General features: G+C 44.1%; 3 protein-coding genes, 1 long non-coding RNA gene and 1 pseudogene across 7 annotated transcripts; 4 read left to right on the top strand and 1 right to left on the bottom strand.

Annotated features, from left to right (window-relative positions):
- Positions 1-16,282: 16,282 nt before the first annotated feature.
- On the bottom strand, positions 16,283-16,957 carry LOC136461291 (uncharacterized). The gene is made up of 3 exons (XM_066460643.1): positions 16,756-16,957; positions 16,459-16,668; positions 16,283-16,375 (listed from the first exon to the last, which is right to left on the bottom strand). Exons 1-3 carry the CDS (start codon positions 16,927-16,929, stop codon positions 16,283-16,285), a joined length of 477 nt encoding a protein of 158 aa, XP_066316740.1. The 5' UTR covers positions 16,930-16,957.
- Positions 16,958-42,060: 25,103 nt separating this feature from the next.
- LOC136459731 (uncharacterized) lies at positions 42,061-43,331 on the top strand. Its single transcript, XR_010760267.1, has 3 exons — positions 42,061-42,170; positions 42,784-43,031; positions 43,127-43,331. It is a non-coding gene; the product is annotated as an uncharacterized lncRNA (long non-coding RNA).
- A 140-nt stretch (positions 43,332-43,471) lies between these two features.
- On the top strand, positions 43,472-45,374 carry LOC136459730 (uncharacterized). The gene is made up of 5 exons (XM_066459572.1): positions 43,472-43,835; positions 43,916-44,044; positions 44,273-44,569; positions 44,662-44,733; positions 45,234-45,374. The coding sequence occupies exons 1-3, from the start codon at positions 43,674-43,676 to the stop codon at positions 44,336-44,338; spliced, it is 357 nt and encodes a 118-aa protein (XP_066315669.1). The 5' UTR covers positions 43,472-43,673; the 3' UTR covers positions 44,339-44,569; positions 44,662-44,733; positions 45,234-45,374.
- Positions 45,375-55,060: 9,686 nt separating this feature from the next.
- LOC136461290 (uncharacterized) lies at positions 55,061-61,068 on the top strand (annotated as a pseudogene).
- Positions 61,069-65,236: 4,168 nt separating this feature from the next.
- LOC136459729 (uncharacterized) lies at positions 65,237-70,526 on the top strand. 4 transcript variants are annotated; one of them, XR_010760266.1, is made up of 9 exons: positions 65,238-65,458; positions 66,741-66,845; positions 67,459-67,706; positions 67,802-68,012; positions 68,142-68,510; positions 68,591-68,719; positions 68,948-69,243; positions 69,336-69,407; positions 69,907-69,969. XR_010760266.1 is itself a non-coding variant. In XM_066459569.1 (8 exons), exons 3-8 carry the CDS (start codon positions 67,459-67,461, stop codon positions 70,042-70,044), a joined length of 1,167 nt encoding a protein of 388 aa, XP_066315666.1. In that variant the 5' UTR covers positions 65,237-65,458; positions 66,741-66,845; the 3' UTR covers positions 70,045-70,526. The 4 variants fall into 4 exon arrangements, 3 of the variants coding, with proteins under 3 accessions (XP_066315666.1, XP_066315668.1, XP_066315667.1); XM_066459569.1 differs by lacking the exon at positions 68,948-69,243 and having other exon boundaries at positions 65,237-65,458; positions 69,907-70,526; XM_066459571.1 differs by lacking the exons at positions 65,238-65,458; positions 68,948-69,243 and adding an exon at positions 65,616-66,363 and having other exon boundaries at positions 69,907-70,526.
- The last annotated feature ends 1,216 nt before the right edge of the window (positions 70,527-71,742 follow it).

Raw genomic sequence — 71,742 nt, 5'->3', positions numbered from 1 at the left:
TAAGGAGTGCTCAATCAAGTTCCGAGGTACACCGAGTGTGGGGGATAGACCCCTGGATACCACAAGATGGTACATGGGCCGCACCATCCGAGGTGGCCCGGCCCGTGAGATCAAGGCGTACATGGCAAGATTACAAGTTGTGCTAGATATTGTAATAGTACCAAACATGATACTTTACTTGTAACCCTCCTCCTCCAGAGTATATAAGGAGAGGCAGGGGTCCCCCTTAGGGACAGATCATATAGTATACATCTCAATACAATACACCAAAGACACAGGACGTAGGGTATTACGTCGATCAGACGGCCCGAACCTATCTAAATCGCTGTCTCTGCGCCTTGTGTCACCATCCGGTTCCTGATTACACGCATCCTACTGATAATCTACCACCACGGGCACCTCCCTCGGTGGACTGCTGACCATATTTTGTCGACAGTGGTGCGCTAGGTAGGGGACCCCTTTAGGGGATCGTGCGCGCTGATCTACGGCGAACCAGATGGGATCTGAAGATCAATGCCATCCGTGGCAATTTAGCTTCTGGCAGCGGCGTCCTTCACCTACGATAGAGTCGTCGTCTTGAGGCTCTTGCAGTGGCTTGACGTCGCTGCGTGAACTCGTCGTTAAGTCGGCTATCTACGGCATCGTCTCCGGCGTCGTATACCTAGGAAGCAAGCCGAGATTTCAACGAGATCGGGTCTGCTTCCCAGCTTCAGCAGCGTCATTGAAAGGGGCGTTCAGAATCTACTACCGCAGATTTGGCATCGGCCACTACTTCTACGAACCATGACGTCAGTTCATCGTAACCCTACAGGACTAGATTGGACTTGCATGTTGGTTGTTGCTGGCTACTAGTCCACCGCATGCATGAACGTTCGGGTGTAAGCTGTCAGGCAAGCAAGAAATCGAAGGCTGTGTGATCTACAGTGCCATGCAAGCTGAAGATAGCTCAGATCTCCTTCGGGCTCACACGTGCTCATCGCCTGGTCCATGAGCAACCGCCTCGTCTCGATCGTAAACCACTTCATCAGCGGCATCATCAAGCACCATACTGGGATCGACTCACCTGGTACCGATTCCGACTCAGCCCGCTGAGCTCGACTTCAACTCCGTCTCGATCAACAACTCCGACTTTCCCGGAAGTTCCGACAACATGTAGCAGCATGCAAGCCGGTTCGAACTTGGCTTCTTGCGTGTACATGTATATGTATCTACATGCGTGCATCGCTCAGATACAGGAAGATGCATGCGTGTATTACGACAAGATCCAACACTGTGCCGACGTTTGGGAAGGAGTACAAATCCGCAGCGGCAACAATTCTCGAAGATCAAGACCTCAACGTCATCATGGCTCCAACGCAAGCGCGACTACAACTACAACCCCACGCGCCCGTCTGACTGCATCGAGCCACAAGCAAGCCATCCGGATCACGTCGACCACGGACCACGTCCCGAGCAGCTCCACCGAGCTCCGACCACGTCGACTGCGACCACGTCGACCATGTCCTGAGCAGCTCCGCCGAGCTCCGACCACGTCGACCACGTCCCGAGCAGCTCCGCCGAGCTTCGACCACCTCGACCACAAGACTACGTCCCAATGATGATCGCCGCGAAGAACGGCGCTACGACAATCGCGACCACAGTCATGATGACAGGTCAAAAAGCTCGAGGACTGGACAACTTCATCGCCAACAACACGTCAAGCCATCTCTTGAACATCGCAACACACCGACTACACCCACCGGTCGTCAATAAAGCTAAGTATTATTTTTAATTGAAAATTTCTTCGATCATCGTACACCTCCGCCGACCACCCTTAGGGTGCGCTCCGCGTCGAATTTTCTCTATACATACAGTCCAAAACATGTATAAGTTTTTACAACGGTTCGCCGATACGTTTTCCTTCCTGCTTGAGAATCCCAGAGCCAGCACTGTCTCCGGCTCCACCCCACGCGTGCATGAGAGTCCGCCCTCTGCGCTACGGGTAGTCGGCAGTCGCTCCCTGGTAACACTGGCACTCTACGCGCGGTAGCGTTCCATACCTCGCGCTACGAGATGTTGGTCAGCCTAGGGCTGGCGCATTCTTCAGGACAGGTTAATACATCGCGCTACGCCTCTACATAACAAAAGGGCTAAAAACAACTAATGTTATTTTTCGAATATTACACCAAGTATAATTCATCGCCAACCGAACACCAAGTGTTTACTTCACCTCCTATAGAGAGGTCAATATATTTCGTACACCATCATGTACTACCGCTCTCCATGTTTATTTTTTAGGAACACAGTTCGGTCAGCGAGCTCATGCTTCAGGGTTTGCCAAAACCCCTACGGTGCTCGAGGACTCTGGCCAGGCCACGCTCGTCTCGAGGACTCTGGCCAAACCACGCTCGTGCTCGGAGACTCGCCAGACCACTCCGTGCTCTAGGACTTCTCGCCAGACCACTCCGAGCTCCGACCACGTCGATCACATCTCGAGCAGCTCCGCTAAGCTCCGACCACGTCTCGGGGAATTCGTCGGTCGCTCCTCGACCTGTGCTCGGGGACTACCTCGATCACTCTCCGACCACGGCTTGGGGACTTCGTCGCTCGCTCCTCGACCTATGCTCGGAGACTGCCTCGATCACTCTCTGACCATGGCTCGGGGACTTCGTCACTCGCTCCTCGACCTGTGCTCGGGGACTGTCTCGATCACTCTCCGACCACGGCTCGGGGACTTCATCGCTCGCTCCTCGACCTATGCTCGGGGACTGCCTCGACCACTCTCCGACCACGGCTCAGGGACTTTGCGTCTCGACTACATGCGACAGGCAACTCGCATACAGTTGGGGATATTCTTTCTCATTTAGACCTTGCTACAAGGCTCATACCTCGCCTTCCAGCAAGCTTGGGGACTACATCGGTACGATGCACCTGCCGGTGCATCTTGTATCGTCTGTACGACGGTTGGATTCTCAACTTAACTGGGAATTCTTTTTAGACCCTGGCACCACGTGCCTACGTCACCTACTACCAGGCTCGGGGACTAAGTGGGCACACTTCACCTTGCGGTGAATGTGTTTGTTTTTCGACCTCTACGCCTCTGATGATCAAGGACGCTACGCTTCAGGACGCACTTACATTTCTTTTCAGAAATACAAGTGGGCACACTTCCTAGGACGGAAATCTTTTTCTTTCTTCTTAAGAGCACCATACATTCTTCGGACAACCTACTTCTCCGGCGACAACGGTGGTCGGAGATGTCAAGAACTCAAGCCTCACTATTCGGAGAAGGTTGAAATGGCGTGTCGTGTCAGAATACATGGCGCTCGGGGACTAGCTGTGGGGGATAGACCCCCGGATACCACAAGATGGTACATGGGCCGCACCATCCGAGGTGGCCTGGCCCGTGAGATCAAGGCGTACATGGCAAGATTACAAGTTGTGCTAGATATTGTAATAGTACCAAATATGATACTTTACTTGTAACCCTCCTCCTCCAGAGTATATAAGGAGAGGCAGGGGTCCCCCTTAGGGACAGATCATATAGTATACATCTCAATACAATACACCAAAGACACAGGACGTAGGGTATTACGTCGATCAGACGGCCCGAACCTGTCTAAATCGCTGTCTCTGCGCCTTGTGTCACCATCCGGTTCCTGATTACACGCATCCTACCGATAATCTACCACCACGGGCACCCCCCTCGGTGGACTGCCGACCATATTTTGTCAACAGTGTCAGGTCCGCCTGAGCTATTTTCAGAGCGGGCAGGCTGTTTTTGAACAGTATATCAATGGAGTTGCCACCGTCGATCAGTACCCTATCGAACTGAACCTTGTTGATACAAGGATCGAGGACTAGGGGAAAACGCCCTGGCTTAGGTATGGCGGCCCATTGGTCCTTCCTGCTGAAGTAGATTTCACGGTGAGACCACGGAGGAAGCCGCGGATCGGTGAGAAGGTTGTCGGTGTTTGCCACGTTCAAGCAAGCACGGGCGAGCAGCTTGCGTTCTCGTTTGGTCTCAAAGGACACCTTGCCACCGATGATGGTGTGCACGCGATCAGTCGGCTTGACGTATTTATGACGAGGGTCTGCATCGTCATCGTCGTTATCTTCGTTGCGCTGTTCCCCCGCGTCGTTAGGCTTGTCGGACGTATCCGGAGCCTGTTGACGCGTGTAGATAGTCTTGAGGACGTGGCAATTTTCCATGGTGTGGTTCGACTTAGGATGGAGCTGGCAGGGCCCCTTCAATGCTTTGGCGTAGTCGTCCTTGTAGTTACGACGTCCGCCGCCCTTTTTCACGGTATTGACCTCGCCGTTGTCTTCCCGAGCACGCTTGTTCCTGTAATCATCACAGCGATTGCGCCGCTGATTACGTTGGTCACGGTGGTCACAGGAGTCGTTGCGCTAGTTGCGGCGGTCAAAATTGTCGTTCCGACCACGATTGCCGCGGTAATCGTAGTGGTGTGGAGGGTGGTCGGAGCGCGGAACCCTTGCTGCTTCTTCAACGATTATCTTTTTAGCATCGTCAGCGTCCGCGTATTTCTTAGCGGTGGCCAAAAGCGCTGTGACTGATTCAGGTCTCTTCCGGAGGAGCTTGTCTCATAGGGCGTCATGGAAGCGGAGGCCGGTGATGAAAGCCTCGATTGCTTCATTGTCGGAGATTGATGGGACCTTGATGCACATCTTCGAGAAACGCCGAACGTACTCACGCAGTGGTTCGTCTTTCCAATCTTGGATCCATTGCAGATCGTACTTGTTGCCGGGTTGTTCACAAGTAGCGATGAAATTGTCGATGAAGGCCTGCTTGAGCTCCTGCCAAGAGTCAAAATAGTGAGCGACTTGAGTATTGGCGGCTGTGGCTTGATTCAACTGAAATGGATGGAGCCCGGGCTTGATTCATCTATGCGGTCTGAGCCATAGCAGCCGTCAGATAAGCTTGTATGTCATCACGGACTGCTTGGGTCTCGGGAGTGTTGGGTAGCCGCTGCATTGTCGCCATGGCGACGGCTACATTGGCGCTTGGGGTCTTGAAGACTTGTTTGTCCCCCACCCTATCGAACGCATTGCTGAGGTCACGTGGTTGGACCCATATGCGTCGTGCCTCCTGGTCTACTTCAGCTTCGATTTGTCGGCGATTAAACCGGTCAATATTGCGTGCTTCGCGTGCAGTCTTTTCTTGCTCTATTTCGCCAACTGCTGGTGGCTCGTCATTGCTGACAACATGGATCAAATCCCCCCGTCTTGGCGGGAAAGATGGAAATTGGGGGAAACCCGGGGCGTGGTCTGGTAGATCTAGATCGTATTTGACGCCTTCATCTTCGTGACGCTGAAGCTCGGTGTGGACTGATGCGTTGGATGCGATGCCGGATGAGGAGCTAGAGTCGCCCTCTCGGACCGTGTGGATGGATCCTTCTTGATAATCTTCAATCTGGACCATGTTGACGATGTTGCATGGCTTTGGCTGAGATCGGTGTATAGGACACAGATCCGAGCGGCGTCGTAGATTGTACGCGTCACTGGAGGCAGCGTTTTGCAGGCCGTAGGGCTGGACCTAGTGGTTCTCCGTCGGGACTTCATACTCGCAGAGTTGGAGACTCGTCGCGAAGGCTGGCCGGCGACGAGCGAAGCGGCCCTCAGGAGTAGATATGACCACGAGATCTGTTCCAAGTCACGCGGGATGACTGGTCTGAGCTGGTCGAATAGATCTGTTGTGGGGAGTTGTTACCTGCTCATTAGGTTGGCTTTGAACCGTACTTACCAGAGCTAGGGTTTCAGCGAGTTTGATGCCGACCCGATCGATGGAGTCGAGCAGGTCGGTGTTGTCGATCTGCTTTCCTCTGTAGCAGGGAAGCGGATGACGGGTTGTCGGCGTGGCTGTAGGCGTGGTCGGAGCCAGATGTACCGTGGTCGGAGCCAGATTCATCGTGGTCGGAGCCGTGTTCACCGTGGTCGGAGCCGTGTTCACCGTGGTCGAAGCCGTGTTCACCGTGGTCGGAGCCGTAGCCGATGCAGGTGAAGTAGTCGTCGGCGCAGGTTGGATCCACGCTTCCTCCGTGGCCTTGGTGATGGAGTCGTCGGCGCCGGTAGTCCAGGTGATCTGGCCGACGGTGAACGTGAGGCCGTTGGGCGTAGCCATGGAGCCGGAGACGATGACCGTCTTGTTTGCCTGGAGAGCAGTACGCACACCCCCTACCTGGCGCGCTATTGTCGATGAAATATGGTCGGCAGTCTACCTAGGGGTATGCCCAAGGTAGTAGATTATCGGCAGACAGATGCATAAGCCCCCAAATAAGACGGTGACGCAAGACAGACACGAGGTTTTATCCAGGTTCGGCCGCCAAGAAGGCGTAATACCTACGTCCTACGTCTGATTTGTATTGCTGTATGTCAATGAGAGATATTTTTTAGAGGGGTCACCTGCCCACCTTATATAGTCCGGGGGGCAGGGTTACAGATCTAGAAACTCATCCTAGTCAGTTACAATTGCCATATGTGGCCGGATAAGGATTCCTATTCTAACCAACCAGGATCCTGCTTGGTCACCAAATCCGCATTGATTCCTTGTGCGGGACTCCGATCAGGTTAACTGGGCCGCACGTCGTCTTTCGGGTGGACTAAACCCATCGATCCAGGCCAGCCCAAGCTTAGCCGTAAGGGTATAGGGGTTAATACCCCCACACTTGGGAACATGATAATGATGCTACACACCATGGTAGAAGTAATAAATACACTTTTGTGCATAAAGGAAAGAAAATTACTTTGCTACCTTTGACCCCTGCTCAAATTGTACAAGCTGATAGAGAACGCGCTACTAGTTTCAATGATGTTCAATCTGAAAATCAGCAAGTTGCTAATTCTATTTTCCCACCTAAAAAGGATAAGTCTACATCTATTTCTAAGGCTGAGGGGATTAAATTGAAGGGTGGTGTTATGCTTGCAACAAAATGTGACTTTGCTGAAATTTCTGATGATGATATTTGCTATGCTTTGGTATGCAAACAAGCTATGTTTTCGCTTGATGATATTGTTAGCTCGGTACCTCCTGATGTCACTAACCTTTTGTAGGAGCATGAGGACATTTTTCCAGCTGAGATGCCCCTAGGGCTACCACCTATAAGAGGGATAGAGCATCAAATCGATTTGATTTCGGAAGCGGCCTTGCCCAACCGAGCTGCCTATCGAACCAATCCTGAAGAGACTAAGAAAATTTAGCGGCAAGTCCAAGATCTTTTAGACCGTGGGTATGTACATGAAAGCCTTAGTCCTTGTGCTGTTCCTGTACTTTTGGTTCCTAAGAAAGATGGAACTTGGCGTATGTGTGTTGATTGTAGAGCCATCAATAATATTACTATTCGGTATCATCATCCTATTCCTAGGCTAGACGACATACTTGATGAGTTGTGTGGTTCTATAATTTTCACTAAGATTGACTTGCGAAGTGGCTACCACCAAATTAGAATGAAACTTGGAGATGAATGGAAAACTACGTTTAAAACCAAATTCGGGTAGTATGAGTGGTTAGTAATGCCTTTTGGTTTGACAAATGCACCTAGCACTTTCATGCGCTTAATGAATGAGGTTTTAAGAGCTTTTATTGGTCATTTTGTGGTAGTTTACTTTGATGATATATTGATTTACAGCAGGTCTTTTAATGAACATATGGATCACTTACGTGCTATTTTTAATGCTTTACGTGATGCCCGTCTATTTGTTAACCTTGAGAAGTGCATATTTTGCACGGATCGAGTTTATTTTCTTGGCTATGTTGTAACTTCATAGGGAATTGAGGTGGACGAGATGAAAATTGAAGCCATAAAAAGCTAGCCGGTTCTCCAAACTGTCACACAGGTGAGGAGTTTTCTTGGTCTTGCAGGATTCTACCGTCGCTTTGTCAAAGATTTCAGCACCATTGCTGCCCCGTTGCATGAGTTGATGAAGAAAGAAGTGGTGTTTCATTGGGAAGAGGCACAAGAGGAGTCCTTTGACACTTTGAAGGACAAGCTTACACACGCACCATTACTGCAACTTCCAAATTTTGATAAGACTTTTGAGCTAGAATGTAATGCTAGTGGAGTTGGCATTGGTGGTGTTTTGATGCAAGATGGTAAACCAGTTGCTTACTTTAGTGAAAAATTGCATGGTCCTGTTCTTAATTATTCCACGTATGATAAAGAATTGTATGCACTTATTCATTCTTTAGAGACGTGGCATCATTATTTGTGGCCTAAAGAATTTATTATTCATTCTGATCATAAATCGCTTAAGTATCTTCGCTCTCAAAATAATCTGAATCGTAGGCATGCTAAATGGGTTGAATTTATTGAATCTTTTCCTTATATTATCAAACACAAGAAAAGGAAGGATAATGTGATTGCTGATGCTTTGTCTAGAAGATATACATTGCTGTCCCAACTTGATTGCCAGATTTTTGGTCTTCAATCCATTAAAGAACAATATGCGCTTGATCCTAATTTTAAGAATGTGTTGCTTAATTGTAGAGAGGGACGCATATGGAATAAGTTTATGATCAGCGATGGGTTTTTTAGAGCTAACCGCCTATGCATTCCAGTTGGTTCTGTTCGTCTTTTGTTGTTGCAGGAGGCGCATGAAGGTGGATTGATGGGACATTTTGGGACCAAGAAGACGGAGGAGGTGCTGTCCACACACTTCTTTTGGCCAAGGATGAGGTGAGATGTAGAGCGGTACATGGCTCGGTGTGCCACATGTCAAAAAGCTAAGTCGCGGTTGAATCCACATGGTCTGTATATGCCTCTTCATGTTCCTTCTACTCCTTGGGCTGATATATCAATGGATTTTATGTTGGGTTTGCCAAGGATTAAGAGGGGGAGGGATAGTATTTTTGTGGTGATTGATCGTTTTTCTAAGATGGCACATTTTATTCCTTGTCATAAGAGCGACGATGTTGTTCATATTGCTGACCGTTTTTTTTAAGAAATCGTTCGCTTGCATGGTATGCCTTCTACTATTGTTTTAGATCGCGATACAAAATTCTTGAGTTATTTTTGACGCACGTTGTGGAATAAATTAGGGACCAAGCTGCTGTTTTCTACAACATGTCATCCCCAAACTGATGGGCAAACTAAGGTTGTGAATCGAACATTGTCCACCATGTTGAGAGCCATTTTGAAGCGCAATTTGAAGATGTGGGAAGAGTGTTTGCCGTATGTGGAGTTTACATATAATAGGGCGGAACATTCCACCACCAAGGTAAGTCCTTGTTAGGTAGTGTATGGTTTTAACCCCCGTGCTCCTATTGATCTTTTGTCTTTACTTACCACTGAGAGAATACATAGTGATGCTAGAGAGCGTGCTGATTTTATTCGTAAGTTGCACGAAACAACTAAAGCAAATATTGAAAGAATGAATGAAAAGTATAGAATTGCTAGTAGTAAAGGTAGAAAAGAGATTAAACTTAAACTGGTTGATTTGGTTTGGTTACATTTGAGAAAAGATAGATTTCATGAGCTACGTAAGTCTAAATTAATGCTAAGAGTAGCTGGTCCTTATAAGATCATTGAGAAAATAAATGATAATGCCTACAAACTTGAATTGCCACCCAAGTTCGGGGTTAGTCCCACCTTTAACATTGCAGATTTAAAACCTTATTTGGGAGAAGAAGATGGGCTTGAGTCGAGGACGACTCCAATTTAAGAGGGGGAGGATGATGAGGACATCACTTCCTCAGAGGTACCCGCTGATCCTCCAACCGTCATGCAAGGTCCAATGACTCGGGCTTGAAAGCGACAACTCAATTTAGAGGTGAGCTCGTTCTTAAGCGATACTTTTCATACTTTTGAGAATAGACTACTACCTAATGATGTTATCTTGCTTAGGAACATTCGAGAGGGTCATGAAGGACTTAGAGGAAGTGATGGAGGTGATGATGACCAGCAAGGACGTCCAACACAAGCCGGAGGCCCAGTCCAACAAGAATTCAAGTCTGCCTTGGCCTCCAGGACCAGTCTGCCTTAAACTGATCACCCAGGACGCATTCGGACTCCATTTTCGATGATCCACATATGGATGGAAAGCTAATTTGATAAGAAAGCCAATCCAAGTGGTTTACGTCAAAAGTTGTTCAGAATCAACGGGAATCATCGAAACAAGTCAGCGTCCAGAATCTGCCAGGGTGCTGCGACACCGTCTTTTGATCCGTTGGACCATGTATCGAGTTTGGACCCATTAGGGGCGCGTCTAGGGGTCTTGCACGACCCTAGAGTCTTCATAAACAGCCACCTCCCCTCCATTAGGGTTCGGGTTTTGCTTAGATTATTCTGTCAAGAACAGTTTCGCCGTTCATCGGTTTGTGAGACCCCAACTTCGTGAGATAATCATTCATCTGCGATTTGGTTGTGTTCTTTCTTGTTCTTGCTTGTGTTCTTTATTGCGTAGGCAAGGATTAGCCTTCTTGACGAGGTCAACCTAGTCCGTGACTTGGTTGATAACCAGAGGAGCTGTGGTGCTAAGATTGCAGGGTTCGATCTTTTGATCTAAAGCCGGATCAGTGTGTCATTCTCCGCCACAACGATAGTTACCATCACCTGATGGATGATCAGGATCCCCGTCTCCATTAGTAGTTGACAACACAGACAAGCTCGAGGAAGCCGGCACGTCGTATGTACGGCGCATAACGCTTGTCCCACTGGTGCGTCCTGGTGTGCATGCGGGGCCTCAAAGGAGGCAAGGCAACCTCTGCGTCGTTGTCACTCAAGATGTGTGCTCGGTGCTAGTCATCGTACTTCACCTCAAGAATAGGGTACAACGGGTGCTGCATGGGAGGGGCCATCCTATTACAAATTGATAAACAAAGGGTTAGAGTATTCAAATTAACATTATGTAGCATTGCAAAAATTTAAACTATTTGTTATGCAATATGAACACAATATGAAAGCACGTGTATATATTCAAAGTAACATTAACAGACATATTAAATAACTTCACTAGGAATATAAGCATTTGACGAAACTTCATCAAGTCATCAAAATCGACGTATCACGCACTAGTAAGTACCGACATTTGAAAACTAGTATCTATAACCAAAATCCCTAACTAAATAACTAACTATAAACTAAATAATAAATACCTAATCAATCCCTACACCCAAAATCCTAACTATACTACAACACACAACCTCAAACCTAAAAACTACCTACCTAAATTACAAACAAATTCACTAATGTAACTATCCTAAATAACTAACTATACTAAATCACTAACTATCCTAGATCACTAACTATCATAAATCAATAACAATCATAAAACCCTAACTATCCTAAATCACTAATTATCCTAAATCAATAATAATCAAAATAGTATGAAATCGAGATGGAGGTACCTTGGTAGGAGCGGGCGGCCTTGACGCGCCGGCGTTCGTGGCGCGGTCGGCGTGGACGCTTCACAGCGGGAGTGGGCGGCCGCGGCGTGGGCGGGCGGGCGCGACCGGCACGGGTGGGCGCGGCCGGCGCTGGCGGGTGGCCATCTGGGCACGCTGGCGGCGGGGCGCGTGCGGGCGCTGCGCGGCGGTGGGCAGGCGGGTTGGCGTGCGGGCGGGAGGGCGGGCTCGCTCGCGATATTTATCTGGCCCTGTCGCGCCATGCGCCGTGGCGCGGCACTGCCGCGCCAAGATGGGTGGTGCGGTAGGCCCTGCCACGTCAACCGTCAGCCTTTCCGGTCGTCGCCACGTCAGCCTTCTGCACGCCACCATACATGCGCGCGCCACATGCTTTTGGCCGTGCTATAGCAATAGGCGCGGCCAAAAATGTTAGTTAAAAAACAGACAAGGTTAGATTTAAAATTAGTTTTTAAAAAGTGTTAAAATTAAAAAAAAATCGCAATGGAAACATTCTGACACTACTGGCCTGTTCGCTGGTTGGTGTCTGGGCTGATTTGGACTGGCTGGTGCTGGTTTGTTGTGAGAGGAAAACACTGTTGGCTGGCTGGTTTGGGCTGGCTGAAACCAACAAGCGAACATGCTGTACAGCTTCTGGTTCATGTTCCGAGAGGCTAGTAGAGCGCGTGCAGGTTGATGCTTGAGTGCGTGTTTAGTCCGTAAATTTTAGAAATTTGGTTACCGTAGCATTTTCATTTTTATTTAGCAATTAATGTTCAATCATAGACTAATTAGGCTTAAAACGTTCGTCTCGCAATTTTCAACCAAACTGTGCAATAATTTTTTTCGTCTATATTTAATACTTTATATACATATCGCAAAATTCGATGTGATAACTATTGTAGCACTTTTTGAAAAACTTTTTACCAGCTAAACAAGCACCGAGTTTGACGAACGCACCGACCGAGATGCACTTGGCCGGCCGGCCGGCATCTCGCTCCCATCCGTCCACTGCAGGCAGGTCCTCGATAGTCCGGCATCTCGCTCCCATCCGTCCACTGCAGGCAGGTCCTCGATATCGCTAATAAACTGACACTGTTGTCATTTGTGATTTGTCAAATGCATGCGCTGCCCTGCCTCGAGCGGTCGAGCCCACGACACGAACGCACGCACAAAGCCAGTACTAGATGCACTGTTACTTGCTACAGCCTCCAGGTTCGTTGTAGCAGCACGTGGGAGGATAGCCACAATAAGGCCTCGTTATGTTTCGTGGTGTAAAGTTTTGGATTGTCGCATGAGGTGTTTAAATATTAATAAAAAAATAAATTACAGAATAAACTACAAGACGAATTTATTAAACCTAATTAATTCGTCATTAGCATATATGTATACTGTAGCAATTTATTATCAAATTATGGACTAATTAGTCTTAAAAGATTTGCTTGTAAAGTAGTCGTAATCTATGTAATTATCTATTTTTTTAGTCTAAATTTAATATTTTATGCATGTATCAAATATTTGATGGGGTGTGATGTAAAAGAAACTAAACAAGCTTCAGTAACCGATGTTGTGACTGCGTAGCTGCTCTGTCGACGATGCGCTCATCGAACGCCGATTGGCCAGCGCGATGCGTGCAGTACTAGGAGTAGGAGTATTTGGCACGGCGGCCGGGTGGTAGTCTTTCGCAGGCATGTAGTTCCACTTCGTTCCAACGAGCAGCATGGACTGGTACGGAGGAGCTAGCAGGTGTGGCATACGGGCATTGCGGCATGCAGGCGTGCGCGGGACGACTAGGGAGCATCGAGACTCTGTTGGTAGGTGCGCATGTTTCATGTCTGCACTGATGCCACGAGTACTTGTATATGTATTTTATATATATATATATATATATATATATATATATATATATATATATATATATATATATATATATATATGTGTGTGTGTGTGTGTGTGTGTGTGTGTGTGTGTGTGTGTGTGTGGGGTGGGGTGGGGTGGGGGGGGGGGGGGGGGTTGTGTGTGTGTGTGTGTGTTAAAACTCTGTGTACGCTCGATCCGTGTACACGGTCGGTGCCATGATGCCGTCTCTCGGAGTCTCAGGTCCCGATACAAGAGCTAATTGCAAACCAGTTAAAAATTATCTATTATGCATCCAAACAGGAGATCTAATAGATAGGTGGACTAACTTTTCAGCTAAATCTTCAACTAAGATAACCTGAACCGATTTGAGTTAATTTTTAGTCTAGCTAGCACTAGCTTGTGTCCAGTGGACCTTATGTGTTCCTTTGTCCTGTTCAGATCGTAAGGTCTGTACTGTCTCTACAATCGAGCGTAGACAACTCAAGCTTGGGCTGCTATAATGCAAGCAACAGCAAACTGCCACTTTTCATAGTTTTGTATTCCTGCAGCCTGCACATTTGGAAAATCTAGGCCTAATCTCTGCATGCGTATACGTCATCCAAAAAATGACGACACACTGTTTTGTAAATTACTAATTCTACTATGCCCTTGTTTAGTTCGTGAAATTTGGATTTTGGGGCTACTGTAGCATCTTCGTTTTTATTTGGCAAATAGTGTCCAAACATTGACTAATTAGGCTTAAAACGTTCGTCTCGCAATTTCCCACCAAACTGTGCAATTAGTTTTTCTTTTCATCTACATTTAATGCTCCATGCACGGGCCGTAAACATTCGATGTGACAGATACTGTAGCAACTTTTTGAATTTAGGGTGGAACTAAACAAGGGCTATACTAGTATCATATCATACATGCATGTATGGTGTGTGGTGCCACCGTTGTTGGCATTGAATGGTCCCTTATTAGCTTCATCTAGGGGGTATTTAGTTGAGTGAATTTTGGATTTTGGGTTACTATAGCACTTTCGTTTTTATTTGGCAATTAGTATTCAATCATGAACTAATTAGGCTCAAAACGTTCGTTTCGTAATTTCTAATCAAACTGTGCAATTAATTTTTTTTCGTCTACATTTAATGCTCCATGTACGTATCGTAAGATTCGATATGATGGGTACTATAGCACTTTTTGAGATTTTGGGTAGCAACGAACACGCGTCTACACTCGTTGGAGTGTACTATCCTGGTTATTATTAATAACATGGCAGTGCGTGTATAGTATCCTAGGACTACGATAGATGGGTACGCATGTGTCTGCGGACCCCGCGGCAGCCGAAGGAACAAATCATCAAGCAGGGAGAACCGAGCAGCGCTCGGATGGCTTGCACAGCGGCTTGCAGCCGGCGCGAGTTCGAATCCCGGCATTCGCGCTCGCGTCTTTCACCGCGGTTCGCCTTCAAATAAAATTCCTCTCATGGTTGGAGCCACGAAGAGAATGCGATGAGTTTATAGTTGGATCCGGTGATCTTATGAAGGACACATTCTAGTGATCTGAATGTAGTTGTAGGCCTGTTTATATACGCGTGGTTAGTGATCTGAATGTAGTTGTAGGCCTGTTTATATACGCGTGGTTAGTGATCTGAATGTAGTTGTAGGCCTGTTTATATACGCGTGGTGTGAGTGTAGTGTGCGTGTGTAGGATGGGTGTGAGTCTGTATATATAAAAAAAAAATGCTACAGCTGTATTCGGACGAAAAGGGTCGGGAAAAAAAATCATCAAGCAGCAGCCCGCGAGTGGTGGTTCCGTAACAAATGGACCACACACCGATAAAAAAAATTTGGACCACACTCGTCTCTACATCCATCACTGAATGAGGCTGTGTATTGGGCCTTTTTTATTATTCACCTAGCCAGTAGTTACTGGAGTACTCCCGCCTCCATGCACAAAAGCATATATATCTATGCCGATCAATCTTTCTCAAGTTTGATCAAATTTATAGTAATAATATTAGCATTTATATCTCTAAATAAATTTAATATAAAAATATATTTTATAAATAATCTAATAGTACTTATTTTGTATCATAAATGTTTGTATTTTTTTATATAGATTTGGTCAAAGTTCAGATTGTTTGGCTTCTCGAGAAATAAGAATTATATTTTTTTTGTAGATGGAGGAACTAGCTTTTAAAATTAACCAGGGATGGATCTAAAGGGGTCTAGCTATCTAGGTACCTAAATCCAGCTAATACGACTAAGGCTCACAACTGGATTCAGGCGCTTTGCCGAGTGTCTAATGCAATCGGCAAAGGCTACTTTGTCCTTGGCAAAGCCTGTGCCGAGGGCAGCACTCGGCAAAGAGCCTCCGGTAAAAAATCCGTCGGCAAAGAATTCTTCGTCGAGCGCCTTTTATCGGGCACTCGGCAAAGTCTTTGCCGAGTGCAATCTCGGCACTCGGCAAAGAAAAGTGACCGTCATGGCGCCGGTTGCGTTAGCACATGCTTTGCCGAGTATCATGTTAGAGGCGCTCGGCAAAGATTTTTTAATTTTTTTTTCAAAATTTCTTTGCCGAGTGCCCTACCGGGGAGGCACTCGGCAAATATTTTTTTATTTTTTTAATAACTTCTTTGCTGAGTGCCCTGCCAGGTCGGCGCTCGGCAAATATTTTTTAATTTTTTTTTGTAATTTCTTTGCCGAGTGCCCCGTCAAGGCGGCACTCGGCAATTTTTTTGTTTAAAAAAAATCTTTGCCAAGTGCCCTGGCCCTGGCACTCGACAAAGCTGGGATTCCTAGCTTTGCCGAGTGCCAGGGTCAGGGCACTCGGCAAAGAGGCTAATTTTTTTGATTCTATATTCACAAACACAACATATAAGAGATATATATAACATCTGTGACATCACAAACACAATATAGCATATATATATCACATCCATCTCATCACAAAGGCAATACCACATATATATCACATGTCGATCACACAAATATCTCATATACACGACATCACAAGCATAATAGGTCCAATATCCATCGAAACAAGTCGATAGTTGATCACAGTGCATCACATGTCCATCAAGCGGTGAAAAAGAGATACAAACTACTGGTGAGGAGGAAACTGAGTGCTTGGTGAAGGAAAAGTGCCGTCGCCTGCTTGTGCCTGAGATGGGTTGTTCGAACCTGCCGATGGAGGCTGCATAAAGGACAAGAGATTGCATATGTTAGAGTGGTCATCTAATGAAAGTGCTAGTCGAAGCAATTTGGTTTCATACTCACAGGACTAGCTCTAACTGGTGGCGACGGTGGACCGAACTGCGGCACAGCTACACCGTGCATTTGCCCAAAGTTCTGCAGGAACGTCGTAATCTCCGCCAGCTGCTTGGCCTGCCTTTCCCGCTCGGCCCGCTCGTCTTGTCTTTCCCGCTCGACCTGCTCGGTCCTCGCCGCCAAGTCCCGCAGCTCCCGAGCCATCCTCTCGTTCTTAGCCTGCAACATTTCAATCGAATATTTTAGTAATGCAAAGGTAACTAAGTTATTTAAAGATCAATGTACGAAGAGTTAAACGGGACTAACCTGGAGTGCGTTGACCCGCTGCTGTGAAGGGGACGGCCGTTGGCGTATGGCCGGGCCTCCGCTCGGGGTCTGTGCTCGGATCTGGGAGAGGGAGGGAATCTCGCTGGGCTCGAGGGTGCCATCGCCAATCCAGTACCGCCCATGCTTCTTGCCTTGTCCGAGCCTCATGACCATCGTCCCATCGATGTCGTCGGTGCTCGGATCCCAGTCTCGCCCATGGACCGACCTTGCCTCTGACGCGTACGAACTGATGCGGGTGTGGACGCTCGGGTTGCTGTAGGACTCAGCCGGGTCATCTAGGGTGAAGGTGACAGCGGACGTCGCCTTACCCTTGTGGGCCAGACCATATGCCATGAAATTGGAGATGGACTGCCCACCATGTGACGCCGACTGCGAGAAAGACAACAAGATGATTAGAAGAAACATGCAGAATGGAGCGTCAGAATACTAAAAATTCACGTACCCATGCTTGCTTGTACGTGCCGAGGCTGCGACTGCATTGATGGTGTGTGGGGCCTGTCGCTGCCATACGCCGCTCCTGCCCCGCCTCGTGGTCCTAGATATAACCCTTTGTGAACCACCTATCCACGATCATCTCCCAGTAGTCCCGATACGACTCGCACCACCATGGAATTGTCTACATGTCATAAAGAATTTGAGATGTAAGAAGACCAAATTAAAGCTACTTAATCTCAAAATGAATCAGTATTATTCTTCTTCATTTACCTCAAGGTACTGTTCCTGGGTCAGCGTCCTCTGTCTTGCCTGTATCTTGGTGATCTTCTCACCAAGGTGTGTGGCGTAGTACTTGACGATGCAAGTGAGGCGCTCCTCGTAGTGCATGTCAGTGATTTGTTTTGTGGCACTTTTCACCATCACCTTCTCCGCCCTGTCCTCCTGTCCCTCTTCACATCTGAAAAAAGTCTGTAGACAGACACAATGTATCAATTCATTATGTCAAAAAAGTCAAATGAATGCGATGTATTGATCAAAGTTGTGCGAGCGAGACTTACCCAGAACTCTCTGCTCACCCGCTCCTGCTTATCTCCACATGCGTCGGGGGCATCTTTGTAGTGGTCCCATGATTTGGCCGGCTCAGTGTTCCCCTTGTGCGTGACAATGCCGGGGTAAAAGTGCCCGCACACAAGACCCAGGATGTGGTTGGGGTTGCGTGAGTCACTAGGCGACATAACCAGCCAGTGCCTACACAAGTCATTAACAAACATTATTAGTTTCTCTGACAATTTTCAATAGGTTATATGAAGTAGCTGTGATAAAATCTAAAGTTACTTACCTGTCCCCCTAGGGGTGGATCACTGGGCGTAGGGGAAGAAGCGGAGGCCTAGGGAGTTTTGAGGGACCTCACAAGTAGATCCTGGCCACAGCAGAGGAGTCCGAACCAGCTGTGCCTCCAGCCTCACCGCCCTGTTGTGCCTCGTCTCCCTCATCATCCATCTGCCGAACCAGCTCCTCCTTGTCCGAGGAGTCTGGGGTATGGCGCTCCTCCTCCGGCACGTCATGCGGCCTAAATAGAGGAGGCCGGCCCCTCCTGCTGCCGCTGCCGCTACCGCTGCTCCTGGCCCTCTACCTCCTCCCGTCCGACGACCCCTCTTCTACATCCGAATCTACATCACGTGCCCTCATGAACCTTGAGTTCACGTTCCTTGGCACACGACTGCCCGCCATCTTTGTTCAATCACCTGCAATTAAAAAGAAACAAACAAGACATATTAGTACACGTGTTAAAAATAGATGCTAAATAAATAAACAAAACACGATTACAAAATAACATAGTATTACATGTATTAGAAGTAATCATCATTACTGGGATTATCTGGATCATATGTCTCATCATCACTATTAAAATTGTCCAAATAAACAACATTGTCCGAAGGTTCAATGTTGCCTTCATCATCATCGTCTAAATGTAATCGCTCACGCATTTCTATGTCCTTGGCATTTTGCACCTCATCTCCTTCTTCCTCGTCATCGACCCTTTCATTGTCTACTTCCATTCCGATCGCCTCGGTTAAGTCTACCACCAACCTCCCTAGTAGCCCATCTTCTTGATAGAACTCTCCTTCATATGTGTTTGGGTTTAAGTTGTAATCTTCATCGTTTGGGACAGCTAGTCTACCATGTGGCGATACCTGGTGCACAATAGCCCAACCCTTAAGAGCCTTGTTGCCTTGGCACGCATATGGCAAATAATAAACCTGCACAGATTGGTGAGCCACAATAAAGACATCTTTTCGTTGATAGACGAAATCTTGTCGAATCTCGACTTGACCAATATTAGGGCTCCGTTTCGTTAGTCGAGGATTGAACCAGTGGCATTTGAACATGACAAGACGAAGAGGTTTCGAACCATAAAATGAAAGTTCATATATTTCTTCAATTATGCCATGATACTCGAGGCCATCAGTGCCGGGAGTACAAACTCCGCTGTTTGTGGTTTTTCGATGGGGCCGAGCTCGCTCGTAGCTTGCTGTGTGAAAGCGATATCCATTCACATCATAACCTGAATAAGCTTTCACCTTATTGTCGAAGCCATTTGCAACCTATCTCAACTCCTTACTCATAGTTGCATCGGTTTGGGCCTGCAAGCGCAAGAATGAAAGATTGCCGAACTAAGTACGCGAAACTCGAAATCTCGAACTAGGTACGAGGTAAATTGGACAATACCTTTGTTTTGAACCAAGAAATGAAATCAAGCCTCCCTGCTCCCAGACCCTATGAAAGAAGGGTATCGGTTTGCCGTGGGGTAGGACCCCTTGGTTGATGCTAGCATACACGAATAAATTCCCTGTGCAAATGAGAAAGAATCAGTTGGATGCAGAATAGTGACGGCGTATTGAAACAAATTCGTTGAGAACTTACTCAATGAACGGCTTCACCTTGGTTAGGTTCTACAACACATATAGCATGATATTGCACCACTCTTCATTATCCAACCTCTTATTGGTCGATCCACTTGCGCTTCCGAGTTGCCCTTGGAAAAGGCTGAGGTTGGATTCATTCTCGTCAGCATTGTAGCGAGAGAGTGGATTATGCACGCTAGGAAGGTTCGTTGTGTAGTATAGCTGTGTGAAGTTTGTCACCTCCTCCAGAATGGAAGCCTCTGCAATGGAAGCATCAATTTTGGCTTTATTTCTACATTTTTTGCGAACGGCCTTCGGACATCTCTTGATTGGATAGCACCAACGGGCCTACACGGGCCCCCCATATGTGCCTCATACGGGAGGTGCACAATCAAATGCTGCATCGACAAGAAGAAATCGGGTGGAAAGATCTTCTCCAACTTACAAAGCAACTCAGGTGCCACTTTCTCCAAGTTTGCAACCACGGTCCGAGATAGCTCCTTGGCACAAAGATGGCGGAAAAAATAGCTCAACTCTACAAGCACTATCCAGACATGCTTAGGAACATAGCCTCGTACCATCGCCGGAAGAAGCCGCTCAATCCATACGTGGTAGTCATGACTCTTCATCATGTTGACTCGCATAGTGCCTAAGTTCACTCCCCTGCTTAGGTTCGCTGCATACCCATCAGGGAACATTAACGCTTTGATCCATCGTAGTACTTCCCTCCTTTGTTCGGGTTTCAAGGCGAAATTGGCCTTAGGCCTTTTCCAGTTCTTGCCGTTTGCAGGAGGCCGCATCTCTTGCTGTGGTCTATTGCACAACATCACCAGGTCCACTCTAGCCTTAGGGTTGTCCTTAGACTTGTCAGTGTCCATGAGTGTTGCCTAAAGTGCCTCGATGATATTCTTTTTAGTGTGCATTACATCAATGCTATGGGGCAGTAGGAGCTCATCGAAATAGGGGAGCCTCATCAAGCCGGACTTATGAGTCCACATGTGTTGATCACCATATCCTGCAAAACCACCTTCTTCATTGGGCACGAGAGCATCTATCTGAGCATGAACCTCGGCACTAGTCTTCAAGTGCGGTCTAGGGTCCGTGACTGCGACACCTTTCCTAAAGTTCTTGGTGTCTTGTCGGAATGGATGGTTGGAATCTAGGATTTGACGATGTTGATCGAACGATGAATACTTGCCACCCTTCTTCAACCAAATGAACCTCATAGCTTCCTGGCATATTAGGCACGGGAACTTCCCCTGAACACACCAGGCGCTGAATAACCCATACGCCAGGAAGTCATGCATAGAGTATTGGTACCAGACATACATTTTGAAGCTTTGCTTTGTAGCTCGGTCGTATGTCCATACCCCTTCATTCCAAGCTTTGATCAATTCATCAATCACAGGCTCCATGAACACACCCATATTCTTCCCCGGGTGTCCAGGAATTATCAACGTCAAGATCACATTATGTCATTGAAAGGCGACATCAGGGGGGAGATTGAGGGGGATAACAAACATGGGCCAACATGTGTAAGGGGCGGCCATCATGTCATAAGGATTGAACCCATCTGTTGCCAGCGCGACACGTACATTATGAGCCTCATCGGATTTCAGACGATGTTTGTCATTAAAGCTGGTCCATGCTTCACCATCAGATGGATGTACCATCTTATCAGGATTGTACCATTTGCCATTCTTCTGCCACGTCATCTGTTTTGCGGTTTCCTCGGTCATGAATAGCCTTTGAAGCCTCGGCATGAAGGGAAGGTGCCGTAAGACTCGGGCGGGTATCTTAAGCTGCCTCTTCTGGCCACCACCATCACCAGACTCTACCTCTAGGAACCTGGAAGCTTTACACTTCAGACAGTTATTTGCCTCCTTGTGTTCTTCATGAAATAGGACACACCCATTCGGACAAGCATGTATCTGCTCATACGACATCTTTAGTGCTTTAAGGAGCTTTTGTGCCTCGTACATGGTCTTCGGCAACATGTGGTCCTTTGGAAGTAGGGTGCCAACCATGGCCAACACCTTATCGAAGCCTTCTCGACTCATGTTCAAATCAGACTTCAACCCCATCAAGCGACTAATGGCATCCAGCTGAGAGACCTCAGAATGAGCATGAAGGGGTTTCGCCGCCGAGTCCATCATGTGCTTGAACACATCTATGGCTGCCTGCATCTCCGCCTCCTCACGTCCTTCAGCAAACTGTGCTTGGTGAACATCATCTACCATGTCTGCTACCCCGCAATCAACATCGAAAGCCTCGACGTGTGGTCTCACCACCTCCTCTCTCATACGATCGGCTTCACCATGGTGGGCCCACCAGGTGTAGTTCGGCGTAAACCCATTCTTGTGCAGATGTATACCCATGACTTTCTGGTTTTGCATTCTCCTATTACCACACTTGCTGCAGGGACACAAATCCATTTTTAGGTATCTAGCGGCCTTGCCAAATGCATGCTAAAGGGACCATGACGCCTAAGAGGGGGGGGGTGAATTAGGCAACTTAAAATTCTAACTCAAAACTATGGCCTCTTTCTTTAATCCTAGCAAAACCTATGCAATAGATAAACTATCTAGATGTGCAACTATGGTTTTGCTAGTGTGTTGCTATCTCTACCGCAAACGTAGTAAAGTAAACAATGTAAATGCGGAAGCTAAAGAGCAAGGTAGAAATATGCAAACTCCCGTCGACGACTCCGGTATTTTTACCGAGGTATTGAGAAGCGCGCAAGCTTCCCCCTAGTCCTCGTTGGAGCCCCTCACAAGGAATCCCTCACAAGGGCCAAGCTCCTGGTCGGGTAACTCCGTGGATAGCCTCGGGCCTTCCCCACGAGCAAGTGGGTCTCTGATGTGCCTCTCGGCAAGTCTCTCCCGGATGCTCCCCGCCGTCTTCACTATCAAGCTTCCGGCTGAAACGCCGCGGGCCTTGTACCCTCCGGTACACGGTGGCGGCCACACCACAAACACGATTGGTGTGATCTCGCAAGACTTTAAGCCCCTCCAATGTACAACACTTATGCTCGCAAGCACGGGATGGCAAGAGGTAGGCAAACCTCACTAAACACTAGGCATAAACCTAGAGCAAGCACATAAGCGGTGGTCTAATCAACCTAAGTACTTCGGAAAGCACTTACGCTAATCACCTAATCAAACACTAAGCACTATGCAAGTGGAGATCACTAAAATGGTGTATCAACACCCTTGGTATGTTCCCTCAGCTCCACCACCTTCAAATGGTCGGTTGGGGGTTGTATTTATAAGCCCCACTGAGAAAGTAGCCGTTGGGGTCGAATTCCCGTGAAACTGCTACTGAGCGAACGCGTCCGGTCGTCCTGACCGTTGAGCCGGCAAAAACACTGATCGGACACTGGCTAGCATCCGGCCGCCTGCCACCGGACGTGTCTAGTCGCAGATATGCCGCTCTGGAACCTTTCTGTACTTGATCGGATGCTGCGTTCCTACGTCCGGTCGGTTGCTGCCAGCGTCCGGTCCTTGCGTCCGGTCGCCTATCTGCCGAGCCACCGGTCCAGCATCCGGTCGCGCTTCCAGCATCCGGTCGCCTCTACGAGCTCGTTTCTTCACGATCTTGCGTACGGCTTGGTTCCTATCTTCATGCTTGGACTTTGCTTGATATCTTGGGTCTTTTCTTGTGCTCCTAAGGTCTTGCTTAAGGTGTTGATCATCGGATCATCACGTCGCCTTTGTTGAAGTCACGCGTTGCACCCTGTTGGACTATAAAACAAACACTTATAAATTCATTAGTCCAATTTGGTTGTGTTGGTCATCAAATACCAAAATCCAAAGTAAATGGGCCTAGGGTCCATTTTCCTTACAATCTCCCCCTTTTTGTTGATTGATGACAACACGACCAAAGCAAGCAAATAATAATAATTTGGTAGTTAAAAATTACCAACTTGCTAGGATGCAATGCGAAGGGCAAGGTTATATGATACTAATTGACAGATACCAATTAAAACTTTACTTAAAAGCTTGTCTTGCCCTTGCAAATGTCCCCATGTGATATTATGGATTAAAGCCTAGCTTTCTAAAAAAATTCTCCCATTACTTAGACTAACCCATAATTCACTTTCCTCCCTTTTTTAGACCATTAGCACTTGTAGACATCAACTTGATGCTTGCCTTTGGTCCTTCAAATTCTCCCCCTTTGGCATCAAACACCAAAAAGGAAGACATTAGTAGCACAAGGAAGGGTTAAATTTTGTGATCCTTTGTGTAGAGAGTGAAATGGATCACAAAATTTGACCCTCACGTTATATAGACTAAGCTCCCCCTAAATATATGCATACATATGATAGAGAGCAAAGCCTATGCATAATTAGCAATTTATTGCACAAGAGAGGTTAATCTATATAATGCATGGAGAAAGCAAATAAATATCAAAGAGAGATCAACATGGTGATATCGGTTTAGAAATACCACATGTGAAAATCAATTTGATTTCTACCAATTGAAGTATAATGCTTTTCTCTGGGGACTCCATTTTCCTTGCAATGAGACCACTACACACAAGATAAGCTTGAAAAGGTGTTAGTCTCAAGGCATCCAACTTGCAGATTAAGCCCCCCCCTAAATTTGTGCACACAAGTGTTGAACACTTGTAAAATTTGTGCACATTGATTTAAGTATCAAAATACCATTTGAAAGATGATATTTGGGAGAGATTATCTACAATTTGGACTTTGGCACATATTAGATAAATAATTGTAAAACAAGCTATGTGCCGTGCTCCTAAACAATTTTAAACCATGTAGGTTTGCTCCAAGGGTTGATCATGAAACCAAGCAAGCCTACCATATGATATACCTGTTGAATGCATGACAGAAGATTTAAGCATGTAAATGCAAACATAGGCATGAAAGATAACTAGATGCTTTAAGAGTGTATCAATTGAAAAACAATACCAATTGAAATGAAAACTAATTGAAAGAAATGACATCTAGTTGCCTAACATGGGAAGGGGAATTTGGGTCCATAGTATTCACTAACCCATTTGGCAATGACTTTGTCCATCATGATGCACCCCATGAAATGCACCCAAACTTTGCCAAGTCTCCAAATTTTCCGATGTCCAACGGACTCCTCACTTCTCTTTCGGGATCCAAACCTTCTTGGTGCTCTTCATGTTTGAGATGATCTCCTTTGGCACCCAAAAGCGTTTGACCCCATTGTTGGCTTGCTTGTTCACCTTGATGGCCACCACTTTGTCATTTTTCTTCTTCTTCAAGAGATAAGGTGTGGAGGCCTTCTTGTCCACCATGTTGGTGTAGGTGTTGGAGAACTTGCTTGTTTGCTTTTTCTCCTTCTTCTTTGCTCCTCCCCCATTCTTCACCTTGCACTCATAGGACTTGTGGCCTTCCTTGTGGCACACGTAGCAAACCATGGTTTGTCTTTCATCAAGCTTCTTCACTCCTTTGATGGTGTTATCTTGATGAAGTTGAGCTTGCTTCGCCTTGCCTTTTACTTGAGTCAAGTCCTTCGTGAGGCGAGCTACTTCTTGCTTAAGTTCCTCATTTTCCTTTGCAACCTCTTGTGTGCATGTATCTACAATAACTTTCTCAACACAAACTTGGTTGCACAAAGGTGAGTCTAAACATAAGTCATTGCAAGAAGTAGAGGCATCCCTTTTAATGATAGAACTTTTCTTTTTAGGTGTCTTGGTGGGGGTATTTTTGACAGCTTCAAGATTAGCAACTTTATTAGTTAGCTCATCACAATGTTTGCACATGATTTCCAATTTAGCAAGCAAATTTTGATAATTATTTTGTGAGCTAGCTAACTTTTCTTTTAATTTTTCATTTTTCTTTTCAAGTTGCTTATCATTGATTGTGCATTCATTTGTTGTTGCACTAGCCTCAAGTTGCTCAATTTTAGTAGATAGTTCAACATTGAGATTTACAAAGTTTTCATATTGTTCAAGTAAATTCTTGTATGCTTCTTGTGAACTAGCTAGCTCTTCTTTTAAATTTTTGAGCTTCTTTTATTGACTAGTGCAAACTTTAGCATATTTACGATTTTGTTGCACAATTGTATTATAAGAAGGCAAATCATCATCACTATCGCTCTCACTAGAGGACGAGCTTTCATTACCTCATGCCATAAGGCACACACGAGAAGAGCTTGATGATGAGTGCTTGCGCCCTCGCCTCTTGTGATGATCTTCTTCACTTGAAGAATCATCCCATGACCTTATTGATGTGAGGGCTTTGTTCTTGCATGCCTTCTTCTTTGCCTTGGGTGTGGGCTTGTTTGGACAAACTTCCACAAAATGCCCCAACTTGCCGCATCCATAGCATCCTCTTTTTCTTTGCTCATTTCTTTGATTAGTGAAAACAAGGTCTTGAATTTGGATGGGCACACCCTTGACATTGAGCCTTACGATCATCTTCTCCACCTTTTTGATAAGTTTGATTGATTCTTCATCAAGGTCGAAGGTGGAGGAGGAAGATTGATCATCATCACTTGATTCTTGTTCATCATCATCATCCTCATCTTCTTCTTCTTCACTTAAGGAGCTTGAGCTTGAGCTTGACTCAATTTTCTTGCCCTTCATCTTTTTCTTCTTGCTACAAGTGAGAGCTTTGCCTTTGCTTGATGAAGATGCTTCTCCTTGACCCATCTTACGTGACATTTCAAATGCCACTAGCTTGCCAATGATAATGCCCAGGGTCATTGTGCTCAAGTTCTCCATGTTGTGAAGAATGGTGATGATGCTTGCATATTTCTTTTGTGGTAGAGTGGAGATAATCTTCCTTATGATGTCTGCATCATCTAGCTTTAATAATTCTATTGAATGGAGCTCATTGATAATTAGATTCAATCGAGAATACATATCACGAACAAGTTCATCATCATTCATAGCAAAGGAATCATAATTTTGCTTAGCTAGACAATGTTTTTGCTCACGGACATTACTTGTGTCGTCATGGAGCTCTTGGAGTTTTAACCAAACTTCATATGCCGTATTTAAGGTGAACACTTGGTTAAACACATCCATGCTAAATGATTCAAACAAGCAATTCTTAGCTCGAGCATTAAAATGCATTTCTTTTCGTCACTCTTTGTGGGCTTTTCGGGATTCTTAATGGGTTTTATCCCATCACGAGTGACTCTCCATACACCTAAATCAACCGCCTCAAGGTGATAAGCCATTCTAGCCTTATAGTAGAGGAAGTTAGTGCCATCAAATTGTGGAGGCCTAGCGGTATCCATCACAACCACTCTACAATAGCGTCGGCTCAACGGCGGTTAAGCCAAAGGTCCAAATATGAGCCAACCGGCTCTGACATCAATTGAAGGGACCGTGACGCCTAAGAGGGGGGGGTGAATTAGGCAACTTAAAATTCTAACTCAAAACTATGGCCTCTTTCTTTAACCCTAGCAAAACCTATGCAATAGATAAACTATCTAGATGTGCAACTATGGTTTTGCTAGTATGTTGCTATCTCTACCGCAAATGTAGTAAAGTAAACAATGTAAATGCGGAAGCTAAAGAGCAAGGTAGAGATATGCAAACTCCCATCGACGACTCTGGTATTTTTACCGAGGTATCGAGAAGCGCGCAAGCTTCCCCCTAGTCCTCGTTGGAGCCCCTCTCAAGGAATCCCTCACAAGGGCCAAGCTCCTGGTCGGGTAACTCCGTGGATAGCCTCGGGCCTTCCCCACGCGCAAGTGGGTCTCCGATGTGCCTCTCGGCAAGCCTCTCCCGGATGCTCCCCGCCGTCTTCACTATCAAGCTTTCGGCCGAAATGCTGCGGGCCTTGTACCCTCTGGTACACGGTGGCGGCCACACCACAAACACGGTTGGTGTGATCTCGCAAGACTTCAAGCCCCTCCGATGTACAACACTTGTGCTCGCAAGCACGGGGTGGCAAGAGGTATGCAAACCTCACTAAACACTAGGCATAAACCTAGAGCAAGCGCATAAGCGGTGGTCTAATCAACCTAAGTACTTCGCAAAGCACTTACGCTAACCACCTAATCAAACACTAAGCACTATGCAAGTGGAGATCACTAAAATGGTATATCAACACCCTTGGTATGTTCCCTCAGCTCCACCACCTTCAAATGGCCGGTTGGGGGTTGTATTTATAAGCCCCACTGAGAAAGTAGCCGTTGGGGTCGAATTCCCGTGAAACTGCTACTGACCGGACGCGTCCGGTCGTCCCGACCGTTGAGCCAGCAAAAACACTGATCAGACGCTGGCTAGCGTCCGGTCGCCTACCACTGGACGCGTCCGGTCGTAGATATATCGCTCTAGAACCTTTTTGTACTCGATCGGACGCTGCGTTCCTGCGTCCGGTCGGTTGCCGCCAGTGTCCGGTCCTTGCGTCCGGTCGCCTGTCTGCCGAGCCACCGGTCCAGCGTCCGATCGCGCTTCAAGCGTCCGATCGCCTCTGCGAGCTCATTTCTTCACGATCCTGCATACGGCTTGGTTCCTATCTTTATGCTTAGACTTTGCTTGATATCTTGGGTCTTTTCTTATGCTCCTAAGGTCTTGCTTAAGGTGTTGATCATCAGATCATCACGTCGCCTTCGTCCAAGTCACGTCTTGCACCCTGTTGGACTACAAAACAAACACTTACAAATTCATTAGTCCAATTTGGTTGTGTTGGTCATCAAACACCAAAATCCAAAGTAAATGGGCCTAGGGTCCATTTTCCTTACACACGCTTCAAGAAACGATCGGTCTTGTTCATCCATTCAATGCTGACATCACCCTGACTTGTCCGGCCCGTGTACATCCACTGACGGTCCTCCATCCTCTAGCATATATAACATCTCCATAGGTGACCATCAATTGCATCTACGCGGTGTCCCTACTCTCTAATAGGTGAGGATAGGTCCTAATCCCACCCTTGGATGCGTAGATGAGGTTAGTTTCCATGCTCCGCTCCTATCCGAGACAGAATTTTGGCAGCACCTCCCCGCTGTTCTCTCGATACACGTCCTGCAAGGAAGAGTGTGTATTTGGAGAACAACAGGGGGTGATGCCGAAACACCATCTCGGACCGAAGCGGACCATGGAAACTAACCCATCTACGCATCCGCGGGCTGTCCAAAAAACGTGGACAATCCAAAATAGATACGGTCGCAGATATACAAAGATCTGCATACCTCCAACCGTATCTCTTTTGGACGAGAGACACCTAACTAGGTTACGCGACCAAAGACCACATACGGATAGAGGGGTTATACCTAGGGTGCCAGTGAGGTCAGGGTAGCGGGGCGGTGGAGAGTCGGTGCAGTGGTGAGTCGACGCGGTGCAGGAAGACCCGCAGCGCCGACGAAGATGATCGGGGTCGCCGAGTCCCTCCCACAGGTCCTCCTACAAAAAAGGGCAAAAATGGTTAGTGTCGACTCAAAATTTTGGCAGCACCTCCCCTGCACGGAGAGGTTCCCAAAACCTACAGAAAACATGGCACAAAGGCCAACTACCACATATATACCAAACATGGGCACGAAGGCCAACAACCACCAATATATCAAGAGGAGCCATGTACTTTAGTTCTCTTTCCATGCAGATGAAAGTATTGAAGTAGTACAACAACAATTACTACTAACCCTACAACTACTACTAACACTACTACTAACAACTACTTAACTACTAACAGTACTAATACTAAGAACTACTTAACTATTAACAACTACTACTCTAACCACTACTACTTACTAACTACTACTATTTACTAACTACTACTACTACTACTAACCCTACAACTAACACTGCTAACTACTACTAACAACCACTACTACTTACTAACTACTACTATTTACTAACTACTACTACTACTAACCCTACAACTAACTCTACTAACTACTACAACTAACACTACAACTAACACTACTAACTACTACTACTACTAACACTACAACTAACTACTACTAACACTACTAACTACTACTACTACTAACACTACAAGGGTAGGGCTTACCTTGGCGGCAAGAACGGCAAGAGCGAGGGCCGGCGACGACGGTGGGGATGACCGCAGCAGCGCGAGGATCAACGGGCGGTCGGAACGACGCGAGGATCAACGGGCGATCGGGTCGGCACCTTCCTCTTCTTCCTCCTCCCCCTTCTCTTTCTTCCTCTTCTTCCTCCCCTTCTCTTTCTTCCTCTTCCTCCTCCCCATCTCTTTCTTCCTCTTGCTCCTCTCCTTCTCCCTCTGCTGGCCGGCCGCAGGGCACGGTGGGGCCGGTGGAGCTCAGGGCCGACGGGGGAGCTCGGGGCCGGGGGAGCTCTGGGCGTCTCGGGGCTGGCCGGGTCGCTGTCCCTGGGGAGCTCGAAGCCCAGGGCGCCGGTGAGCTCAGGGAGGCGGCCGGGGACTCGGGGCGCGGGCGCGTGGCCGCCGGGGCCGGGCGGGAGCGCCGGCCGGGCGCCGGGGCGAGCGCGGCCGGGACGGGGGCGGGGGGCGCGAGACGGGGGCGCCGGCGCGGGCCCAGCAGGACCTCGCCGGAGGGGGACGACGGCGGGGGCGGCGGCGGCGCGGCAGGGAAATGCGGGGGCGGGTGGGGGAGGAGTGAGCAGGGGGTGGGGTTGGGCCGGCCCGTTCTGGGCCTTTAGGTTAAAAGATTTGCCGAGTGTCGGGCCTAGCGGCACTCGGCAAAGGGTTTTTTATTTTTATTTTTTAAATTCTTTGCCGAGTGCAGGGCCCAGCGGCACTCGGCAAAGTTTTTTTTATTTATTTTTTAAAATTCTTTGCCGAGTGCCCTATGAGCTGGCACTCGGCAAATTAATTTTTTTTGTTTTTTTCGCCCTTTTTTCTCTGGGGCCTTGCTACAGTAATTAAAACTCCATTTCAAACTTTGGGATAATTTTGAGTTTTGTTACTATATTTCCTTAATTATTTTTGTTTCATTGAATTTTTCCGACTATTTCAAATTTGAACTGCACGTACATGAAATAATGGAATTTGGTCATTCAAAAAATGGTATTCATGATGTTTGGCGTATGTTGAGGCCGTATCCAGGAACTCGCATGAAATTACGAGCATCTTGTTGTCGTAACATGATGATGTACATGCGGGAAAAGTGTATTTAAATTATATAAAATCCAAACGAAGTCCAAAAATCACGAAACTTGTCGAGGTGTCTTGTTATCACATGTTGAGGCCGTGGTAAAAAATTGAGAAAGTTTAGAGTAAGTTGTGATGTCGGATGCCTAAAAGCCACACATTTTGAAATGGAGTTTTAATTACTGTAGCAAGGCCCTAGAAAAAAATGGGGCAAAAAAACAAAAAAAAAATAATTTGCCGAGTGCCAAACTTGGCACTCGGCAAAGAAGCCTTTGCCGAGTGCCAGCTCACAGGACACTCGGCAAAGAATTTAAAAAAATAAAATAAAAAACCCTTTGCCGAGTGCCTAACGGCGGGGCTCTCGGCAAAGGCTGACGGTAGGTGGCCGCCGTCACGTCGGCCACCTTTGCCAACGGCCAAATTTTGTCGAGCGCCCGGCACTCGGCAAAGATTTTTTTTGCCACCGGCCAATATTTGTCGAGCGTCCGGCACTCGGCAAAGGAAAATTTTTGCCGATGGCTAAAGTTTGCCGAGTGTCCGGCTCTCGGCAAAGGCAGATTTGCCGAGTGCCGCTGGGTCCGGCTCTCGGCAAATATTGCCTTTGCCGAGTGCCCGACAGAAAGTACTCGGCAAACCTCTTTGCACTCGGCAAATCAGCCGTGTCCGGTAGTGGCTGTGTTTAGTTCGTGAATTTTGGGAATTTGGCTACTATAGCACTTTTATTTTTATTTGGTAATTAGTGTTCAATCATGAACTAATTAGGCTCAAAACGTTCGTCTCACGATTTTCAACCAAACTGTGCAATTAGTTTTTTTTTCGTCTACATTTAATGCTCCATGCACGTATCGCAAGATTCGATGTGATGACTACTGTAACACTTTTTAGGAATTTGGTTGGGAACTAAACAAGCACTAATACGAAAAGTCGCTTTTGCACTTGGTCTTCTCCTTACCTTATCCACTCCTAGCTCGGTGCTCTCTCTCTCTCTGTCCTGGAGTTGGTGAGCTTGCACTACCACACTGGCAATGTGGCCGCCTGCATTCAGGGTCTGTTTGGTTGGTCGGCAACGCATGCAGCAACTCCAGGCCATCGATTTCGATCGTCTCACGGCTAGGATTGATGCCTGGTGTGCAAGCTATCTAGATGACCCCAACCAAACACGCCTTCAGTGCGCACCCGACCTCACCTACCTACCTATAATCAGACATCACACAAACTCCTGACCAGCGTGAAGGTGTGCAAGCTGAGCAGGAAGGCCCCATGCAAGTAGGAGCTCAAATCAAAGCACCCCCGAGCTCCACGATCGCCTCTCAAGTCGATGAATCAGAGGCCTCTTGATTGGGGATCGCGAGATTCGAACAGGGGCCCTAGCTCGAGATGTCAGAGAGGAATATGGACCAAATGCACAAGATCTGCGTGGAGGAATCGCTGTAGTGGGGAAGGCAAGAGGTGGTGAAGGTTGCGAAGGAGTTGGTGTAGTAGGAGGGCCGTGGTAGTGGTGATGGTGGGAGGAAGAGCGGGAACGACAATTGTCAGTAGATGACTAGAGAGATGGGAGGAGTAATATTGGTAGTCCAGTCAATTCACCACCTAGCTAGTAGCCAATGGATTTGACCAATAAACCATGGCTAGTAGTTAGGTAGCTAATTTTAGCTATGAAGATTAGCTAGCTAACTATTAGCTGTTAATGGATCAAAAAGTCCCATGATATAACTAACTGCAACTGATTAACAACATGCATCCCTGCACGAATGAATAGACATATACTGCACCTGTAGTACAAAAGTTGGCGAGACATAAAGTGTCTTACTACATGAACTTCCTGCATGTAAACTTTTCATTTGAGGACTACTGGCAGGCAGTATAACCTTGCTTAGTTGATCTGCCAGGTTAGCATTGCAAAATTGCCTATATATATATGTTGCGATAGGGCATAGGCCAAGCCGTTCTCAAAAGTAAAAAAAAAAAGGTAGAGCAAGTCTAGGTGACACTTAGTAGGCGATTTGATTTGTAGTTGTAGCTATATTGTCGCTTTGTGGTGTAATATGCGTGTAGACTGTCCAATGTCGCAGTGTGTATGCATTTTTTTTTGAGGGAACAACGCGTATGTGTTGCTGCTACGTATATATACTCCCTGCATCTCTAATGTAACATCCTTGGTGTTACGCCTTAATCTAAACACTAAATCGTATCATGAGCATCATATTTATGTATTATTGCATGTGGTAAATGAGAAATTAAATTTTATTGCACTAATTCTTAAATTGAGCTCTAATTTATTCCTTGTCCAAGTATTCTTCTGTAGCTCAAATCACTTTCATTCATCCTGATCCAACTCCAGCTCTTATTATTCTTCTCCTCCTTAATTTTCCATGCACGCACTCGGCACTCGCAAGCCCGCGAAACACGCTTCGGTACATTCTTTGGCCAAGACGCAGTGCTTTTACTTTGTCGTGTCAAACAAGTCAAGTTAGCAGCACCTGACCGACCGGCAGCAGCATCGCACACGCTACGCATTAATCTCACGCACAAGCTCGGCCGCTGAGCACTCCGTTTGCCCGCTGCTCAGTCGCTTCGCAAATGAAGGGCAGACACATTTTCCACACGGCAGCACTGCAGCAGCGTAGAAAATACTGTTCACCGCAGAAAATACCATTCACCGTGGAAACCACTGTTCACCATGGGGACACTGTTCATCCGCAACACCATGTCGTGCACAGGCAGCATTTTTTTTAACTTTAAGCAAGCTAGTTAGCTACTAACTTTACGACGCGTCGCTGTCGCTCCTTCGTGTCTCATGCCTTTAAAAGGATACGCCGAGCCGCCGAGCCATATCGCTCCGCTGCTCACTTGCTTCTCTTAAATCAAGTTTCTCTGTTCTTGCCCGTGAAAGCTGCGTCTATCGATTTCTCTCGAGCTACAATAATCAGCTGAGGTAGCTAGTTTGCAATTGATCTTCTCATTCTCTAATATTTCCTTGACCTGTGGTCTCCTCCCTCATTAATTCCTTGACCTGCATGAATGAACCAGCACCCCACCGCCAAGCACGTTTAGCCCAAAGCACACTCCAGTCCTGTTGTGCTCATTAAGTCCAAAGACCACTCAAAATCCATCATTGAATTAATTCCCTCATGACCAAAGACCCACTCCAAGTCCATTACGTGAAATCCAATTCACATGACCAGCTAGCCAAATGCCAGCTCCACCTCTAGCCCCGTGTCTCCTACCTATAAAGGACACGCCAAGCCCGCCGAGCCGTCCCACTCCGCCACTCATCATCTAACTCTCTAAATCGAGTTCCTCTGTTCTTGCCTGGGAAGGCTACGCTCTGCCGATCTCCCTCTCTGAGCTGTAATTGACCAAGATAGCTAACCTGCAAGGATTCCTTCATTCTCCTTCTCCATTATTTCTAGACTCACAGTCACGTGCTGGTCAACAAGTCCAATAGCATGATTAGCCTCCTCCAATAATATCATTTTCTTAATCTCTAGAGCTCATTTGAATTTATTTATTTATTGTGAAATAAATTTTGTTAGATTTCTAAATTCATGATCTATCTGTTAGTGTAATTAGTTCGTATGGTTCTGCGATGTTTTAGGGTTACTTATTAATTCTAGGTTGCTTGCTATTATTACGGTTATTTAGAGAATGAATTTTTGCGATGCAGTGGTAGAAGTGCTAGCCCTAAAATTCTTTTACAGTAGGTTTATTGTATTATTATGTGCTCACAGTAATTTTTGTGGCCTTAGAATAGGTTGATAAATATGGTAGCTAGTGCACCTTGTTTTATCATATATATAGTAAACTGATATTAACAATAAGGATGCCTTTAGTTGCTAAGATAATACATGAAATGTTTCATACCTGTTTAGTGGGAATAATAGGTAACTTTGTGTATTAGTCATTAGAGTTAGCTTAGTAGATGTATTCTTATTTTAAGAGTTGTTGTTGCCGTATTACTAAGCGTTGCATTATCATTTCATGCATGTAGATAACGAGTTGGTAGAGTTCGTGACTGTGGGCTAGCAGGAGTACGACGAAGTCGTCGAAGAGTACGAGGAGGAGATCCTCGTGCAGGAGGACATCCCAGAGCCATCAATTGCTGACTTTGCTGACACCGCGCCAGCCCAAGGCAAGCCCCGGTGCATAACCCTTACTTTGAATAATAACTAGATATATATCTATGGTGTGCATTTATGTTACAGGCATTTTATGAAAACTACATGCATACATATATCTACCCATGAGCCCTACTAGTACAGGTCGAGTAGCTGCTATGCTTAGGATATCGGTAGCGCGAGTAACATGCCGTTACTCGTAAATAGGTGATAAACATGATCACTCATGATAAAATGGTGGAAAGGAAAATGGTGACTGGGCATGGATATGGTTCGGTTTTGGTGGGTGTAAAGGGTTGTGTCCTGCGGCCAATAGGGCATAGCTCGGTTACACTTTTTTCCTATCTGTGTCAATTAAGGACCGGTCGTTGCATATGGCTCTAGGCAAATCACAGATCTATTGTCCCGAGCACATACTTGGGTATGGGCACAGGGAAGGCTTGCTGTTCTCTTGTCGTGGATCCAACTCTTTCTGAACCGTCTAATTGAAGGCGGAGATGGTGGAGGTCTTTGCATCACACTGAGTCCGGGACTCAGGAGTGGGAGCTTGGAGTCCAAGTTTGGATGAGGACCTAGACATCTAGGACAGAAGAGTGATGGGTTGGTCCTGCTTGTGCCTAGGGTACAAGCGGTGCGTTTGTCTTCGGGGCATCCAGCTAGGCACATTGATTCGTGAATCGCCGGGAAATCTGGTACGGCTTGTCTGCGGTTTAGCAGCGTAGTAAGAACTGAAAGTTGAAAGGAGAAAAAATGGAACTGGTTGCTCAACTCTTGCTTGAAAGTAGAACATGTGCTTATATAGACTGGCTAGATAATAACTTAATACGGCTGATAATAATACATAAATGAGGACTCACTATTAGTATTGCTTTCTGCTAAAAGAAACCAGTAAACAATAAAGCTTATCATAATCCTTGGAGTCGGGAAATTATTCCCACTAGTCGGATAAGTCTTGCGAGTACATTGTGTACTCAGGGTTTATTTACCCCTGTTGTAGGTGATGCATGAGAAGTACCTTTGTGTGGAGGATTCTTCTGGTGGGCTCAGACGAATCCTCGTTTTTATCGCTAGATGTTTATTTTAAATTCCGCTGTTTATCATTCCACACTCTGATATTCGGTATTGTAATAATGTGCTGTTAAGAAACTCTGATGTATGCAATGGATAAGTATTGTAACTCGTTCTCATTATTGGATCCTTAGGAAAAATGTGGATCTTTCGGGTTCTCCCTTGGGGTGTGCCCGACGGATACCACCCACTGTAGCTTGCTTTCTGGGTGCTTAGTGTCTGGTGGAAGACGAGCATCTCCGTAAGCGTGTTATTTCGGACGGTTCTGCCACAGTTGGTACCAGAGCCAATAATGGTCATGAGTTTCATCATTTTTTTTCAAAACTAAAAATTTGACCAACAAAAGCTTTGCGAAAAGAAGGATGTGATTAAGTTATGTAAATAAGTATCAGCCCTAGCAATATGGTCTATCAAGGATAGCGGCACTGGTTTTATCTAATCAATTTCTGCATGTACACTGACTTACGTTGCGTAAGAAATCGCTTAGTATACGGAAAGTGAGTGTGCGATGTGCCGAAAATTTTACGAAAGCCGCTATATTCTGGCTTGAGTAAACGTATAGGCCGAAGCATGCATCATGATATTAGCATTTTGCTTAAACTAAAAATCCCCCCTACACATATAATTGGATTAGTAAAGTGATAGGATTAATTAAAAGAATGCTTTAATTAAATGTGCTGTTATTTCTCTATCCCCTGCTTCTGATCAGGAAGGTTGCTCTAAACGGATGGTTCCTACCTCTTACAGATGAATCTAAGGTCCGGACATGGGAGCACTAGAGCTGGGGCAGCTCACGATCGTGGCGAGGGCCAAGGTGAGAGTGGCCAAGCCCATGAGCCCAACGAGGAGAGCTTGGGGGCTCCACTTTTGGCTCCTCCTCCACCACCGCTGCCTCCGATGACCCATGCTGAGATGATGGTGGAGCTGCTGGCTGCTCACCGAGAGTCAGCTCGTGCCATGGACATAATGGCACAAGCTGTCGCGGGCCTCGCCCGCGAAGGCCATGGGGGCAACGGTGGGAACGGGGGTGGTGCCCGCCGTCCTGAGGGACCGTCCTCTTACCAGGACTTCCTCAAGGCTCACCCACCCACTTTCACCCCGTCTGATGAGCCCTTGGATGCGGAGCACTGGCTTTGCATTCTGGAGCAGAAGTTTCTGCTGCTCGACGTGGCCGACGAGCAGAAGGTGCGCTTTGCAGCGCAGTAGCTTTTAGGGTCTACAAGCGCATGGTGGGACACCTTCCATGCCATAGAGCAGCTTGATCATCCGACAACCTAGCAAGAGTTCACCACTATATTCCAAGAGTTCTTTATCCCTGCTGGTGTCATCAACCAGAAGGTGACTGAGTTCCTAGAGCAGCGCCAGGGGAATATGACAGTGATGGACTATGTGAATAAGTTCAATCACTTGGCTCAGTATGGTGGCATTCACGTGGACTCTGATGACAAGAAGATGGACCACTTCTTTCGCGGTCTCACTCCCATCCTTCAAGAGAAGTTGTACACGGCGATCTATTAGACCTTTGGGGCACTAATGAATGCCGCCATTGCCGTGGACAGTTTTCAGTTGGAGTCCCAGGCTAAGTGGAAGAGGAAGCGGGTGGTAGCTGGATCCTCTAGCCACCCCCACACACAGAAGATACAGGTTGTCCGGTGGGGGCCCTATCAATCATCCGGTGGGCCTTCATTCCAGCAACCCCAGCAGACTTCGCAAGCTTCCTCCACACAGTACTATGCACCCCCACAGCAGGTGCAGCCCCAGCAGTCTTAGGGACAGTAGGTCCCATCTTGTTAGGGGTCTGGAAACAAGCCTGGTGCTTGCTTCAAGTGTGGCAAAGATGGCCACTATGCCCGAGCTTGTCCCCAGAACTAGCCAGCTCAGTCCGCTCAACTGTCAGCAAACTCCAGGCTTGTCAAGAGGACCATAATCAAGAAGAAAGTGCCTAGCAGATCTGGCCAGGTGCATTTCATAGATGCTGCGTAGATTTTGCAGTAGGAGCCGGTGATGGCTGGTATGTTCACCATCAACTCCCATCCAGCCTATGTGTTGTTCGATTCTAGTGCATCACATTCCTTTATAAGCATGGGGTTTGTAGAGCGACACAACTTACCACTTACGGCTATATCGTATGCCTATAAGATCCGTACTGCAGGTTCATAAATGTTCATCAATACCCATACAAATACAGTAAGCTTGGTATTAGCCACCCACACTTACCGCCTATAGTTCATGGTAATGCCGGGGCAAGGCATTGATGCCATTCTTGGAATGAATTGGTTGCGGGTGTATGGGGTAGTATTGGATATGAAGCGAAGGAGTGTGGAGTTATGGCTTCCTTCTTCTGAGGATAGGATGTCTCTTATTATACCCTCAGATCTAGTCTTACCTGTTGCTGCCCATGCTGAAGCCTTTCCTAATCTTACCTCCATTCTGGTAGTATGTGAGTTCCTAGATATTTTCCTTGAAGATCTTCCTAGGTTGCCACTGGATAGAGAGGTAGAATTCTCCATTGAGCTTGAGCCTGGTACTGCCCCTATCTCCAGACGCCCGTACCGCATGGCTCCAAGGGAGCTAGCTGAAATGAAGAAGCAACTGAAAGAGTTGATGGACAAAGGTTTCATCCATCCTAGTTCTTCACCATGGGGTTGCTCGACTATTTTTGTGAAGAAGAAGGATGGTATCTTGCGGATGTGTGTGGATTACCGCCCTTTTAATGTGGTAACAGTTAAGAACAAGTATCCTTTACCCCGCATAGATACTTTGTTCGACCAATTGGCTGGTGCCAAGGTGTTCTCGAAGATTGACCTCCGATCAGGCTATCATCAGATCAAGATCAGGCCACATGATATACCAAAGACATCTTTCTCTACTAGGTATGGGCTGTATGAGTACCTAGTGATGTCTTTTGGTCTTACCAATGCTCCTGCCTTCTTTATGTACCTGATGAATTCAGTTTTCATGCCGGAGCTGGATAAGTTTGTGGTAGTTTTCATTGATGACATCCTGATCTATTCCAAGAATGATGAAGAGCATGCACAACACCTTCGAATAGTACTGACTTGACTAAGGGAGCATAAGTCGTATGCTAAATTCAGTAAGTGCGAATTTTGGTTAGATCGAGTGCAGTTTTTGGGGCATGCGTTGACACCTGAAGGCATTTCTGTAGATCCCAGCAAGGTACAAGATGTATTGGATTAGAAGTCTCCCAAGTCTGTGCATCAGATTCGTCAGTTCCTTGGTCTGGCTGAATACTATCGGCGTTTCATTCCTGATTTCTCCAAGATAGCCCAGCCAATGACCAAGCTGCTCCAAAAAGAAGCTAAGTTTGACTGGAGCCCAGCTTGTGAAGAAGCTTTCCAAGCTCTGAAGACTTTTCTAACCACTGCTCCTGTGTTGGCCCAACCAGATATTGGTAGGCCCTTTGATGTATACTGTGATGCTTTGAAGATGGGGTTGGGGGTGTGCTTATGCAAGATAGGCGTGTGATGGCTTATGCTTTGCGCCAACTGAAGAAGCACGAGGTGAATTACCCACTCATGACTTAGAGCTAGCTTTTGTTGTCCACGCTCTAAAGATTTGGAGGCACTATCTGTTGGCAATAAAGTGCACATCTATATAGACCACAAGAGCCTCAAGTATATTTTCACTCGGTCTAAGCTGAACATGAGGCAGAGGAGATTGTAACAGAACCGACCAAATCATAAGAATGCAAGTACAAAAACAATCACCTGAGTGATCAAATTCATGTACTTAAGCTCCCATAATCCTGGTAGTCTAGAAATCATGAAGGATTTCAACCAACTCTCGACATAAAAACCAAGACCGTAGTGATTCAACACAACACATCATTCGTTACAACATTTCACAAGTAGCATTCGAATTACATCCATCAGAGTTCAAATAAAATATTACAAACCAAGTTCAAGTTCACAGAAGCAACATAGTTTAGTACATAACTTCATAGTTTCAAATACATTGCCAGATCTGAGTCATGTCCCACAAAAGCATCTTCAGATACGAGAACTGTGAGAGACCGCGCCCAATGGTCTAGTCTTCATCCCCAGCTGGGAGAAGACAGTACTTGTAGCAAACAAAGTAGAACTGGTCATCTGCAACAGGTGGGAGATAAACCCTGAGTACGAGAAGGTACTCAGCTAGACTTACCCATCAAAACCAAAAATAAAAGACACCAAGGGTCATGCAAGGCTTATGAGGTGGGCTAGCTTGACACAGTTGCATAAAAGAGCTTATGATTATAGTAATCAATTTAAACTTAGCATCAAGCTTATCATCATTTACCTATCCACTAGATTAGCACCTGTACTAGAGCACTCACTTATTAGGAGCAAACAATATTAACCATAGTAGGTATAATAAGGCTGTCATTATCATATCATCATTTTCGAACCATTAGGTTATTTAGTGTATCTACTTTGGAGATAAGTCCGTCAAGTTCTCACTAACCGGGAGAGACGGCGACTCGAATCGAATTACCACTCAGCTGAGGGGGTATTCCTAACTCTCACCCTGGCATACTTTGCAAGGGTAGCCGTGGGTCACCTTTGGGACAACTCAGAAACCAAATTCATGGGTTCGATCAGCGCCAGCGCTCTCAGGGATTACCCTTCTGCCAGGATGATCAGGACTTTTAAATCACCTACCCTTGGACTCACGCCTACGGCTCCCTTCCGAGGCGTACTTTATACTTATCGACTCCCAGCCTGAGGTGAGCTACTCGGCTTCGTGGTCGGTCTCCAGACCCGGCCAACTAAGAGAGAGGCATGCATTCAACATGAATAGGAAAGGCTCCAAGATTCAGTCCTTAAGCGACACAGATGGAGTCACTGCAAACCGACAAGCCTCCGTCCGGTCTTCATTTCAAATTAAGACTGGTTCTTTTCCACGATAACAAATATAGCCAACCGTGCCATATGTATCTTCCTATATCTCGCAGGTGATAGGAAATCACCTGACTTTTACCGTGTTTAAGCAGGGCTAAGCACTACATGAGCCTGAGCTACATAGGATTCAGGGTATCAATATCTGGACAAGGATTGGATAACCAATGCAGCAAGTGTTTGCATCCAACACCTAAACTTAATGCAACAATATATATGTAACAATAATACTTTAACTGCATTTCGAAAATTAGGAGGCTTAATTTGCTCTGGGGCTTGCCTTTCACAAAGTTGCACGGACGGTGATCTGGGCACTCAACGGCGACCTCGTCTGGCACTTCTCCTGAAGGCTGCACCTCCTGAACCTCCGGTGTCGGCTGCTGCTGCTCGCTCGGTTCCTCGAATTCCAGCAGGGTCACTCCTTCCGGTACACCTATTGCATGCCGATGCACAAGATAAATATCATGGATGCATAAGGAATGACATGATGCTCATGATGAATGAATCGTAGTAAGTGTTTAACGAAAACATCACTGGACACTCATTTACCGATTAAGAATAGCTCTATTCAAATCACTTTAAAATGTGTATCTAATCTTAACTTGAAGAACAAGATCAACTTACCTAACTTGCATAACCTAAGATAAAGATGCACGTGTCAGTCTGACTTTGAGAGGAATTCTTGTGGGGGCAAAGGCAAATGCTAGCATAATTACTTTGAAAAAACAACATGGACTGGCATAAAGAAACAGTAAAGAAACCGGTACAGGATATGGTGGCTGTCGCCCCATTTCAAAGGCGTTTGCGTCGCCTAGCGGCGGCTGCTGGCTACACGGTTGACGTCGCCAGTAGGAAGTCAGGAACAAGACGATGGTGTATCTTTGTGGCAGTGCCCGGCAGGCCGCGGGCGTGCCTTCTCCAGCGCGCTGCACTGCTGTGCAGAGGTTTTATTCCAAACAAAACTTGGCACGACTCCTTTCTTTCCTCAGAGAACCTAAGAATGGACAACTATGTCCTGCACTTAACAATTTTTAGACAACAGCATACAACAAAGCTTTGAGGGCCTGTCCTGAGCTATAGACACATATGGCTTAGTTACAGAGTCCACACAGCAAGGGCGACTCAAACGAAAAACAGGCCAATCTTAGAAATAAAGGATTTTGTTAATACTGATAAGTGTTACTTTACTTTTTTCTCAATAACATTTCAGTTGTTTCTATGATATGGTTAATGTACTCACTTTAGAATTGCCTTTATATTGTATAGGCTGTTCTTCAGTACAACTTATGCATAGTGCAATATTTCTCTTTGTTTGACACAGGTTCAAATAATCTTCTGTAATTTGTGTACTAGTCAAAAAATACTTCTTCATCAGTCATCCCAACAGCACATAGCAAATTGGTGTGAATTGGTTTTCTGGTTAAAGGTAAAGTTCTTATTTTGTTGTGTCTATAAATGTGCTCTGCTATGTTGTGATGCTCATTATCTTTTATTAGACACTGCTGTTATCTTGTGATTGCCATCGGTTATCATTAGTGAATTTGATTGGTATGCTTTTATTACAAGCTGCTGCTATATATCTTGTGATTGCCACCAGTGTACATTTATTAATTTGGTTGGTATACACGTCTTTTGTTACGGAATGATAGATATGTTGTATGCCTATATGCATGGTCTAAATTAACAATTAAAATTTTATATTTGCATTACAGAGATAGTTCAAATGTCACGCTCGTGGATGTATAATGGTTGGCAACATGGTCAACTTCCCTCTAATGAATGGGTTGACGAAACCACTAAATTGCAATGTTTGCTGTAGTATTTTTGTGAATTGTACTCTCTATTTTGTGAACTTTGTGTTCTCCATGCCTAGGATCTAATGTATTCAACCTTTATTAATGTATATGCTATTGCGTGTGTACTGTGTACTTCGCTACATTCAAGTCATGGCTCCAAACTTTATTAATTATATTGTACAGAATGTTATATTTGTAATTTAAAGTTGCATGATAAATCTCACTTGTAATTTTCCATTGCAGATGGTGAGCAGCATTCGCCACAGTCGTAACAGTCGTGGAAAAGGGAGTGCTTCTCGTGTTTCAAACTCAAGTGATGGTGACTCTCAAAGACCAAGGTCTGTTGATCCTCCTTCTCAAAGCCTTGATGCTACTGAACCTATCCGTTTTGTACAGTCAGCTAAGCAAAGAGGGAGAAAGCAGGGGTGTCTAACAAAGTTAAAAATGCCGGTGCGTGGTCGCAAGGTTGACCTTGAACCACTTGCTGAATCGTGAGTACACAATCATCTCTACATTTTGTCTCCCAACTTTTCAACCCTTTTACTAACCATTGTTTACATGTCTTACATCATTTACTGGTGAACAGGCAATTTACTTATGTTGGTTATCGTGGTTATAAGTACAGTACTCAAGTTGGGGTTATTCTTAAGAGAGAATACCCAGGCCTGGTAGATGACAAGGATCAAAATGGTGTAGTTCTTAACACCCGCCCAGCACTGGAGTGGGCTGATTATTTCCTAACACCAAAGGATAAAAATAGACAAACTGTAGGAGATCGTGTACTTTCTGAATTTTGGGTAAGTAACATGAATTTTGACACCTCTACCATAACTACTATGTTTATTGTACGTGTAATTATTTGTGGTCATTCCTTGCATATGATGAATTGATTTTCTTTGCATTCCTACTTGTTCTTTTCCATGTAGCGCTTGTTTCAAGTCAAAACGGAGCATCAACAACACGCAGACCGTGTTTTGGAAACTTATCTCAGGAAAAAGGTCAAGGACATTTTGTACCAAGCTCGTGTGGATGCTGTCAAGGTGTACTACAAGGATGTACTGAAGCAGAACATAGATGACAAGTTGGCACGACCGATAGAGCTTACATATGAACAATACTTGAATGGCAGAGTAATGTGGTGCAAGCGTGCTGCATGGCCTTCTCTTTGTCGTTATTGGTGCTCAGAAGAGTTCCTCACAAAACAAAAGAGGGGGCAAGAATCTCGGTTATCGTCTGATGATATTGCTCAAAATCATGGTGGATCTAGACCATTTGGGGACACAAGGCAACTTTTGGTAGGCACAATTCTTCTCTTTATATAAGTTGCATACAAAACTCTCTTGAGAATGGTATGCATACTTATTCCTTATTGCAGGGTGAGAAATTTGGCCCTGGGAGTGCAACTGATATGAACACTTTCAAGGTCATGAAGTGTGGCATGAAAAATGTGGATGACACTGGCCGACCTGGTGCAATCAGCAGCCGCAAAGCACAAAAGATTGTGGTATGTATCTAACAAGCTGCTACTTGTAGGTTCTGACATAATGCTTCGTGTTCAATCTTGTTTGGTTATAGACATTAAAGTGGTCTATCTAGTAGAAAATGCAGGCATCATTAGAGTGCTCATCTTAAAATAGAATTTGGGTCTGTTGTATAAATGGCTTGATTTTAGACTAAATAGCAGCTTGCCAACTAGTCCTGAACATGGCTGATAATGTCTTTTCCTTTCTAGGATGAGTATACAGCAAAGTGCCAGGCTACTCATCCAGAAGGGCTGGAGCAACAAGAGTTGGATTGAAAAATTCTATATGATATGTCTGGTGGCTTGCGCCATGGTCGTGTAGCCATTGCAAATGGTGCTGTCAAATTGGCTGATGTGCGGGCTGCTGCCAAGAAAAAAAATCCTGCATCTTCAAATGTAGCATCATATCGACGCATGGCCAAAGATAATCGGAATTTACGTCATGCAAATAGGTGTTTACATGAGCGCCTTGACCAGATGGGGGAACTTAATAATGACTTAATACTGGTATGGATGTGAGTTTGTGTGTCTATTTATTGATTAAAGAAAGCACACTCATAGTAGTTTATTTTTGAACTACTATACTTGTTTGGATGTAGGATCTTTATCGCAAATTGGATCAGGAGGTTCCAGAAAATATGAAAAGGCGCCTTGCATATCTACAAGCAAATGTAAGTGCATTAACATGGTTGTGTACCTATGAAATCGGTATTAATTATGACAAAAAAAACCAAACTGGTCTAAACCATTTTAAGTAGACAACTGATATGCTTTGATGTCAGAATGACAAGCAGTGCAGCAGTGAGGAAGTGGCCTCATGTTGATGGTTAGTGTAGTTTCCAACTTTCCATCTTAGTTTTAACCTCATGGTAAGCTATACTTCTAGCTGTACTGAAACTTGCCACCTCTACTAAGGAATTTATAATTTAGTCCCACGAGAATCTAAAGGTTTGACATAGGTAGTAGATGATGAAATAGACAATTAGTTAATGTTTATCAGCCTAAACTCATGGAATGCCAATTCATTTTATTTCTGGTCAGGGCCACTATTCACTTGTATATGCTTCATGTATGGTGCTGGTGTAAAAGGAAATCATGAAGAAGACAATTAGTTAAATGTTTATCTGTCCTAAAATACAATTGATATTTACATGATATTATTATTTTGTAGCTGCCCACTAGTTCATCCCATGTTGGTGAGGACGACTTGGATGGAGAGGACATGGATGGAGAGAGTACATGGATGGAGAGGACGAAGAGGACATGGATGGGGGCTACATGGAAGGAGAGGACATGGAGGAGGACATGAATGAAGAGGACATGTATATGAGCAGTACACCATAAAAATTTCATGTCATTTGGAGCTACATAGAAAAAGATATAATTACCCCTATTTCTTTCATGATTAAAAGAGATAATAGTAACTCCATTTTTCATAATAGAACATGGCATAAGTTATATTTTTAATAAAAACTAGGCATTATCATGAACTCAACAAAATTGGAACCACATCATTTGAATCTATCAACAAGGAGATACATATTTTTGAATATATACACAAATCTGTTAAAAGAATAAAACAAAAACGAATTTGAATCCTAACTCTACTGCTGGGCCGGCCCGAATAGACTCAGCAGCCCATGACGCATGCGCTGGCGCGGCCCAGACACGACGTAGCCCAGGCTAGCTCCCGCCTCTGCTTCAGCAGCTGACAAAGGGGACCCGCGCGACAGCGACACAGGCAGGGGAGGGAAAGAAAGACGGCGGCGCAACTCGTCGCCGGTGACGTCTCCGACGAGTCCAGTGGTGCTACGGCGTTCACCTCACCCATGCGCATCTAATGGTGCCATCTATTGAAGCTATTGTTGCAGCTAAAGGGGGTGGCGATGGTCATGGCGGCGCACGGCCACGACATGGCCGGCTCCGGCGAGACAACGGCGTCACGGCCCTAATGGGTGACCCTACGAGCATCAGTGGCATTCATAGGACCTAGTGCAAGGGAGAGAAGGGATGGGAAGGTCGCGGTGGCAGTTGGCCGCATGGAGCACCAACTCCGGTGAGGTCCCGCCATGGCGGCGGTGGAAGAACTGGCGATTACGCCCGAACCCAGCCTCAATCGCCCCGGCTGAAAGGTGGAGGTGGTAGAGGAGATCACGGCAAAGCGAGGAGCAAGATGGCTGGTGCATTTTTGCAGTTGCGAGCGCGCAAGGCAATGGCGACGCTTGGTCGGAACTGGAGGAGCTGTGGCGGCTTCGGTGCTATGCGCGGTGAAGGCGAAAGAATGCAATGGAGCAGGCGAGTGCGTCGGGCAGGCGCTGGCCTTCATCTGGAGCTCGGACGCGCGACGTGGAGGCATCGACAGAGCATGCATGCCACGCGGCAAGCAGCTCCTGCGCCGGTCGGCCACGGCGAACTCTGTCCGTTTTCTGACAATTGCGATTCAGTGTTCAAAGACGAGACTGACAGCGTGACTTCAATGATCCGTAACTCCCAAACGGTGGCGATCTAGTTCATGGTATAGTTAACAAAATTGAAGACCTAAGTGAGTACTACAAGTTCTTCAATTGGAGCTCGAGTTGGTTCGGCCTGGTTAGGGAGATACAAGTCTCCAAACATTGGTACACGAAACTGTAACTCAACTTAAGGACTTAGAAAAATTCTAAGTATGAAATCAGCAGGGAAATTTGACTTGTGGGCCTTGTTTGACCATGTTCCACACATTTTCATGAATTGGTCATAAAACAACTTTTGTTCCTTGGTAAATTGGCTACAACTTTGGTAAAGAGTGCACAGCCATGCAAAGTCTCTAAGTTGGTCTTTTGAATCAGTCAAACAGTGGCACTCTGTAGGCCATTCTAAGTCAAACCTCCACTTAAGGGAAATTTAGTCATTTTGATCTACATGAACAATGTCCCAACAATTACCCTAAGTGTAGTTAAGGTGTATTAGACCATGATCAACCACTTTACACAATTGTTATACCAATTTCTAATGATCACATGTGATGAAGCATAAAACAATCAATTCACTCAATTGTTGCAATTCCATGTTTCACATGTTTCATTACTTTTGTTGCAAGCTTAACTTGCCACATTCCTACCATGTTGCCATGTTTCAAGGTATGAGAAACTCATGTTGCATTCACATGTTGCACTACTACCATTCATAAGCAATCAAGTATGAAACAAACAGAATTTGCGAATGTTGCATATGTATGTTTCAGTGACAATGGCATGGTGACATGGATGATGCATATGTTTATGAAATGAAATGCACTTTTGTAGAAGCCAAACACCTAGGGTGTTACAGAGATGGTTAGAATTGATAAATGATTATAACTTGGAAGTCCATTATCACCCAGGAAAGGCCAATGTTATAGCTGATGCTTTGAGCCGAAAGTCACATCAGGTTGGGGAAACACCCTTGTCTCTCAACCATGCAGAGGTATTGGCTCATATTGCATTGACCTCAGAATTGCTGGAGCAGATTATTCTTGAGCAAAAGGAGGACCTCGAAGAGATTCCTCACATCAAGAAGTTGATGGCTGAAGGGTGTGGTCCTCACTTTAGTGTGGATGAGCATGGAGTAGTGAGATGCAAGGATAGACTGGTGGTTCCATCCAATGAGGAGCTAAAAAGGAAGATTTTGAATGAAGCCCATCATTCAAAGCTGTCTATCCATCCGGGCAGCAACAAAATGTATCATGATCTATGCCACTTGTACTGGTGGTCCAACATGAAGCAGGACATCACCTGGCATGTTATAGAGTGCGACACTTGTGGAAGAGTTAAGGCAGATCATATGCGTACTCTGGGATATTTGTAGCCCTTGCCTATCCCTATTTGGAAATGGGAGGATATTTCCATGGATTTCATTGTGGGTTTACCCCACACACCCACGAGCTTTGATTCTATTTGGGTCATTGTGGACCGTCTCATAAAGTCTGCTTATTTTATCCTGGTGGACAGTAGATATACAACCAAGAAGTATGTTGAGATATATTTTGATCAGATTGTGACCCTACATGGAGTTCCCCTTACTATCATCTCTAATAGAGGGTCAGTCTTTGTCTCTCGTTTCTAGGAGCAACTACAGCACTGTCTAGGTACTCATCTTCTTAGAAGCTCAGCATAGCACCCACAAACTGATGGTCAAACTAAAAGGGTGAATCAGGTGCTCGAGGATATGTTGAGGGCTTATGCCATTTCTTTTCCTAAGAAGTGGGATAAGTGCTTGAAGTTAGCTGAATTTTCATATAATAACAGCTACCAAGAGAGCATCCGCATGGCACCATTTGAAGCTCTATACGGGCAGAAGTGTAGAATGCCACTAAACTGGGTTGAAGTGGGAGACCATGGGTACTTTGGGCCTGAATTCATAAAAGAGGCTCGAGAGAATGTAAGCATTATTCGAAGCCACTTGAAGGCAGCTCAGAGCCGACAAAAGGCTTATACATACAAGAGAAGAAGGCCTTTGGAGTTTGCAGCTAGGGATTATGTGTATCTCAAGGTATCTCCTATGAGGGGTGCATCGGTTTGGTGTCCATGGCAAGCTAGCCCCTCGGTATGTGGGTCTATACAAGGTTCTGGAGCAGTGCGGTCCAGTTGCTTATCGTCTCTAGCTGCCTGATATTTTATCTACAGTACATAATGTGTTTCACGTCTCACAATTGAAGAAATGTCTGCGGGTTTCTGAAGAAGCCGTACAAATTGAAGGGCTTCCCCTCCAGCCTAATTTGTCTTATGTTGAGCATCGTATCAAAATCCTGGACGAGAAAGAAAGAGTGACGAGGAACAGTGTGGTAAAGCTCTACAAAGTGCAATGGCAAAACCACACAGAGGATGAGGCCACATGGGAACAAGAGAGTTGCCTATTGAAGCATTACCCTCACCTCCTCTCTAGTTGTGATAGTTAGTTGCTGCGTTGAAATGTATTTCCTACCTTCTTCTCACACTTGGCACATGAAATCTCGGGTCGAGATTTTGTTTTAGGGGGGGTAGATTTGTAACCCCCTCGGTGTTATGCCTTAATCAAAACACTAAACCATATCATGAGCATCATGTTTATATATTATTGCATGTGGTAAATGAGAAATTAAATTTTATTGCACTAATTCTCAAATTGAGCTCTAATTTATTCCTTGTCCAAGTATTCTTCCATAGCCCAAATCACTTTCATTCATCCTAATCCAACTCTAGCTCTTATTATTCTTCTCCTCCTTAATTTTCCATGCACGCACTCGGCACTCGCAATCCCGTGAAACACGCTAAGGTACATTCTTTGGCAAAGACATAGTGCTTTTACTTTGTCATGTCAAGCAAGTCAAGTTAGCAGCGCCTGACCGACCGGCACCAGCATTGCACACGCTACACATTAATCTCACACACAAGCTCGGCCCGCTGAGCACTCCGTTTGCTCGCTGCTCAGTTGCTTTGCAAATGAAGGTTAGACACATTTTCCACATGGCAGCACTGCAGCAGCGTAGAAAATACTATTCACTGCAGGAAATACCATCCATCGTGGAAAACACTGTTCATATAGTAACAGCTAACAAGAGGAAATACTGTTCACCACGGGAAAACACTGTTTACTACAGAACACTGTTCATCCACAGCAACACGTCGTGCACAGGCAGTGTTTTTTACCTTTAAGCAAGCTAGTTAGCCACTAACTTTACGACGCGTCGCTGTCGCGCCTTCGTGTCTCCTGCCTTTAAAAGGATACGCCGAGCCACCGAGCCATTTCGCTCCGCTGCTCACTTGCTTCTCTCAAATCAAGTTTCTCTATTCTTGCCCATGAAAGCTGCGTCTATCAATTTCTCTCGAGCTGCAATAATCAGCTGAGGTAGCTAGTCTACAATTGATCTTCTCATTCTCTAATATTTCCTTGACCTGTGGTCTCCTCCCCCATTAATTCCTTGACCTGTATGAATGAACCAGCACCCCGCCGCTAAGCACGTTTAGCTCAAAGCACACTCCAGTCCAGATGTGCTCGTTAAGTCCAAAGACCACTCAAAGTCCATCATTGAATTAATTCCCTCATGACCAAAGACCCACTCCAAGTCCATCACGTGAAATCCAATTCACATGACCAGCTAGCCAAATGCTAGCTCCACCTCTAGCCCCGTGTCTCCGACATATAAAGGACACGCCAAGCCCGCTGAGCCGTCCCACTCTGTCGCTCACCATCCGACTCTCTAGAGCTCATTTGAATTTATTTATTTATTATGAAATAAATTTTGTTAGATTCCTAAATTCATGATCTATCTGTTAGTGTAATTAGTTCATATGGTTCTGTGATGTTTTAGGGTTACTTATTAATTCTAGGTTGCTTGTTATTATTACGGTTATTTAGAGAATGAATTTTTGCGATGCATTGGTAGAAGTGCTAGCCCTAAAATTCTTTTACAGTAGGTTTATTGTATTATTATGTGCTCACAGTAATTTTTGTGGCCTTAGAATAGGTTGATAAATATGGTAGCTAGTGCATCTTGTTTTATCATATATATAATAAATTGATATTAACAATAAGGATGCCTTTAGTTGCTAAGATAATACATGAAATGTTTCATACCTATTTAGTGGGAATAATAGGTAACTTTGCGTATTAGTCATTAGAGTTAGCTTAGTAGGTGTATTCTTATTTTAAGAGTTGTTGTTGCCGTATTACTAAGCGTTGCATCATTATTTCATGCATGTAGATAACGAGTTGGTAGAGTTCATGACTGCGGCGAGCAGGAGTACGATGAAGTCGTCAAAGAGTACAAGGAGGAGATCCTCGTGCAGGAGGACGTCCTAGAGCCATTAGTTACTAACTTTGCTGACACCGCGCTTGCCTAAGGCAAGCCCCGGTGCATAACCCTTACTTTGAATAATAACTGGATATATATCTATGGTGTGCATTTACGTTACAGGCATTTTATGGAAACTACATGCATAAATATATCTACCCATGAGCCCTACTAGTACAGGTCGAGTAGCTGCTGTGCTTAGGATATCGGTAGCGTGAGTAACCTGCCGTTACTCACAAATAGGTGATAAACATGATCACTCATGATAAAATGGAGGAAAGGAAAATGGTGACCGGGCAGGGATATGGTTGGGTTTTGGTGGGTGTAAAGGGTTGTGTTCTGCGGCCAACAGGGCATAGCTCGGTTACACTTTTTCCCTGTCTATGTCAATTAAGGACCAGTCATTGCACATGGCTCTAGGTAAGTCATAGATCTATTGTCCCGAGCATATACTTGGGTATGGGTGCAGGGAAGGCTTGTTGCTCTCTTGTCGTGAATCCGGCTCTTTTCGGACCGACTGATTGGAGGCGGAGATGGTGGAGGTCCATGCACCACACTGAGTCCGGGACTCAGGAGTGGGGGCTTGGAGTCCAAGTTTGGACGGGGACCTGGACACCCAGGATAGGAGAGTGATGGGTTGGTCCTGCTTGTGCCTGGGGTACAAGCAGGGCATGTGACTTCGGGGCACCCAGCTGGGAACATTGATTCATGAATCGCTGGGAAATCTGGTATGGCTTGTCTGCGGTTTAGCGCCATAGTAAGAACTAAAAGTTGAAAGGAGAAGAAATGAAACTAATTGCTCAACTATTGCTTGAAAGTAGAACATGTGCTTATATAGACTGGCTAGATGATAACTTAATACGGTTGATAATAATAAATAAATGAGGACTCACTATTAGTATTGTTTTCTGCTAAAAGAAACCAACAAACCATAAAGCTTATCATATTCCTTGGAGTCGGGAAATTATTCCCACTAGTCGGATAAGTCTTGCGAGTATATTGTGTACTCAGGGTTTATTTACCCCTATTGTAGGTGATGCATGAGAAGTACCTATGTGTGGAGGATTCTTCTGGCGGGCTCAGACGAATCCTCGTTCTTATCGCTAGATGTTTATTTTAAATTCCGTTGTTTATCATTCCACACTCTGATATTTGGTATTGTAATAATGTACTTTTAAGAAACTCTGATGTATGAAATAGACAAGTATTGTAACTCGTTCTCATTATTGTATCCTTGGGAAAAATGTGGATCTTTTGGGTTCTCCCTTGGGGTGTGCTCGACGGATACCGCCCGCTGTAGCTTGCTTTCGGGGTGCTTAGTGTCTGGTGGAAGACGAGCATCTCCATAAGCATGTTATTTCGGGCGGTTCTGCCACATCTAAGGCCCTGTCTATTCCTCCCAGATATATACTCACTACTGGAAAGTTAAAATTCCCTGTCGGTAGAAACGTAACCGACAAAAAAATTAACTTTATCTTGTCAGGTAGAGAAAAACGACAGGAAAATTAGAAAACCGACAGAAAAATTGTAAATATCCTGTCGAATTCTATCACTGACAGAAAAATTTGTAAATATCCTGTCGGTATTTTTGGTACACACAGGAAAAATTATATATTTTCTGTCGGGTACAAATTTTTTCTGTCGGTATTTTTCTAACACACAGGAAAATTATGAGAAAAAAATCAACGCGCCAAAATTTGCCGCCAGTCCGAACATCCGGCGCCAAGCGAAAACCCAAAAGGAAGTCGGGGACTACAACCAAATTAAAACCAGGTCCACCATCTGGCCGGATGGCTCTTTATCCAAGTGGTGACTCGTGAGTAAATTACCAACTAATTCGTACTGTTAGCTTCCATTTTTAGTTATTTGTAAAAGCATCTGTCATTTATGTACAGGCAATTTGGTTATGTCAACTACAACCGCAAGCCCCCTTACAGATACACTACTCAGCTTGGTGTCATTCTCAATAGAGTACCCAGGTATGCTTCAAGAAAAGGATGAGGATGGTGTACTGATCAGGGAGCGGCCAGCTCTAGACTGGCCTGATTATTTTCTGGGTAGTGTGAATAAAGAAGGTATGACAAATGGGGAACATGTACTCTATGAATTTTGGGTAAGAGGCATGTTTTTTGTTAGTTAGGTTCATTTTCATGTGTCACAACTATGTTGGACTTCATTCTACTGTTAATACATTGTAGATAAGAACTTGAATTTCTTAACCAGTCTTCACAATTCATGTTTCTTTTGTCATATAAACGTAGAGAGCATATTTCCATTTCATATTGTTAACTTAAATTTCTTAGCCAGTAAACACGAATTGTATCTTTTTATATTAAGGATGGTTGATATCCTTTCCGTTGCCTGCTGAACATTGTTGAAATAATAAATTGACATGTTAAGTTGAGTTTCCCTCTAGTTTGCTTGTATAAGTTGAAAGCCTTTGCTTAGTTGAAGTGATTTCTAGACCCTACTGGGTGCTGGCTACCGCAACTATTTTAATGCCGTTTCCTGGTACACATGCAACTGTTGTTCCAAGTTAACGAAGAAGATCAAGCAGAGGCGGATCGTGTTCTTGACAACTATTTGAAGAAAAAGGTTAGGGACATCATGTATCAAGCCGTGTGGATTGTGTAAAGGCATACTATAGAAAAGGGGTGAAAGTTTAGATGATACACTAGCCTGCACAATTGAGCTTGAATATGAACAATACAAGGTGGGCAGGCTGGACTGGTTCAATGATGCTGTGTGGCCCATTCTATGACACTATTGGTGCTTAGAGGAGTTCAAGATAAAACAAAAGATAGGACATGAATGCCGCTTTTGTTTTGATGATATTGCTAAAAACCATGGAGGGTCTAGACCATTTATAGAGACAACAAGTTTTGGTATGTTATGTGTATTTGCATACAAATGTAAACATGTCTATTTTGATGCTGCTCATTAACTATTTGTATTTGTAGGCACATAGGTTTGGACAACATAAGGGAACCCTTATTAATGCATTTGCTGCGATGAAATCTGGCATGAAAAATGTGGATAACAGTGGTAATTGTGGTCCAATCAACAGCAACAAAGCAAAACAACGCACGGTATGTAAATCCAAGTCTGGCTATAAAAACATACATTAATCATTTAGTTTTTACAAAATTTTAGTTCTTGTAATCCAACCATGATAGCCTAAAATGGATACATGACTAGTGATTTCTGTTGAGCTTCTCCTGATCTTGGTTATGAAATGTCACTGAAGCCTTGGGTTCTAGCCGAGGACCAAACCACTTATGTGTGTAAAAAGGTGTTGTACCTGATATCTACCAAGTTTGTATCATGTTTGTCTCTTCATGTAACATGAAAGCATGCCACTTTTAAATATTTGGCTGTTCTATAGTCTCACTATCAACAATGCTTGAAGTGTTTATTTGTTTGTCATGGTTATTGCTACTAGTTATAGACTTCAATTTTGTTCACTTTTTATGATCAAGATGGCTTATGGTTGTGTGCTTGCATTCAGTAAGACAAGATTACTAGAATTAGAATGTCAGTAAGACATTATGGCTGCTGCTCATAAGCTTCTTCAAGGATCTCCCTATCCCGTGGAAATGTGCGAGTAGCTGTGGCTGCAACCTATTTTCTGTTGACTGCAATTTTTCTAACCTTCGAACTCTAATATGTAAATAGTATATCAACAATGACAGATTAGTAATATAGAGGTTACATCTTATTTTGTGCTACCTTCTAATTTGCATAGAGAGTCTAGGTAAGTTATTTTTAGGATGTAATTTGCTGAAAATGGTCTAGACCTTGAAACAAGAGTGATTAAAATACTAGCAGTGTTTTCACTCCATTCTTGGCTTGATATATATCAAATTAAAGGACAATTAAATTTCTTGTTTTTAGATTAAGCTAGTACCCTGGTAGCATCACAACATGATTACTTGGAATTGCTTGTAGGGGGGCAGACCCAGTGCCGGAGGCTCCCATATGAGTGGGGTCTGGGGAAGGGAAAAACCGAGGCAAGCCTCCCCCCCGTAAAATCTATGGAGAGGTTGCTTCGAACCTGTGACCTGGTGACTCAGTGAGAGCTCTCACCACTGCACCAGGCCTGCCCTTCTTGGAATTGCTTGTAGGATGACTATATAGCAGGGGTTAAGAGGGTTACATAGGAGCATGAAGAACATGAAGACACTGGGGAGCATGAAGAGCATGAGGACATGGAAGAGGTAGAACAAGGGCAAGGGCAAGGGCCAGAACATGAGCAAGAGTTGATGCAAAGGTGTTGTATGACGTGTCGGGTGGTTTGTTCACCCATGGGCACTTTGCTATAGGATATGGCGTTGTTAGGGCAGCTGATGTCAGAGCTACTACGAAGGAGAATAATGTGAGTCAATCAAATCCAGTTTCAATGAAGTGTTGGCCCAACAAAATGCAGAACTACGACGAGAAAATGCAAGACTACATAAAGAGAAGGATAGTGCGATGCAGCAAGGCAAAGTTGCTATAGATCTGACAATGGTATGTATGTGTGTTGATAGTTTTTTTTTCTACTGGCAAACCATTTTTCAAAATCTAAAATATTTAATGTCTTCACTATAGGCACTTGGTCGACGCTTAGGACCAGGACAGAAAATTCTAGAGGCATCCTCGCAACTTGTAGCAACAGCAGTAGCTACAGCAGCGCAAGCAATTGTGAGTACAGCTAGCCTAACTTATTGTCTTTTCTATAAAATGCATGGCAGTTTTTCTCTAGTTTACCTAGCTGGCTGATTAGCTTCCCCCAATTTTTTGCATTTGGGCAACTATATGACTATAATTTTGATGTGGTATTCAAAATGGCAACATGCAGTCCACCAGTGAGGAAATGGCCTCATCTTGATTCTTGCGTAGCTACTGGACTTAAATTGAATTAATTAAGTACTAATTGTAAGGTAGATATTTGCATTGGTTCAGTTCTCATGGACCGGGACTCGGTTAACATCACTCCAGATTTCTCCTCTCAACTGATTTTTGAACCAATGTTGTTATCATGCACTTGTACTTACTGCTTAATTTTCATATATATGATTCCCTGAAAATAGGTAGCACTGTTCTATTCTCACATGACTTGATATCAGCACATATTTTTCTAATATTGTTGAGTGGCATTGATGACAAATGGGAATTATATGATTTTTTTCCTTATGAATGAATAAATATTAAATGAAATAATAAGATTAGCATTTTTTTGAAGATGTTTTCTGTGAGACTGTAATATTGCTTGGTGATAAATTTTGTGAGCATTATTTGAAATTAGTGATTTGTTCTGAGTGTATGCTTTGATAGATCTATGGTACAACTACAAGTACACCTTGGGATGGACAATTAGTGGTACATTTTTGTTTATGTATGGCTAATTGGTAGTACATGCTGAAGGCAAATAATCTCTTTGCTTCCATCTGGAATGTGTTTACCTACTAGCTGTTGTTAGCATCTGGAAGATTACTACTACTACCTGTAGCAATCTAACTAATATTTCTCTTCATATATGTATAGGCCACTGGTTCTTCTCATGTTGGCTCGGAATGGACCAATGATGACAGACAATTGGTGGTGCATTTTTGTTTATGTATGGCTCATTGGTATCACATGCTGAAGGCAAATAATCTCTTTGCTTCCATCTGGAATGTGTTTACCTACTGGCTGTTGTTAGCATCTGGAAGATTACTACTAATACCTGTAGCAATCTAACTATTATTTCTCTTCATATATGTATTAGGCACCACCACAAGGGCAAAGGATTTTTGTGGCGAAAATTTTCATCACAAAAGCATATTTTTTCGTCACAAATCAGCCTTTGTGGCGACTTTGTAAATCGTCACTAGTCGCCACAGATACTCGCCTCACAAATATTCTAGTGATGATTTTACGTTCCCCACAAATGACCACACTCATTAGTGACGAATTGTTGTGCCACTAGTAAAGTGGCCATTTGTGGCCCCATTCGTTATCACAAAAACATATGTATTAGTGGCAAAAAATATGCCACTTATAATGTTTTTAGTGGCGAGAATAGTTGACACTATTATACAGCATTTATGGCAATTTGATTGCCACCGTTACCATTGTAAAAGTGATGAATTATATCATCACTAGAGACTATATAATAGTGACAGAAGTTTCGCCATTATACAAGTTTACTGTGTCAATATTTGTTCTTACTATTAAATTGTAGTTGTGTTTAATAGTTTCTCACAATATGTTTGGGAAAAAGTGGTGACTTATTAACTCATCCTCACATGCAAATTACGGTGGTAAAACAGCTCACTGGATGTACATTATAGCAATATGATTCTCCCAAATCTACACTAAAAAAATTTATTTCAATAATTCAATTTCGGTAATCAAGCAGTACACAAAATTGAGAACACTACATGAATAGTTTGTTTTTCGACTAAGAACTAATGCGAAGTGCTCCACTATTGGCACGGGCGTAGAAGAAATCTTTTCATGATGTGTCCAGCAGCTTCATGTATTTTGGTCTGCAAAACATGAAACAACAAAGTAATTAAAAACCCATATACTACACAACAGGCAAAAACATTCATCTGGATGAATTGTAATAAGTCTGAGCACGAATTAGCAACATGATAGTGTAACATGTAAATGTTCTCAGAATTGCTGCTGTTCAAAAAAAAAATCTGCAGACATGCTGTTTCAAAAACGTTGCTGCTGTAGAGATAAGACAATAACCAATGAAAGAGTGATACAGAATTCTACTACCATATTCTTTTCATACAAAAGCACACCACTTTCGCCTAATCCTAGTTCAAAAGGTAGGATACAAATTGACATAGACGTGAAACCTAAAGATGCCATCAGAAAGGGAAGTCACATATTCATACCATTATTTATTCCCCCGTTGAAAACTTGGAATAGACCATGTCCCATCAACCTTTTGATATGTAGCCCTCCAAACTTTCATAGCAGCAGGCCATTCACTAGTTTCAAGTCTCGCTACAATGGAATAAAAAAGCATATAATCACCGATTCAGAATAATATGTAGCAGATTTTTTCCACACCAAATCGTAAGCAACAATATGAGGCTGCAAAAGCTTTCTTAATTCCTTTGATGCAACATGCTATAATACATCAGATTTTTTATGTAGAAATATTTAGTGGTCCTGAATCTATAAGGCAAACATGTACCAGAGGCCAATTGGTCCCTTGGATCAATGGATAAAGCAGAGGCAATCTCATCAAATTCTCTATCCATTTCAACAATTCATCGAGGCACCCGTGAAGCCATTTTCCCTGTGAAAGAGCAATAAAATTAAAGGAGCAAAACAGCAATGGAATTAATGTATATTTTACCAAAAGGAACAATCTGATAAAAAATAATTGAAAAACGGAATATGAAGGGTCAAAACAATGTGACCAAAACTTTTTTGAGAAATATAAAGGTTGGAGTGAGCCGGAGGCATGGATGCCCATTGGTTGGTGTCTAGCACAAACACGGCATGGATGTGATGCATATTCACAGATCGAAAATCAGAATATCACTATGGAGATAGAGGTACCGTATCTTCGTGCGGTGCGGAGATGGCGATGGCGGCGGCAGGCGGTGGCCGCGACGAACTCGATCGGAGGCCGCGATGATGGATCAACTGGATTGTGGATGTGCTTCATCGGCATCATGGATCCGTAGGGCAGCTAGCCACCGCAGGCATCCCGCGTGCGCCATGGCGATACATGGCTTTGGCAGCCGCTTTGACCCAGAACCAGGAGTAAATCTTGGGCAACTATAATAGAAACATGATGGCCGGATGGAGGAATACTTGGCAATAAAAAAGGAAATACTAGTAGTACATGCATTCACCGATTATTTGGAGGGAAAGGTGAATGGATATTTGGAGGGAACAATTTTCACCAATTATAAGGAGGAAAAGGGTACGCTAGGTGTGAAAAAAAAAGATAAACAAGGCCCATAGTATTTCTACTAGAAATTATAATGCGAAAAAAGATAAACAAGACCCATAATATTTCTACTAGAAATTAAAATTTTTAATACCAATATTATTTTAATGTGTGTTCATTGAACTAACATTTTTGCTATTTTTTTAGATAATGAATAAAATTTGACTACAGACCTCTTCAAATAACATGCATCACTTGAAAATGAGTTCTATATCTCTGAAAGGTCCTTCGATGGTATTTTCCAAAAACAAGGTTCTTCCAATGCTATATAACTAATTTTCCCCTCTAAAAATATTACTCCTACAAAGTCTAACTAACTACACATATTGAGTTTATCATTATAGACAATACAACAAATAAAAAGACATTCATGGGAGGCCAAGAATTGAGTGTAGCTCATATATATGTATAGAGTGGTCAGGCAAAGATATTCAATATATGTGAACTCAGTGTAGCTCATCAGTTTAGGTTCTTATGGTGTAACTTGGCCACCCTCGTTAGTCATCGATGTAGTGAATCATTTAGATGAGTGTGCATGTAAGCATCTTCCAGCCCTCCTTGGCTCCGCCGCTAACAATACCTACACAATATCAATATTTTTGTCAGATACAAATATGGATTCGAATGTTCTTGAATGTGAATACAAAATGAATGGCTCGGATTCAAATTCGCATTTAGAAATTTACTTGGCTTAGTTAATATCATGTGCCTACCTTTTTGCACGTACTTTTGAAAGAACAATATCATTAAACAAGTCAGGACTAAAGTATGAGTATATAAAATTGTCACTTGCAAATAAATTGTTAAACTAATAATTAAATATATAAAAATCATAAATAATTGATTATTTAAATCATATATTAAATATTTATAAAATAATATAGAATACATAATTGTATTACTAAAGATCAAGCCAAATATCAACATTTGAACCACATATTGGCTAATATTTTTTACAAATAACTCACTCATATTCGATGACTAATGTGCTTTACATCTTAATCAAATACAAAATCGGGTCCTTAATAAATAACCAAGCTCCTTGCCATGTATTCATCGGCATTAATGTTCACCATAAAAATGGAAAGAAAAAGAAAATAGAACAAGAATCTCCTACTTTTTCGCACCCAGATAACGCAGTCCAGACATCAGAACTCAATAATCCGTGACTACCGCTTAAACTCTAGACAACCCCTACGGCCGCCGATCCGTTGCTTCTTGCCTCAGAGCACACGTGCACATCCGGACGGGAGCAAAGCTGACGCGCTCGTGTTCAACACCTTTACGGACAGGTGATACTTTTAATATATGGTCAAATTTCCTAGATAAATTACTCGTAGAAGAAGCAAAGACTGTAGAAGGCTATATATTGTGTCTTCAAGAATCGAAGAAGAAAGAGGTATAACTGTGGACTAACACGTGGGACCATCTTAGATAGGCTTTATGTGGTATGTGTGTTTATTGAATAAGATTAGAGGATAGCTGTATTAATAAGGGGCTGATGCATGGCGACTATTTTAACTAAGCTAGCAAGTCATAACTATGATTTGCCATAGTATTTTATTTGAGCACTAATTGTGTGTCCGGTGGCTGTAGAAGATTTTTACCACCGATAAATACTAGCAGTAGTGAGAAAAATTATTTAGCCACGGATAACGTGTTAAATATTTTTTTTGAACTTGATAACTTGTTAAATATTAACAAAACTATGTTTCATCACTCAAATTTGCCACTAAAGATGGATCCTATGACAAAATAATATTTTCACTAATAACTGACATAAGAGTGATGAAAATAGTTTTTTTCACAAATAGTATGGCAACGAGTGGCAAATTTAAATTTCGCCACAATAGTTTCTCACTAATTGTGTGTCCTGTGACGATAATTGTTTCTGCCACTAATAAATGTCCTATCAGTGAGGTAAATTTTTTTGCCACAGATATCTTATTAAATAGTGGCAAAACAATGTTTCACCACTAGATTCGCCACTAAAGATGCTTTTTGTGGCGAATTAAAATTTTGTCACTAATAACTAACATAATAGTGATAAAACTTGTTTTGTCACAAATAGTATGGACATTAGTGGCAAGGATAAATTTTGCCACATCATTTTATCACTAATGCTCAGTCTTCCTGTAGTGCACTGGTTCTTCTCATGTTGGCTCGGAATCGACCAATGATGACAATGCCACATATGGCCATGATGAAGACAATCTCAATGCTGCTTACAGAGCTGCATTGGAAACATCGAACAAAAACCATGCATGAAGGTGGGAGTCATCACAAACAGATATTGCCATTTTGTGCTTGTAGGAGAAGTTGTTGGTAGTTGCCACTTCTAACCTTTAGATAGTAAAGGTGCAGCCAACAAGTTGATGCCAGTTTTTTGGGAAAGACAATCAACCAGTTGATGCTTTTGCGAAATTATTATTTATGTAGCTATGGATGCAAGACCTATGGACATCTTATTTCTGTAGCTGTGGATGCAAGACCTATGGGCATCTTAATTTGTGGCTAATGATGCCAACTAAGGGCATAATGATGCCAACTAAGGGCATCTAGTCTATATGTATGGCATGTGGATGATGACAAATTGATGCAATATATTTGTGTTCTAGTTGAAAAAATTATAGAATCAGATGTCATGTTTGTGCATGTACTATTATCATGAATATTGTATGAAATTGTGAATAAATGAGGTTCTTTTGAGGTCTGATGACTGCAATGACAGGAAAAATCTAAATTAATATTTCCTGTCGGTTTGTTGTAATTATACTGTCAGGAGAGAGTAGACAAGGAAAATCTATATTTTCTGTCGGACTGTTGTCGATGGGAAAGAAACCATATTTCATGTCGGTGTACCGACAGGAAAATTAGTTTTCTATTTTTCTTGTCGTTTTTTGCATTTTTCTGTCGGTTTCATAATGAAAGGAAATTTTCCATTTCCAGTAGTGACTGAAAAAGAGATAAAAAAATCTTCACGGAGTCCAGACAGGTAGGATTCTGGAAGAGATATGAATTATCTTGAGGTCAGATTTTCAAAATCCCACAATCCCTCAACCCCTTGATACTTTGGGATACTTCTGATCCCCATAAGCCAGAAGACAAATCTGCCCCATAAAGCTTTCACAACCGACAAGAAAAATGGCATACCGACAGGAAAAAATAAAAATCGACAGAAAAATGTTGATTTACTGTCGCTTTAACCCTGTCGGAATTTTCCTGTCGGTGTACCAACAGGAAAATTAGTTTTCTATTTTTCTTGTCGGTTTCATAACGACAGGAAATTTTCCGTTTCTAGTAGTGACTGAAAAAGAGATAAAAAATCTTCACGGAGTCTAGACAGGTAGGATTCTGGAAGAGACACAGTAGTGTGAAAGCTTTATGGAGGAGATTCTCATGCAGGAGGAGGTTTCGGAGCCACCGACGACTGACTCAGCTGACACCGCGCCTGCTCAAGGCAAGCCCCGGTGCATAACCCCTTATTTTTGACAATCACTGTATATATATGTTATGTGTATTTACGTTACAGGAATCTTATGAAAACCACCTGCATAGATATAACTATCATATGAGTCCTACAAGTACAGGTTTGAGTAGCTGCTATGCTTAGGTTATTGGTAGCGTGAGTAACCAGCTGTTACTCACAATAGGTGATTATTATAATTACTCTCATGATAAAAATGATGAAAGTAAAATGGAGATCGGGCAGGGATATGGTATGTGTTATGGTGGGTGTGACGAGTTGTGTCCCGCGGCCACAGGGCTTAGCTTGGTTACACTGTTTTCCCTGCCCATGTCGATTGAGGACCGTACGTTGTTGTGGATGGTAGTCAGGTCACGGACTTATTATCCTGAGCACATACTTGCTTATGTGAGCGAAAAGGCTCGTTATGCTCTTGTTATGGGTTCTGGCTCTTTCTGGACCAACTGGTTGGAGGCGGGAAAAGCTAGAGGTCTAAGCACCATATTGAGACCGGGTCTCAAGTGTGAGGGCTTGGATTTCAAGTTTCGATGGGGACCTAGACCCTGTGATAGGAGTGGAATGGGTTGGTCTTGTTTGTGCCTGGGGCACAAATGGGCGTGTATTTCGAGGTACCCAGCTGGGATATATTGGTTCATGAATCGCCGTTTCTATGAGATGGTATGACTTGACTATGGTCTAGCAACGTATTAAGAACTAGAATATGAAAGATGGTAAAATGGTTTTCATTGCTCATCCCTTGCTTGAAGGTAGTATAGGTGCATACCTAGAATGGTTAGCTAATGAAGTAATCATGACTGCTAATTAAACTTGATCTTAAGGACGTACTTCTAGTAATGCTTTTTGCAAACAAAAAGAAAACAACAAACCCATATTGCCTATCATATCTTTGGAGTCGAGAAACTATTCCCACTAGTCGGATAAGTCTTACGAGTACATTATGTACTCAAGGTTTATTTTACCCTGTTGCATGTGCAGTTTGAGGAGTAGCTCTTGTGTGGAGGATTCTTCTAGTGGGCACAGACGGATCCTTGTATCGTTTCCGCTAGATGTTTATTTTTATTTCGCTGTTTAATTATCGCACTCTGAACCCTGGTATTGTAATAAATAATTTCCAAGACTCTATGTTGTATGAAATGGACTAAGTATTGTAAGCTCCTACTCATTATTGGATTCTAGATGTAAAATGTGGACTGTTTTGAGTTCTTCCGTAGGGTGTGCTCGACGGAACTGTCCGATGTAGCTAACTTTCGGGGTGCTTAATGTCTAGTGGAAGACGAGCGCCTCCGAAAGCGTGTTATTTTGGGTTGTTCTGCCACAGGTACGGCTCAGGTGCGCATGGCGAGTAGGGGCTCGAGGCGAGTCTAGCGGTGCAGCCAATTTGGCCTGAGGTGGTCAGATGGGAGCTGCACTCGGTGATCGGTGGACTCGGCCTTATCGGCACGGTGGTGGGAAAAAGCTCCAAAATTGAAGCTCGGTCGGGCACCATTTATGGCGGGGTGGGGAATGGTCGGCTAGACAGCTTGATGGCGGCGCTAGAGACACAACGAAATGACCCGAGGTGACCTCTCCCTGCCGTATTTACTTTTGTGGCTCAGTAGGCCATGGTGGGAGAGAGAAGAGGGGGGAACTAGAGCTTGACGCGACGAATCAGCTCGAGATGATCTCTCCCTGATGGATTTAATGGTGCGGCCTAGCTAGCCATGGAAGCAGAGAGAGAGAGATAGGTGGGGCTCAGCTCGACCTCATCTTGGCGGGATGTGGCCGACGCGACCAGGGCTACACGCGTGCTGACGCTACGGACAACATACACGTGTCTTCGACCGAGCACTGCCTGCGTGGTCGCAGTGCCATAAATGACAAGGCGACGGCGCGGGCAGCAGGGGAGGGGGAAGCCCTCATGTGCACAGTAAGGAGACGAGCAATAGCACAGCGTAGTACCAGCAGCAGTGGCATCGCAGCAGAGCGGCACGGACAGTGGAGCAGCGGTGGGGCGTCCCACAGCGCTGCGCGGCAAGCGGCGACTAGGGCACAGGGCCCGCGTGTGGCAGCAGCACCGCACGGCTAGGGCAGGCGGCCAACCATGGACGTCCTTGCCCAGCCATGGCCAAGCCAGGAGCAGGCCCGGTAGACATGGCCTCAGCAACACGAGCGATGCGGAGCTACGAAAGAGGCGGTGATCATAGCCCCCGACCAAACAGCCCGAGGCCGTTCACGTGAACGAATTTTAAAGCATCAACCACGACTAAACCAACTCGATTGAGTCACACCCACCTACACCATACCAAAGAGGGTACATTGGACTACCATTAGGAGCAATAACACACTACTGGAAACTAAATTATCCCTGTGTGCTACGTATTTTTTTTTGACGGGCACAGAAATACTCACAGGAAAAAATTATTTAACCTGTCGGTTTCATGTGCACACAGAAAAATTCGATTTAACCTGTCGGGTTTTATATAACACACAGAAAAATCCGGCTCACAGAAAAACTAAATTAATATTCTTGTGTGCTTTGTATTTTTTCTGTCGGATCGCACACAGGCTAATTGGCGTGTCCTTTTGGCGCGGCAAAAGCTAGCTGCCCGAGCGCTTTGGCGCCCAAAAGTTTCGTTGGCACACCTTTTGGCGCGAGTTTTGGCGCCACGCTCTCTGGAAACAAAAAAAAAGTAAAAAAAACCATCTACCTTATCCTCCCGACCTCTCCTCTCCCCCCCCCCCCACACGCGCAAGGCTTCTCGTAAAAAAACCGAGGCCACCGCCGCCCCCTTCTCAGGCACCGCCACCGCCGCCCCCTTCTCAGCCACCGCCGCCACACCTTCTCAGCCACCGTCGCGCCCCAGCCCCTTCTCAGCTGCCGCCGCCCCAGCCCCTTCTCAACCGCCGTCGCCGCTGCCCACAGCTGCCGTCGCCTGCAGATGGAGTCGGAGGCCCCACGCTGGCGCCTTCTCCATCCTCCGCGCGATGGCTTCTACGACCGGTAGATGCGGAGCGCCGCCCACCTCCCCCTCCTGACCTCTCCACGACTCAGTAACCAGCGGGCGCCCTGCATCTCCTCCGTCGAGCCTGACCCCTCCCTGTCCCTTGAAGATCCATCTTGCTGGGGAGGACAAAATTGACAGTTGAGACAACCTCAATCCAAGCTGTGAAAGCATTTGCTAGATCTGCCAGGTAGTAGATCTTTTTTTTTTTGTTTCATTCATAGAACACATGATACTGCAGGGAGTAAATAAGTGGTTCTTGAACCAAAGGGATAGCAATGGTTTGGAAGGGCAGAAGGAGCAGTGGTGCCATCTCGGGGTTTGTTTCATTGATAGATTAGGGGGTTTGTTTCATTCATACAGTGGGCTCATTTTATGTCTGTTGCTTTGCTCCAGATTGACATAATATGTGTTTCTGTTCTTTGGAAGTATGTTGAGCAGCAAATTGAAGGCATCTAACAAATGCATACTAATTTGACATACAGCTAAATAGTTATTAGAATTGGTGCTTAACTGTTGTCTTTATTAAGACTAGTTTTCTATTCTTTTTTCAAGTTAAGCAATCTCTGTACATACAAATTAAAATCGAATTTTATTCTGACATGTAGCTCAATCTGCATAACTACACCTGAGAAACATTATTCTGACCTGTCTGTTTAAGCTAAATGATTTAATCGTCATTTCATCCTGAAGAGGTGTTTACCATCATTCTTTACGAGGTGCTGTTCTCTCAGTAATGGAACTGCAAATCATGCAGTTCGCTTCTTTCTTTCTTTTTGGGTCCCCTTTTGGTTGTGGTTGTGCACGTGTCAGTCTGACTTTGAGAGGAATTCTTGTGGGGGCAAAGGCAAATGCTAGCATAATTACTTTGAAAAAACAACATGGACTGGCATAAAGAAACAGTAAAGAAACCGGTACAGGATATGGTGGCTGTCGCCCCATTTCAAAGGCGTTTGCGTCGCCTAGCGGCAGCTGCTGGCTACACGGTTGACGTCGCCAGCAGGAAGTCAGGAACAAGACGACGGTGTATCTTTGTGGCAGTGCCCGGCAGGCCACGGGCGTGCCTTCTCCAGCACGCTGCACTGCTGTGCAGAGGTTTTATTCCAAACAAAACTTGGCACGACTCCTTTCTTTCCTCAGAGAACCTAAGAATGGACAACTATGTCCTGCACTTAACAATTTTTAGATAACAGCATACAACAAAGCTTTGAGGGCCTGTCCTGAGCTACAGACACATATGGCTTAGTTACAGAGTCCACACAGCAAGGGCGACTCAAACGAAAAACAGGCCAATCTTAGAAATAAAGGATTTTGTTAATACTGATAAGTGTTACTTTACTTTTTTCTCAATAACATTTCAGTTGTTTCTATGATATGGTTAATGTACTCACTTTAGAATTGCCTTTATATTGTATAGGCTGTTCTTCAGTACAACTTATGCATAGTGCACTATTTCTCTTTGTTTGACACAGGTTCAAATAATCTTCTGTAATTTGTGTACTAGTCAAAAAATACTTCTTCATCAGTCATCCCAACAGCACATAGCAAATTGGTGTGAATTGGTTTTCTGGTTAAAGGTAAAGTTCTTATTTTGTTGTGTCTATAAATGTGCTCTGCTATGTTGTGATGCTCATTATCTTTTATTAGACACTGCTGTTATCTTGTGATTGCCATCGGTTATCATTAGTGAATTTGATTGGTATGCTTTTATTACAAGCTGCTGCTATATATCTTGTGATTGCCACCAGTGTACATTTATTAATTTGGTTGGTATACACGTCTTTTGTTACGGAATGATAGATATGTTGTATGCCTATATGCATGGTCTAAATTAACAATTAAAATTTTATATTTGCATTACAGAGATAGTTCAAATGTCACGCTCGTGGATGTATAATGGTTGGCAACATGGTCAACTTCCCTCTAATGAATGGGTTGACGAAACCACTAAATTGCAATGTTTGCTGTAGTATTTTTGTGAATTGTACTCTCTATTTTGTGAACTTTGTGTTCTCCATGCCTAGGATCTAATGTATTCAACCTTTATTAATGTATATGCTATTGCGTGTGTACTGTGTACTTCGCTACATTCAAGTCATGGCTCCAAACTTTATTAATTATATTGTACAGAATGTTATATTTGTAATTTAAAGTTGCATGATAAATCTCACTTGTAATTTTCCATTGCAGATGGTGAGCAGCATTCGCCACAGTCGTAACAGTCGTGGAAAAGGGAGTGCTTCTCGTGTTTCAAACTCAAGTGATGGTGACTCTCAAAGACCAAGGTCTGTTGATCCTCCTTCTCAAAGCCTTGATGCTACTGAACCTATCCGTTCTGTACAGTCAGCTAAGCAAAGAGGGAGAAAGCAGGGGTGTCTAACAAAGTTAAAAATGCCGGTGCGTGGTCGCAAGGTTGACCTTGAACCACTTGCTGAATCGTGAGTACACAATCATCTCTACATTTTGTCTCCCAACTTTTCAACCCTTTTACTAACCATTGTTTACATGTCTTACATCATTTACTGGTGAACAGGCAATTTACTTATGTTGGTTATCGTGGTTATAAGTACAGTACTCAAGTTGGGGTTATTCTTAAGAGAGAATACCCAGGCCTAGTAGATGACAAGGATCAAAATGGTGTAGTTCTTAACACCTGCCCAGCACTGGAGTGGGCTGATTATTTCCTAACACCAAAGGATAAAAATAGACAAACTGTAGGAGATCGTGTACTTTCTGAATTTTGGGTAAGTAACATGAATTTTGACACCTCTACCATAACTACTATGTTTATTGTACGTGTAATTATTTGTGGTCATTCCTTGCATATGATGAATTGACTTTCTTTGCATTCCTACTTGTTCTTTTCCATGTAGCGTTTGTTTCAAGTCAAAACAGAGCATCAACAACACGCAGACCGTGTTTTGGAAACTTATCTCAGGAAAAAGGTCAAGGACATTTTGTACCAAGCTCGTGTGGATGCTGTCAAGGTGTACTACAAGGATGTACTGAAGCAGAACATAGATGACAAGTTGGCACGACCGATAGAGCTTACATATGAACAATACTTGAATGGCAGAGTAATGTGGTGCAAGCGTGCTGCATGGCCTTCTCTTTGTCGTTGTTGGTGCTCAGAAGAGTTCCTCACAAAACAAAAGAGGGGGCAAGAATCTCGGTTATCTTCTGATGATATTGCTCAAAATCATGGTGGATCTAGACCATTTGGGGACACAAGGCAACTTTTGGTAGGCACAATTCTTCTCTTTATATAAGTTGCATACAAAACTCTCTTGAGAATGGTATGCATACTTATTCCTTATTGCAGGGTGAGAAATTTGGCCCTGGGAGTGCAACTGATATGAACACTTTCAAGGTCATGAAGTGTGGAATGAAAAATGTGGATGACACTGGCCGACCTGGTGCAATCAGCAGCCGCAAAGCACAAAAGATTGTGGTATGTATCTAACAAGCTGCTACTTGTAGGTTCTGACATAATGCTTCGTGTTCAATCTTGTTTGGTTATAGACATTAAAGTGGTCTATCTAGTAGAAAATGCAGGCATCATTAGAGTGCTCATCTTAAAATAGAATTTGGGTCTGTTGTATAAATGGCTTGATTTTAGACTAAATAGCAGCTTGCCAACTAGTCCTGAACATGGCTGATAATGTCTTTTCCTTTCTAGGATGAGTATACAGCAAAGTGCCAGGCTACTCATCCAGAAGGGCTGGAGCAACAAGAGTTGGATTGAAAAATTCTATATGATATGTCTGGTGGCTTGCGCCATGGTCGTGTAGCCATTGCAAATGGTGCTGTCAAATTGGCTGATGTGCGGGCTGCTGCCAAGAAAAAAATCCTGCATCTTCAAATGTAGCATCATATCGACGCATGGCCAAAGATAATCGGAATTTACGTCATGCAAATAGGTGTTTACATGAGCGCCTTGACCAGATGGGGGAACTTAATAATGACTTAATACTGGTATGGATGTGAGTTTGTGTGTCTATTTATTGATTAAAGAAAGCACACTCATAGTAGTTTATTTTTGAACTACTATACTTGTTTGGATGTAGGATCTTTATCGCAAATTGGATCAGGAGGTTCCAGAAAATATGAAAAGGCGCCTTGCATATCTACAAGCAAATGTAAGTGCATTAACATGGTTGTGTACCTATGAAATCGGTATTAATTATGACAAAAAAACCAAACTGGTCTAAACCATTTTAAGTAGACAACTGATATGCTTTGATGTCAGAATGACAAGCAGTGCAGCAGTGAGGAAGTGGCCTCATGTTGATGGTTACTGTAGTTTCCAACTTTCCATCTTAGTTTTAACCTCATGGTAAGCTATACTTCTAGCTGTACTGAAACTTGCCACCTCTACTAAGGAATTTATAATTTAGTCCCACGAGAATCTAAAGGTTTGACATAGGTAGTAGATGATGAAATAGACAATTAGTTAATGTTTATCAGCCTGAACTCATGGAATGCCAATTCATTTTATTTCTGGTCAGGGCCACTATTCACTTGTATATGCTTCATGTATGGTGCTGGTGTAAAAGGAAATCATGAAGAAGACAATTAGTTAAATGTTTATCTGTCCTAAAATACAATTGATATTTACATGATATTATTATTTTGTAGCTGCCCACTAGTTCATCCCATGTTGGTGAGGACGACTTGGATGGAGAGGACATGGATGGAGAGAGTACATGGATGGAGAGGACGAAGAGGACATGGATGGGGGCTACATGGAAGGAGAGGACATGGAGGAGGACATGAATGAAGAGGACATGTATGAAGAGGACGGAGGGGACGAAGAGGATGAAGAGGACAGGGATGAAGAGGACATTGATTATAACAATGGGGACAACAATGCTGGATCAAACCTCGATGACTTCTGTGATTTGGGTTATATATGGTAAGGTTGCTATTGGCACAAATAGCACATGGGTTGTCAAAGTGACTTTTGCCCATTGAACAACATAAGCTGGTGGTTGTCTTTTGTCTTTTGCACATGTATGGCCGTGCACGATTAACTTAGTAGTAATTGAATGTTAGATGGACTTGGCTAAAACTAGGATGTGGTGGTAGGTGACATGGATGTACATGTATAAATTAGGAGCAGCATATGGTACTAGTAGTAGAATTTTAGATGTAATTTGTGAGGGCAGAACCTTTCGTATGTTGGCCTGTGTTGAATGCTTTGTAAGCTCTTATGGAACTTCTAATATATATGCTCGATTGTTGTGCTGTGCATATAATTTGTTGTTTGGTGCATTTGGAATGTAATTGTGACATTTTCCTATCATCTACTAATTAATTTGGTGGTGACTTGAGAAAAAAAGCGATTTCTTTGAGTGGAAACCATCAGGAAAATTAGGTTGAGGTGACAGAAATATTGTATTTCATTGATGGAAAACTGACAGAAAATAGCTTCGTGACCCACAGAAATATCTTTATTTCCCTGAGAGTTGACTCACAGAAAAAATTATGAAACCGACAAAGAAATTGGCAATATCCCTGACAGTAAACTCACAAAAAAGTTTGAATATCCTTGAGAGTAAGCCTACAGAAAAATTAATTAACCTGACAACGAACTAAACCAACTGACGATACATTGTTTTGTCAGGCATCCGTCAAAGAAATACCGTCAGGGAAATATTTCTGTCGGGAAGCTCACAGGTAAATTTAATTTCCCTATCATCCTATCCTTGACGGGATATGCCTGTCGGGCGCTCGACAGAATTAATTTTCCTGACGGTTTTTCACCTTTCCTTGACGGTTTTTTTGGCACACAGGAAAAATGTCGTTTCCAGTAGTGACATAGCACTGGCCTTTCTACGTTTTTCAAAATTAATTCGCCAACATGGCACTGCCACTCTATTTTCAGACTTAGGAAATTTGCTGTCTAGGGCTGATTTTTATTTCAAGTTCAATTTCCAAGCTACTAAAAATACTAGCCAGCAATTTTATTTTTCTACAGCAAGAGTTGCATTGTTATCTACAAAGTTTGTACTTTAAACTTTATTTAAGTGACACAAGTTTGTTTTTAATGTTTTTGCCCAATAAAAATCGGTTTTGAACCTTACTTGATACAACATGAACTATTGGATCAACTTTTCTTTAACACTTTTATCAACCATTTTAGGTTACAAGCAATTCATCTACACTCTTTATCATATGTAATGTCACATAAACATGATGCTCATGACATGATTTAGCAGGTTATTTAGGGTGTAACACTGAGGGTGTTCTAGACAGGAATTCCTCGATCTCTCAATAAAACCGACAGGCTAGGGGTCAAATGTTGCCTCCAAAAACTGCGATGGGAATGTTCGGATACTAATAAAAAAATAAATTATAAAATCCATCAGTAATCCACGAGATGAATTTATTAAGTCTAATTAATCCTTCATTAGCACATGTGTTAGTGTAGCATCACATTGTCAAATCAGGGACTAATTAGGCTTAAAAGAT

The sequence above is a fragment of the Miscanthus floridulus genome, chromosome 6 (genome assembly GCF_019320115.1).
Source record: "Miscanthus floridulus cultivar M001 chromosome 6, ASM1932011v1, whole genome shotgun sequence".
Taxonomy (NCBI): Eukaryota; Viridiplantae; Streptophyta; class Magnoliopsida; order Poales; family Poaceae; genus Miscanthus; species Miscanthus floridulus.
Note: the sequence above shows the minus strand (reverse complement) of the source record. Positions and strands in the feature narration are given on the sequence as shown.

Excerpts from the sequence above, each read along its gene's own strand:
- LOC136459729 (XM_066459569.1), top strand. The coding sequence starts at position 67,459 with ATGGTGAGCAGCATTCGCCACAGTCGTAACAGTCGTGGAAAAGGGAGT. Across the intron at positions 67,707-67,801 it reads CTTGAACCACTTGCTGAATC|GCAATTTACTTATGTTGGTT; the intron begins GTGAGTACACAA and ends ACTGGTGAACAG. Across the intron at positions 69,408-69,906 it reads TTGCATATCTACAAGCAAAT|CTGCCCACTAGTTCATCCCA; the intron begins GTAAGTGCATTA and ends ATTATTTTGTAG.
- LOC136459730 (XM_066459572.1), top strand. The coding sequence starts at position 43,674 with ATGTGGTGCAAGCGTGCTGCATGGCCTTCTCTTTGTCGTTATTGGTGC. Across the intron at positions 43,836-43,915 it reads GGGACACAAGGCAACTTTTG|GGTGAGAAATTTGGCCCTGG; the intron begins GTAGGCACAATT and ends TCCTTATTGCAG. Across the intron at positions 44,045-44,272 it reads GCAAAGCACAAAAGATTGTG|GATGAGTATACAGCAAAGTG; the intron begins GTATGTATCTAA and ends TTTCCTTTCTAG.
- LOC136461291 (XM_066460643.1), bottom strand. The coding sequence starts at position 16,929 with ATGGTCATGAGGCTCGGACAAGGCAAGAAGCATGGGCGGTACTGGATT. Across the intron at positions 16,669-16,755 it reads AGCGGGTCAACGCACTCCAG|GCTAAGAACGAGAGGATGGC; the intron begins GTTAGTCCCGTT and ends GAAATGTTGCAG. Across the intron at positions 16,376-16,458 it reads CACCAGTTAGAGCTAGTCCT|CCTCCATCGGCAGGTTCGAA; the intron begins GTGAGTATGAAA and ends TCCTTTATGCAG.